Below are 72,089 nucleotides of genomic sequence, written 5' to 3'. Positions count from 1 at the left end.
AAGGATGTGGCTTCGTCATATTGAAAACAATTTGATTACGGGAATTTGCTGAACGATAATATTTGCAAGGGATATGAATATGGACCTATAATGAGAATAAAATTAACATTTCATATTTGTTAATTGTAAAAGTAAATTGTTATGATTGTCACTCCAGGTCATGTGACCTTTTCTAAAACATGAGTAACCTATAGTTGAAGTGTGGAATCTACCACCGCTGTTATCAGCTTTTATGTGTTAAACAAGCTGTTTGAAGACATGTTTTCATAAATTAGTTAAACTTGAAATCTATCCATTTTTTTTTTATTTTGTTTAATTTTCATATTGCAAAGGAAATCATATCTGAAAGTGATCATTATTTTTATTACTTGCTATGTTAATAAATATGCATTTCGAAACCGTGGTGTTACACATTCACCTAAATAATTTATCAGTGTAAAGAGATATAATAATTTGTGTGCTTATAACTGTCTTCTCTTCCAGGAGGGGGGGAATTCAGGTTCACACTGATCATAATTAATTATCCTCTTTAGAAATATACAGAAATCTTCATAGACTATCAATTTTAGAGTGATTTGCAAAAAATCGTTGGTATTGACAAGTTATTTAAAGAATAATTAAGGAATTGCACACGTGCGAGATATATATATAGGGTGTCCCAGATAGTATTGATAGATTAAAGTTAAGGTTCGGTTGGATTGGCAGGTTGTGTAAATTTCGCAATTAATACTTTAAATTTTGGAAAATATTCAGCGGTGGCTCACTTGTCATAGCTACCTATGCTACTGGCGAGGCGAATAGGGACGGGTTTGTCGGTTCGGTATTTAGTTGGAAGTTAAGGGGCAAGTTTGGGGAAACAGGTAGGGGTTCCTTATCGCGTTGTAGAGTATTGGATAAACCCTCCACAGTTAGTTCGTCTCAATAAGATTATGAGACTCAGTGGCTGAGTGGCTACAGTTGTAACTTTACAAAAAAAAAAAAAAAAAAAAAAAAATTGAATTTTGATTTTTTTATATATAATTTTCTTTGACTAGTAAAATGGGTACTGAGAAGGAACCAGTAACTCTTGAAGCCCTCTTTGCTCTAGTTATGCAGAGCAAGAAAGAGACTCAAGAGAACTTTGAAAAATCAAACGAATCGCTCAGGTCTGAGTTACAAGCGAGTCATGAAAAGACTACAGAGCTACTCAGATCTGACCTGGCTCAAATGCAAAGAGATACCGCGGATCATATTTCAAAGCTGAAATCTGTAACTGAAGAACTTCGGCGTTGCGTATCCCAGTATCGTGTGGAGTGTATGACCAGGGCAGAGGCGGTAGAGAAAAAATATGATGCATTATCTAGCAGACTAGATGCTGAGGTACAGGGTGTTCATGAAGTTTTGGATCGAATGAAAGTAGGGCAGATGGAACAGTTTGAGGTCTTGAAGGGTCAGATAGATGAGAAGATCAGAGATAGAGTACAGGATAGTAAAGGGGAAATGGTACAGGTGGCACTGCGAACGCGGGAAGAGGTTGAAAGGCTAGTAGATCGCGTGAAGTCTGAGAAGGTTGAATCTTCTTCATCTCAATTGCTTGTTCAGGAAGCTGCAACCCAGTGTGGGGTGAAAAGTAATCTGGGTAGTGACATGGTGTCAACAGAAATACTTTCTACCCTCAAATCATTAGATATGTCGATGGGAAAATTCAATCACATGATCACTTGTTTAGAAGATAGACGTTCTTTGGGGACGAATCATGATACAGTGGTAAATGAAAAGTATCTTTTGAAAGGGGGTTTGATCTCCCGGAAACGTGGGGTTGATAAGGCAACTTCGACGGAGGATTCGGATGCTGAGGTTAACCATGTTATGTTCAAACTTGGCTCTCACCAAGCGAGGGGGGCAACAAGTAGAGATTCTTCAAGTAGTAACGTGGAAATAGGGGAAGGGGCTTCTTCTAGTAGTAAAAGGAGATCCATGAAATCCCGCTACAGAAAATCTTTGAAGCATAAGGATAAGGTAGACCTAGGAGAGGGTGGTGATCAGGATAATTCAGGTGTTCGAGAGGTTCGTCGTTCGTCACCCAGGAATGTAGTTCAGGTTAAACCGCAGGACTTACTGAAGTTTCCTAAATTCAATGGTATTATCACAGATGTCACTCCAACCGAGTTCTTAGAAAAGGTCGAGGAACTTTTGAGTTTGTACAATTTAGACGAAAATGAGTATCTTAATTATGTCCCAAAATTATTGCTAGATAGTGCTAAAGTATGGTACAATCGAAGAAAGGCTGACCTTCTTTCATACAAGCACTTTAAGGAGGAGTTTATTGGCCATTATGAAAGTTCGAGATGGCGTAGCTCTTGCCTAGCTAAGATCTTGAATTCCCCTTATGTTCGTTCTTCAGAGGAGAGTGTCTTGCAATTCTTCTCTAAGAACTATAAATTACTTAGATCAATTCAACCTAATGCAGAAGAGACACAAATCATTGCTCAGCTCAGTACGTTATTACCGTACAAATTGAGAGAACACTTTGTAATGGCTGACCTTTCTTCATTCTCTGATGCGATCCATGCAATCGAGAATTTCGAATCCTTAAAAGAGGTAATTTTGAAAAGGGAGCCGAATCCTTTCTCCAAGCCAAAGAGCAACAAGGTAGGGGTAAATAAGGTGTCTATAAATTCTCAGGATGCTGATGCTTCTCTTAAGTGTGAATCTCAAATTCAGAAAAGGTCACCGTTGGCGGTCAGGAAAGATGGGCGGACTAGTCCAAAGTCAAAAATGTTTCGATCTAGTACTACCTTCATTCCTGAGAACTCGTGGCAGGGAAACGAAGCAGATCTCACATCGTAGGGGGTGATGTGGGTGATCATAAAAGTAATCCTCCTGTAAATACCAGCTCGTCCGTAAATAGGGGTGCGAGGGGTTCTGGGATTGACTTGTCTTGACCCATGTTGGAAGACAAACAGTTCATTGGTGACAGCATGTTTGTCAGATTAGCACAAAAGTTTGGTGACCATCAAGTCAGTATTGATGAGGACGGTAACCGTCGAATCGGTTTGTCAGTGAGTGGTCAAACTTCCGAACAATTAAAAGCACGTATAAGGTCCGCTCCTAGATTGGCTGATTCTGTTGTGGTCATGGTAGGCACAAATGATATTTTAAAATTTAGGCCTGGTGATGAAATTAAAAGAAATTTAAAGGAGATTGTTGATCTTTTAAAGGAAAGAGTTAAGGATATTACACTTCTTTGTCTTCCACCCATTCCGAAAGTTATGAAATCCAAAGATAGTATTGTCTGGCGGAAATGGCACGAAATTAACGAGTTCATTCGCTCTCTTAAGGAGGGTGATGTTGTCAAGGTACATGACCTGAGTCCGTTGTTTCTGATAGATAATGCTAATATTCGTGAGGAGCTGTTTGAAAGTTTCTTAGGTAATCCTTCTCATAGGAGAATAGATAAAGTGCACTGGAACCGATATGGCATGTTACAAGCGCTGGAGTATTTGAGACAAGTAGGGGTCTTACAGAATTTAGGTAGGAGTCAACCTAATCGTGAAGATCAACGCGTAGTGGAGTCAGGGGTCCAGCATGAGGGTGTGCAATCCCGGGAGTCAGTTGTTAGTAGAGGTTCGGAAAACATCAGGGGAACTTTCGTCCATGCGCAGGGGGCGGGAGTACAGTAACCATTCCTGCCATTCGATTTGTAAATATGTACAATAGTGATTCTGATTCAGATTTTTGTGATCAAATTAGTTCTAAAATACCGATTAATGTAGATTTTCATAATAAAGGTTCTGCCCTGATAAAAGTAAAAATTCTTGATAGGGAATTTAACGCGCTCTGTGATAGTGGGGCTGAACTGAGCTTGCTGTCCTATGATGCGTGGAAAGAATTGTCTTCCATTATTTCTAGGCCAAGATTGGAGCCTGCTTCACACATCAGGCTGTTTGATTATACTGGAACTAAATCAAAAGCAGTAGATGGAATCACTAAGTTAATGATTAGTTTAGGTGGGCATGACGTATTTGTTCAATTAGTGGTGGTAAGGAGTTTAAGTGTACCTTTGTTGTTGGGTTTAGATGTTATCTACAAAATTCACGGTGAGCTAAATTTTGATTTAAATGCATTTTTTTATAATACACCCAATGGTAAGGTTTTCCTGAGGTTTACTCCACTAGAACAGGTCGATCCAAGTCCTCAAGATTTAAGTATAAGAGAAGTTTGTTGTTCACAAGACTCCTCGAGCAAATGTTTTTCTGAATTCGGCGACCAAATTAAACGATCCTTAGTTATAGACGAATCTCATTCTTCGCAATTAATAGCAATGTTACAAGAGTTTCAAGACATGTTTACCGAAGTACCGGGTTTATGCAAGGAATATGTGCATAGGATGGAGCTAGACACGAACGAACCCATTGTACGAAAAAACTATCCCATTCCATATGCGTATCGTGCAAAGGTAAAGGAACAACTGAATCAGATGCTTGAATGGAACGTAATAGAACTTTCTGATTCAGAATACCATTCACCTTTGCTGGTTGTTCCAAAACCCGATGGTGCTATCAGGTTATGTGTTGATCTAAAAAAGATCAATCAGCATGTCAAACTCAAGCAACTTGCACCGCTGAAGATTAATGAGTTACTTACATCATTCCAGGGGTGCAAATACTTCACATCCCTTGATTTGGGGAATGCCTATTGGCAAGTTCCTCTCGATCCAGACAGTAGAAAATTTACGGCCTTTTCGTTTGATGGGATATTATACCAGTTCAAGAGAGTGGTATTTGGGTCAGTTAATGGTACTTCAGTGTTTGTCGATGTGATGAACCGTGTTCTTGGATCCTTTAGCGACTTCACTGTTGTATATGTCGATGACATAATCATTAAATCCCAAGATTTCGAGTCCCATCTTGAACATGTAAGGTTAGTGCTGTCCAGATTGAAACGTGCAGGATTTACATTGAAAGTGGAAAAGTGCAAATTTGTGGTACAAGAGTTAAAGTTTCTTGGCCATGTCATATCCACTCAAGGCTATCATAAAGATCCAGCCTATGTTGTAAGCATAGAACAATTACCAAAGCCGGAGAACCTAAAACAATTACAGAGGGTTCTGGGTTGCTTCAATTGGTTGAGCAAGTATATTCGTAACTATTCAATGTTGGCACACCCCCTTTATGAACTTCTCAAACAGAAAAGTAAGTGGAAATGGAGTGTTGAAGCAGATGTTGCTTTTAAAGACTTAAAAGAGGTAGTCAAAAGGGAGGTTACTTTGTTTTATCCGGACTTTGAGAAAAAGTTTTACATTCAGACCGATGCGTCTTTGGTGGTCATAGGCGGTTTCTGCTATCAGATGGTAGATGAACATATCAGACCCCTGGGGTTTGTAAGCAGGTTGTTGAAATCGTACGAAAAATCTTATACTTCGACTGAGATAGAAGTTTTGGCCATACTCTTTACGATATCAAAATTCTCCTCCTTTCTCAAAGGAAGGCAGTTTATAGTAATCACTGACCACAAGGCACTTACCTGGCTCGAGACCGCTCATACCTGGAACGCCAGACTCACCCGATGGTTTATACAGATACAAGAATATTCTTTTGTGGTGCAGTACTGTAAGGGATCAGAAAACGTTGTGGCTGATACTCTTAGTCGTAGTTTTCCTGGTGTGACCCTCTCAGAGTTTAACGTTAATTGTTCAGGTGCTCAGTCCTTAGGTAGCTTAAACTTAACCAAGGAGGAATTGGTTTCGGCGCAAAGGGAAGATCCCTACCTGAAAGAAATTATCTGTCACGTATTGGGAGAGGTACAGTCCAGTGTGTCTCGCTCAAGGTCTTGGGGCCAAACTTATGTTGTAGAGGACGAAATTTTATATATCAAGGATTTTCATGATCCGAGTAAATTGAGGATTTGTGTACCAATAAATTTGATCGGTAGGATCTTAATACATTGTCATGATAACTCGGGACATTTCGGCGTAGCTAAAACTCTCGCTCTGATTTTCAAAAGTTTTCATTGGAAGAACATGAAGAATGACATCAAAGATTTTGTCAGGGACTGTGATGTTTGCGAAAGAACGAAACCCAATAAGCATCCGTCAAAATTTGTTTCAAGGTCTCATATAATTGATAGACCAGGTGGAACTTTGTTTTTGGACTTACAAGGACCGTTCGCGTCGGGGCCTAAAAAGGAAAGATTCTTGTTCACGGTTTTGGATGCCGCATCCAGATACTTAGTTGCTTATCCAGTTGTAAATAGTAATGCTCAAACTGTCCTCGCGAAATTGATAAAAATTTATTTTGTTCATCTTAGCATACCTATGCAGGTGTTTACAGATAACGGACCACAATTTAGGTCAAAGTTGTTTCAGGAGGCGATGGAGAAGCGGGGAGTAAAGGTTGCATATACTCCAACATATCATCCTTCCTCAAATATGGTGGAACGTTACCATAGTGAACTAAATAGGCTTATGAGGGTCTTATGTTTCGATAATCATGCGAAATGGCCTGAGAGAATTGAGCAAGCTCTCTTCCTTTTGAATAATTCAGTATCGTCGCAAACAGGTTTCACTCCTGCTGAACTGAGACTGAATGTGAGTAGAAAACTTGTAGACTTTCATTCTATACTTAACGATGTTGGGAATGGCACTTGGGATTCAAAATTGCTGATGGCAAGTTGGTCGAGTTCTTCTAAAAGACGAAATAAGCTGAATCAAATCAATAAGAGAAGATTCAACAGACCAGCTATTATAATGGGGAATTTAGTCTTTGTTAAAAACCATCAACTTGGCAACTTGAGTGACAAGGTTATAAAAAAGTATTGTGAACTTTACTTAGGACCGTACTTATGTATAAAAAATACCAATGATTCTACGTTGAATTTGGTAGATTGCATAACTGGAGATATATTGGAAAATCATTCCATTGAAAATTGTAAAGTGTGGAGTTGCACTCAGGAGAAATTAAAATATTGGTTGCAGAAGGTTATGGCTATGGGATTGGATATTATTACAGATATTAAGCCTAATCTTTTAGACTTGTGCAAAACTGATCATTCTAATAAAGATGTAGTTCAGTTGTAAGGGTTAGGAGTAAAGGAACTTATATCCGTTACTTGGGCCAAGTATAGGTAAACCAGAGGCGGGCACTTTTGTCAAGTGGGTGCAACCTTACAGCGGGCTAGCTTGTAAATGGATGTCCTACTCCTGAGTCAGTATGCACAGAGTATGCATGGATGAAATGACCAGTGTGAACTGAGAATTCCCACTCTCTGAGAAGATCTCAAATGAATAGACTGTGCAGAATGAGTAATGTTGGTGTAAATAAGGTAACTTAATCATTATGTTTTGTATATGCCGTTGTTCTATATTAGAGTGCTCTGTTCATTTATATTGTGTGAGGTGTTTTGTATGGGTTCTGCCCTTGTTGGGCGCCATTTATAACGAATATGGTTATAAACACTATTTAAAATGCAGACTGTATTTATTATTTTAAAAATTCATGTCAAAAGTGTAGGTAATTTTCATATGACTCGATGTGAATAGTTTACGTATTGCATGAATATTAAATTGAGTTAACTTTTATCTCGTCCAGCAAGGAAAATATTTCGAATTGAAGAGATTTCACGAACGTAGCTAGTAATTCATTATCGAGTTCGACAATTTCTCACGAGATGTCCTTCACATGATCTTGTGAGCAAAGAACCTCATTTATTTAGAAAAGCCGTATTGGTAGTAAAACTTACCTTTTTAACAGAAAAGAAACATTGTTATCTGTTTTTAGCATTGTCGTTGCGAAACAATAGTTGTTACATATGGTAATTAGTGAACAGCGACAATATCCAAATTTGTTAGTACGTATTTGCAGTTGGGATATTTCTGCCTAAATCTCGGTCATGGACGTGTTCATAAAACACATTCGTTTAATCTCGTAAGACGTCAGTGGGTTATTTACGTTTCATTTATTAATTGTTGCTTGGCATCAGTTCAAAGCAAGAAAAAGAGAAGTATACATAGTAGTAGTTCCTTAACACACCATTCATTGTTAAAGGTTTCAGTTTTTCTTATTGTGTGTTTGCGAGTGGACAATTCGGCGGAAGTGCCGAATGGTTGGACAAAGGAACAGGGGAGCAGGACCGGAAGGGAAACAATCGAGATGGAGGAATGTGTGGGATGATGAAAGAACTCGAGAAAAAATGCATAAGGATTGTGCACGAACGATGTTATCGTGAGGAATAAAATGAAGAATCTTTGCAATTAGCACAGATGTACGCTTCCGTACTATGCTATAAAGGATCACAAGACATCGAAGAGCAGTTGTTGGTAAAATTACCGGGAACTCAACGTCAGGTAATAATGATATGCTTGAAAAATGAACGGAACGACAGCATGTCTTTCCTTCCTCGCTTCAGGAGCTCGTAAGTAGAACGACATTATTTAAAGTGACTTTTCGTATACCGGTATCTGAGCTTGTATCTAAGTGCGTATAAGGTAGATCTACCGTAATGACACGTACTTCAAATGCTAGCATTTTGTACTCCGTGATGAAAGCTATTGTCGTTATGCATGTGCACGAGACCTCATGGTTTTAGGATTATGGCTAACGACGCCATTTGCTAAATAATTGCCAGTCTTATAGTCGGCTGATGCTATGTGTACTGAACCGGCATGGTTGTTTTCGAATAAGTGGCTTGATACCGAAAGTTTGTTTCTTTCTTTTGTTGTCTGTTAAGTGACAACTGGATGGTTGTTGAAGAAGCTTTGAAACATAACGTTTCAGTGATTGAAGCATGCATGCATTGTGTTATGGCCATTATATGTGAACTTCTTGAGTCACGAACCTAGGAAAATAACAAAGGATGTGGCTTCGTCATATTGAAAACAATTTGATTACGGGAATTTGCTGAACGATAATATTTGCAAGGGATATGAATATGGACCTATAATGAGAATAAAATTAACATTTCATATTTGTTAATTGTAAAAGTAAATTGTTATGATTGTCACTCCAGGTCATGTGACCTTTTCTAAAACATGAGTAACCTATAGTTGAAGTGTGGAATCTACCACCGCTGTTATCAGCTTTTATGTGTTAAACAAGCTGTTTGAAGACATGTTTTCATAAATTAGTTAAACTTGAAATCTATCCATTTTTTTTTTTATTTTGTTTAATTTTCATATTGCAAAGGAAATCATATCTGAAAGTGATCATTATTTTTATTACTTGCTATGTTAATAAATATGCATTTCGAAACCGTGGTGTTACACATTCACCTAAATAATTTATCAGTGTAAAGAGATATAATAATTTGTGTGCTTATAACTGTCTTCTCTTCCAGGAGGGGGGAATTCAGGTTCACACTGATCATAATTAATTATCCTCTTTAGAAATATACAGAAATCTTCATAGACTATCAATTTTAGAGTGATTTGCAAAAAATCGTTGGTATTGACAAGTTATTTAAAGAATAATTAAGGAATTGCACACGTGCGAGATATATATATAGGGTGTCCCAGATAGTATTGATAGATTAAAGTTAAGGTTCGGTTGGATTGGCAGGTTGTGTAAATTTCGCAATTAATACTTTAAATTTTGGAAAATATTCAGCGGTGGCTCACTTGTCATAGCTACCTATGCTACTGGCGAGGCGAATAGGGACGGGTTTGTCGGTTCGGTATTTAGTTGGAAGTTAAGGGGCAAGTTTGGGGAAACAGGTAGGGGTTCCTTATCGCGTTGTAGAGTATTGGATAAACCCTCCACAGTTAGTTCGTCTCATGGTATAGAGAACAAATCAATTTTTTTGTTACGCTTTTCTAAGGCATTGTAGAGAATACTCATTCTCCAGATAGGGGATTTCTTGACAATGTTTGTTCGCGCTCTATTCACAAAAAAGGTTTGATGATTGGGTCGCGTCTTATTGTTAGGAACGCGTAATTTAAATTGTGAGATCCAATGAGGAGAGCGAAGTTTTCCATTATATATTTTCCAGAGCAGCAGCAGGTCGCGCACTGTCCTTCGATCGTCAAGCCTGTGCATTCGGAGCTCCTCTGTTAGATTACTGTACGAATCAAATTTGGGATAAGTACCTTGAAGTTTATACTTCATATAACGTAACATCTTTGATTGTACTCGGTCTATTTTTGTAGTCTGTACTATACTGTCAGTGTCCCATACAACAGACCCGAATTCAAGTTTTGAACGCACTAATGAGTAATATAATACCTTAAGTGTTTGGGTGTCTCGAAAGTCTCTGCCCATTCTAATAATGAACCCGATAAGTTTGTAAGCGTTGCCTATTACTTTGTTAATATGGTGAGTGAAAGTTAGCTTAGAGTCAAAATATATTCCTAGGTCCTTTGCTGTTTCAGATTTTTTTAGATTGGTATTATTAAGTTTATATTGAAAATTTAAGATCGTTTTTTGTTTAGAGTAAGTGACAGAATAGCATTTTGCTGCATTAAGAGAAAGACCGTTGCACAAGCACCACGCACTTAACCTATTTATGTCTTGTTGTAGACAGACACAGTCTTCAATATTTTTTATTCTTTGAAAGAATTTCAGGTCGTCTGCAAATAACAGTTTTCTAGAATTAATCAAATGTTCCGGTAAGTCGTTGATTAATAGAAGAAAGAGAAGAGGTCCTATGTTGGACCCTTGAGGTACTCCGGAACGTACTAGAGATTCGCTGGATGTGTGGCCTTTATACGAGACATATTGTTTTCTATTCATTAAATATGACGCCATAAGTTTCCTGAGGGGAAGGGAAAAGTTGAAAGTGCCCAATTTACTTAGTAGTACATCATGATTTACGGTGTCAAAGGCTTTGGAAAAATCAGTGTATATTACATCCACCTGCCCCCCATCATCTAACACCGTTCTTATATAATGCAGTTTCTCGCCAAGGTTTGTTTCTATTGAGCAGTTGGGCAGAAAGCCATGCTGGAATTCAGATAAAGTTTCTTTGACATGGTTATATATGTGGCAATATAAGATTTGCTCAAATATTTTAGCAGGGGCAGATAAAAGAGCTATAGGACGATGGTTTTGTATGTTTCTGTTCTCCGAGGATTTCGGTACTGGACATACAGCAGTAACTTTCCACCGTTCGGGAAACTGCGTGGAAGATAATATCGCTTTGTAGATAACAAAGAGTGGAATTTTTAAAATGTCTACACATCCTTTGAAGATGTCTGGCCCCGCCTACTTCTTTGGCTTTAATTTTTTTACAGCTGCTTCAATTTCAGACATACTGATCATCTGAATGTTGAGTGAATCTAGCGTTTTGCACTCTGTGTGCCCCGCCATGATCTCGAGGTTATACTTTGCCGTATTGTTTGCGTACACAGATTGAAAGTATTTCGCAAATTCATCAACGACGGTATTCAGGTTTAATATGGGTTCATTGTTTGAAGAAACTGGAAACTGTTTGTTTTGCCTGTTGCGATTTATGTACGACCAGAAAAGTGACGGGTCACTTTGAATATTGCTTTCGATGTCGAACAAGTAATTATTATGGGCGGCTGATATGTCTTTTTTGATTGCTTTTCTGAGTTCTTTAAATTTGTTGGCATGGTGAACTGGGTTACCTACGTTTTGCTTCCATTTTTGGTGGTGGTGAGCCTTTGCTTTTATTTTTTTAATTATATTGGCGGTAAACCAGCATGGATATTTAGGAGGGGTTAGGCGTCTTAAGGGGATGCACGCGTCAAATGCTTCGTATATTATGTTGTAAAACATATCTGTCATTTCGTTTACGTTATCACAGAGTTTTAGTGTATCCCAGTTAACGACCGATAGTTTGTTGTATAGTTTGTTAAAGTCAGCTTTTTTTTAAATTGTACGAGAGGTTGTTTGGTGGATTGTTACTCTGTGTCATTTTTCTGTGCTTTATTTCAATTACGAGACAAGGATGATGCTTATCCTCAGGCACGAGTGGCTGAGTTTCTCGTGTCAACTGCATGCCAAAAACGTTACTTAGCACAAGATCGAGAGTTTTGCCGTTACTATTTTGAATGTTATTTACGCTGCGTAATTGAAAAAAGCACATATGATTGTATAAATCGCGACATACAGGAGTGGCGTTAACGAGGTTGTATTCGTTGCTTGTTATGCAAGGGATATTGAAATCCCCTATGAGGAGAATGTTATGTGCGGGTCTACAATGCCTTTCAAGAAAATTATAAAATAAGTTGTAAGACTTGTCATTACAGCATGGAGTAAAGTAAACAATACAGATGTATAAGGTAGGCAGTCCATGAATTACAATTTTCGCAAGCAATGAGTCGACGTTAGGGTCGTCGTTAAATTTGCCTACGAGCGTCGCTGCGTATTTGTTATGAATTGCCAGAAGAGCACCCCCGCCCAAATTTTTCCCAGAGTCAGTCGCGTTCCTGTCAGATCGGAACACGTTATAGCGATCATCAAAAAGTTCCGGGCTTAGATGGTTTTCATTAAGCCAAGTCTCTGTAATTGCTACGATGCTGTAATTGTTAGATAATATGTTCTGAGAGAACACTTGCATTTTGGTACGCAACCCGCGAACATTTTGGTACACTATGCTATAATATTTTAGTCTGAGAACTGAGTGTCCATTCATCAATTTCATCATATCATCACTCATCACCATCTTCGCAAATTAGTCAAAAGTGGCACAAAAAGCGAAGTAAAATAAAGCAAATCAATCAATCAAACCTAAATTATAGTCTCCTCGAGAAATCAAGTTCTTATCTTCCGTACCAATAGACATTAAAAAAAAAAGTTTGGAAAATTACTTTTTAAAAGTAACTCAATTATAGACTTCAAAAGTAACCGTAAGTTACTTTTACAGTTACTTTCTCATGGCAATTTTGCTGAAAACAAATTACACACAATCAGTTATCTTTAATTGTAATTAAAAAATACACAAAATTTACATGTGTTTTCGTTATGTTTCTCACTACAACAAATAAATTATGGAACAGGAAGTCAGCTTTGCCTGAATGACTTTAATTCTAAAAATTGTTAGTGTGCTGGCCACAGTACTTTGCATGTGATTACACCATTTCCAATTGCACTTGCATCTTTCTCTTCCATTAACAGTTCAACAACTTAGACTCCCCCAACAATTACATTTTTTTTGTAGCTCGATTACTACTTTCCAAATATATGCAGTGATCTACCAAAAACATTGAAGTCTTATGGCACAACTTTTAAAATGATCAATTGCAATAAATAGTGTATGTTCTGTAGTTAGTTTCATCAACTTAAGTGATTTTAGGAAACTTATTTCACTCTAGCATCCAGTTACCAAACTTTGATCCTCCAATGTTACAAATTTTCGTAACTGTTTATAGCATTGCTTCTGTTGCAAAAAAGTAACTGTAATCTACATTTATAAGTCGTTAGTGACAGTTACAATTCCTCAAAGAAAGTTACTGTTTCGTTAACCGCGTTACTGGTTGGTTACTTCCAAGCACTGGAGAAACACATATAAAAATGCAATTTTGCCTGATTTCGTCCAATTCAATATATTTGGAAAATAAAACTTAATAACATGAAGAACTGTGATTTGGACAAGAAGTTTCTCTGCGTACACATTGCATGATATACACACTAATAACCTTTCAGAATCATTTTGCATCTTGAACATTTTCGTTAATCCTCCTTTATGTGAAAAGGTACTGGTAGCATTCAGGCTAACAACATACGCCACAAGGTACATTGCTGAAGCCCCCGCAACATGAGCCCGTTATTCTAAACCAGTCATCAACTTGTGGTATATTTATTGAAAGAAGTTCACATTTAGCAGTGAACTTGACAAAGAAACTGCACGCCTGGCAATTGTACTTTCTAATAGTCGAAAGCTCAGCCTTGTCATTCCGGTCCTTTTTGTGTGCGAGACTTGTTTTCGTCTCCAGGAATCACAACATTACTTGCAGAGCAGGTGGGAAGCCAGACAAAGTAACTGTTCACCAAAGAGAGGGTGAGAAGAATGCAAAAGAAAAGGAATTGGTCGGAAGATGAATCTGCAAGAATGAAAGAAACAACAAAATGGAGGTCACGAGAGTGATGTACATTGTAGCCTACTGCCGCACAAATTCCAGGAAACGTAAAAGTCAGACAAACAAACTTCTTAAGCTGCTAGGCACAGTTGTTGAAGATAACGTTAGCATCAAGTGGAGATAAACCTAACTGGTGACAGTGATATCACCAAAGTCATGGATCTAAGGGTCAACACGGGGTGTAGAAGTTGCTGTATTAATATTCTTCCATTTAAGCAAAATACAGATCCTACTGGAATTCTGGGAGTCTGATTACATATTTCCAAATTCGTCTTACAAAAGGTGAATATGCAACTAATTAGCATATATTTCCGCACAAAGTCGTTTGTGTAGTCACCAAAACAGCATAGAAACTTTTGTAGACATCATGCACATGGTAAAAATACAATTTTAGCTATTAACAGTGTGATGGCTGATTGATTTGCCTTATTTTATCGAGTGACACTTTTGTCTACTTGATGTGCTAACCACTCCGCCACGGGCGCCGGCAACAAAGTGATGAGAGTAGACACTAGACGCCTTAGAAATTGAGTACAAACCAGAAGAGTTGTGCACGTTTAAGCACCATGGATTGGCGCGAAGCGGAAAGATTAATTAGTCAATTTCTGTTGAATAAATGTGTACAATATTATGTTTGTTTGTTTTATTTTAAAAAAAGAATGGAAATGATCGTAACGTAATATTTCTGTGTTACATAGTTCTTAATTTTTTAATGGTTTCAGTATATACTTTTAGAAGTTTAAATACACACCGTGCAGTGATAAATTACTGTGTAAAAGAGAATGAAGGGAAGAGAAATTCATGCCGATATGATCGACACTTTCGGGAACTCCACTCATTCATTTCAAAGTGTCAAAGTGTACTACATATATTAGACGTAACCATGAGAGCTTAGAAGCAGGCGCGTATATTCTAGGCTACCTAGGCTATTGCCGAAGCCCAGATTAAATACAGAAAATAATCGACTATCAAATGTGACTGATGCTTCACTCTCAAACAACGACCGCGGGAAAAATGATAGTATAAAACACGCGACTCCTGCGCGGTGATTTTTCGTCCAAGGTTTGTTTTCCTTGTGCTCGCTCTATACATGGGGATGCACTACTTTCCTTTAAAACTACCACCAGACTTGAGCGGTTAAATTCTTCCCCGACCAGCGCCTGGAGGCGATCATGGACGTATTTATAGTGGCTTCTTAGACAGGGAACTCTTCGTTTTACAACGGCTGTAAAACCTTACAGCGATGCCAATGCGCTAACCAGCATGGGATTTTCCCATGTAATTGAAATTTTGAAACTAAACTACTATTACAGGAACGGGAAAAGAGTGGCTGTTATGTGATAGGGAATTTGTCCTCTAGGCCAAAACAACACTGTCCCATCGAACACATGGAGTACTCACAGGCCGCTGACCTTCAATCAACAACGCTTTACAATGTTTTAAACCCCTCTGCTGTTTTGTTTATGATTGGCTGGTGTAGACTGACTGGCCGGAGATGACAAAGGGCATTTTGCGAGTGGAAATCGCGTTGAAGGAAGTTTAAGAAAATTTGGTTTCTTACTGTGTGGATTTTCTTAAGTGTATTGAGTGAGTGAATTACGTATATATGTTTTGAATGATCTCTGCTGCGTCGTGTAGTGAACGAAAATGAACGACATAATTAACGAACTATTGCCGAAACAATTTACTCTGCTTTTGCATGAGGATAAACTTCAAATCGTGAGGATATGCAGGCCTCTGGCATCGCAAAGAAGAGAAGAATGGATTTGATTTGTTATTTTGCGTTGCTTTTCTGCCACTTTAGCTAATCGCGACGATGAGGATGAGTGACGATACGATTAAATTCATTTGATTGATTGATTTGGTGTTTTAAGTCCACTTTATGCACAGTAAGACTAATCGAGACTGGACCTACAGTTTAAAATGGGATCCGAACCACTATGTGCCTCATCGAACCCGGGACCCACTGATTACTAGGCGAATACTCTACCACTGCGCCATCGGGGAGGCGCTACGATTAAATTCATGAAGGGACATTCACAAAAAATATCCATGTCCATGCTGAGACTGTCCTATTCTCAAACTGTCATGTTCAAAGTTAATATTATTTATGTTATTGATGTTGTTTTTAACTTATGCATGTTTGTTTTATAGATATAGTTATAATCATCTTATCACGCTGTATAAAATACAAGAAATGAAATTGATGTAACCATAGCAACGAGAAATAATAAGTACTAAAAATGGTGATGGAAGTTGTGAGATTTTCTGCGCCTGTATTGTATTTATTTTAAATATAACGGTTATCGTTAATTACGCAATTTTATTTGCATTGATAATCGTTCTGCAAGTTTAAGCGCAGCGACGGTTATCAAGAGTGGCGACCCAGAAGCCAGGATTGTTCAAAAAGTGTGCAATCTTCTGATAGTGGTAAGAATGTCTGTCGTAATGGAACAGAATTTTTGTCATATGCTGAATTAAGACTTACGTCACAATCTTCAGTGTGCTTGTATAACGTAACTTCTTAAGTGAATCGTCATATGTGTAAAGATCACAATGGCTGATAAGTTAAAACAAAGTAAATCTAAATCGTCGCGTAAAGAAACAAACATTCAGGCTAATACAATGACTACTTACTTTGATGCTGGTAATCCCGTAGTCGCTTCCAGTAATGCGAATACTACAGAACATGATGTTTGTTCTACAAAACCCGACAAATTATCTTGTTGTAATGATCCTGACAATGATTTGCGGTATGTTCAGTGTACACAGTGCTCGTCATGGCATCACATATCTTGTCTCAAACTTACAGTCACTCACTGGACAATTTATTCGACTACACTAGAAAATTATTATTGTAAAAGTTGCAAACCAGATTATGATCCTTTTAGTTTGCCAGCTTATCTAGAAACTCTTAACCCGAATTTTGGTGATTTGTTAAGTTCTGTTAAGAGTATTCAATTGCTAATGTTCGCTTCTAATGAAGACCTCAAGACGAAACTAGAACAGTCTAATGCTGAAATGAAATCGCAGTTAGAACAGTCTATGAAATCGCAGTTAGAACAGTCTAATGTTGAAATGAAATCGCAGTTAGAACAGTCTAATGCTGAAATGAAATCGCAGTTAGAACAGTCTAATGCTGAAATGAAATCGCAGTTAGAACAGTCTAATGCTGAAATGAAATATCAGTTAGAAAATTCTATGAAATCACAGTTAGAACAGTCTAATGCTGAAATGAAATTGCAGTTAGAACAGTCTAATGAAGAACTAAAAACCCGAATGGATCTTGCTAACCAAGATATGAAATTACAGTTACAGCAATCTAATCAAGAATTTGCAGAGTTTAATGAGAATATTAAGTCTCAGTTTGAACAATTGGAATTGGATATTTATAGTAACCTAACTTCAAAATTTGAATTGGTTCATCAAGAAATTAATACTGTTAATCAAAGATTAGACAACTTGACTTCCGATGTTAAAACACAACTTGATTCAATAGCTTCTGAATGTGTCAAGAAAAATGAACATTTGGGAGGTATTTTAAATAGCAATATTTCTCAAATCCGAACAGAACAAGACGTTCAAGGACAACAAATTTTAATAAATAAAGATTTGATTAGTGAATACGATAAATCTATTACAGTATGTTCATCCAAAATAACTGATATTAATAATAGATTATCATCGTTGGAAGTTGCTGGTAAGGAAAATGTACATTTTGGAACGTATCTTATTGATTGTAATAACAGGTTTCAACATATAGAATCTCGTATTGATGTTTTGCAAACTAATTATGCAAATTTTCAACGCAACACAAAAGGAAATTTGAAACCTCCCCTTGCACAAAATAGTTCTCAAACTAAGACATCACGTGAAAGGGCTAGAAATGCAGTTGACTCGGGGGTGACTAATTCATCTACTTATTCATCTGATGAATCTTTAACGACCCATGTGAAAACAACGTTCGATGAACCGCATGTTCGAAATCGTGTTCGCTGGAAGCGAAACAAAAGATTTATTCCAACCTGCAATGAGGAACATTATCGAAATAATATGTCACCTAATAGTGTACAGTTTAAGGATACAAGTAATTATGCGATTAACAATATGCAGACAACTTCTAGATTGAATTCTACCGTTACAAATATTGATAAACGTTCCAATGTTCAACAATGTTGTTCTGCTGATGGTGAAAATAGTTACATAAATCAAATGTTTACATACTCGCAAGAACCTAACCTCCCTGTCGTTCATCATAGTAATGTCCCTGGTGAAACGTGTGGGTTTCGTCATATTTCTTCCTTGCAGAATGAAGCTTGCAGACCATGGTTTCAAGGTGAAAGGCGTAATGCAAATTTAATGACTGGCACAAGTTGTCCAAATCCTGAAATTGGTGCTAATGAGTCAAATACAAATAACAATTACTGTGATAATCCACAAAGTCAGTTTGATCGTTGTATTTCTCCAACGTCTTTACCTGTAATTACTGTTGGGGATAGAGGAAACAGATATGTAAAGATAAATGAACTGTCTCATTTACCCAAATTTTCTGGGAAAATAGAAGACCAATCGGCTCGAGAATATCTAGAACATCTTAATTCTATGCTTGATCTTATGGGCATTCCAATTAACAAAAGGCTACAGAGTATTCAGCAGTGTTTCATCAACAGAGCTGCGTACTGGTATAGAACTCACAAACGTATGTTTTCTTCATATTATCATTTTCAAAGGGAATTCATGAAACAATTTGCAAGTCCGGAAATAATACAGTCTCAGTTATCAGTATTAAGGAACAGGAAGTATGATCCTACAGTACATGGTGATTTAGAAAGCTTTGCATTGAAAACATATTCAAATTATTGCAATTTAGTTGAGAACCCAAACGAATTGGATGTTATTCAATTAGTTATTAGCCAGTTACCAAATAATATAGCTAATAACATAACTTGTCCTGAGATACGTTCTATGGACCAGTTAACAACTATGTTAAGGAAATTAGATGTTGTCCGAACTAGTAGAAGAGGACTTATTTTCCTACCGGAAGAAACCGATAATAGTAGTAAGGTTAAACCCAACTAGAATCCTGACAGTATGAAATCAAAATTTAGTGTCAAGCAAATTAATGTTAAACACACCAAAAACACTTGCTCATCTTCTACGCAGACTTCGTCGATGGATGCTCAAGTACCTTTTACTAATGAATTTGGCAATGCTAATTCAAGATATGGACAGTTTAGAGGTAGCAATGGTAGTTTTAGAGGACGTAGAAATAATCGTGGCTATTCAGGATTTACATATAATAACAGAAATAACTTCAGATTCCAAAGAAATAATGCATACTCTGGTAATTCCGGTGACATTACAAATAGGAATTATAATCAGGATGCTATAACTTCTCAGTTACCTAACAGTAGTCAGAATGGAAGGATTTTCTACAATAGGCAAGCGCAGTATACAAGTGAGCCTGCTCTCGCTCCTACTTACAGTCAACCTGTTAATGTGACTTCATTACAACCACAAGATGCATCTACAACTTGTGGAATATCAAATTCTCCTTCTGGAAATGTATCAAGGACCTTTACACGACAATCTGGTATTGGTACGTCTTACCAATCAACAACAAATTTAAATTAAAGGAGCGGATGGAAGTGCCTCGTTCACTCTGCTTTCTTTCAGAGAGGCCAAATTTGAACAAACGAAATTCATTTCAAACACAGGAAATTATGAATGTACGTGATGATAAAGACTTAATATCGGAACCACTACAAGTGAATTTTCTATTGGAATGGTTTGAAGAAGAACCTGAATGGACTGTTAGTGATTATGATATTCCGGTTCCATTAACTGAAGTTCCAGTTATTCATGGAATTATTTGTCAAATACCTGTAGTTTGTATTATAGATTCTGGAAGTCAGGCAAATGTTCTAAATTTTGACGTTTGGTGTAAACTATCGTCTTTGATTGGCAACATTAAACTGGATAACGTGGAAGATGTAAAACTCACCGGTTTCGCTGGATCCAAGAAGTGTAATGTTGTTGGCAGTAAAATTATTAATCTGCAGATAAAGAACGAATACTTTTCTATGGATTTTTTTGTTCTTAAAGAGTTGAATGCCGATGTCATTTTAGGAGTTCCATTTTTGAGGAAATATAAAGCTGTAATTGATTTTAAAGAAGGGAATGTAAGTTTACTAAATGATAAAGGAAAGGAAATTTCCTCAGTTTTAACTCGGCAATGTTCTTCTACAGAAGATTTGAAGTATTGTACAAAGTCTACCTTTTGTTCTGAAGATACATTAAATGATAATGAAAGTTATTCATGTAGATTGTTACGTGATGCGTCAACTTTGAATGATGATGTAGAATATATGCCAGCTAAGAAGTCCATTTATGAGTCTGTTTTTGGAAATGATAATTTAGACAATTTGCAGAAAGCTGATTTATTCAAACTTCTGTCGTATTATCACGTACAATTTTCAGATAAACCTAGAAAAGCAATTGTTGAACCTTACAAGATTCAATTAGATACTGTAACACCTATTACAAGCACACCTTATCCCATACCAAGTGGGAGAAATGGGGAATTATTTACCAAGATTCTTCACCATATCTTAACCCTCTACATATAGTGCCAAAGCAAGGAGGTCTTTGGAGACCTGTGATCGATTTTAGGAAACTTAATCAACATGTTATCTCTCCACAAGTAAGAGTAGAAGCAATTAACGAAATGTTACAGACGTTCCTAGGATGTGTTTACTTTTCTTCAATTGATTTATCATGCGGTTATTTTCAAATACCGTTGACTGAAGATTCATATCCTTACACAGCTTTTTCTTATAGAGGCAGACAATATCTTTTCCGCTATCTTCCGTTTGGGATTCGATCAGCAGTCTCAGTGTTCCAGGACAGGATGAATAAAATATTCTCCACCGATTGCAGAAATTTTGTTGTTTGTTATTTGGATGATATTCTAATTTTCAGCAAAGATTGGTCTCAACATATGCAACATTTAGAACTAGTTTTACAAAAGATAAAGGGTGTCAATATGTCTATTAAATTTTCCAAATGTAAGTTTGCTTACAAAGAAATCTGCTTCCTTGGACACATAGTGTCCGGTGATAAAATTATGGTTGATCCTGCAAAGAATTCAGCAATTATTAATTTTCCAATTCCAACAAACAAACGCTCCTTGAGAAGGTTCTTAGGATTAGCTAATTGGAGGCGAAAGTTTATTGAAGGATTTGCTGAAATGGCACAGCCTTTGTATGATCTGTTGAAAAAGGAATCAAAATGGCAATGGAATGATGTTCATGCTTCAGTTTTTGAAAACCTCCGCAAGTCACTGATATCTCCAAAGGCTTTGTATCAACCAGATTTCACGAAGCCTTTCAATGTCAACACAGACGGTTCGAAGAAAGGAATAGGAGCTGTTCTATGGCAAGACTCAACTGAAAATTCTGAAGAAGGACCACGTATAATTCAATACGTTAGCAGATCTCTTAAAGGCAATGAGTTATCATACAATACTCACGAGATTGAATGCTTAGCGATATTATTTGCTTTTGAAAAATTCTACATTTACATAGCTGGAACTAAGGTGAAATTGTTTACCGATCACCAATCTTTATCTTGGCTAGAATCTACTAAAACTTTGAATCCACGATTAAATCGTTGGAGTTTGAAATTACAAATGTTTGATTATAATGTATATCACGTAACCGGGAAAATCTAATGAAGCTGCAGATGCTTTAAGCAGATATCCTGATTTAAGTACAGGTTTTCCAACTCTATCGGAACTATATGTAAATAACATAAGTCTTGATTTTCTTGACGAAGATAGTGTAACATTTTGGCAAGAAAGTCAAAATTCGGATTCTTATTGCAGTGCCATTGTACAAAAGTTACAAAATGGGAATTTGTCACAGAATATAAAAAGGCAATATTCGATTGAAGATAATATATTATTCCTGAAACATTTGAAAGAAGACAAGTGGAAACTTGTAGTACCTATTATTGTTGTACCCAAAATTCTTCATAAATTACATGACTTACAAGGTTATTTTGGATACTATAAACTATTTAATAAGTGCAGAAGTTTATATTATTGGCCTAAAATGAAAGTTAGTATCAAGCAGTATTTGAACGACTGTCTAACATGCGCAAAAACTAAACAAGCTCACACAAAAATTAGTAAGGATGAATTGCATGTATATTCTACTACTCCACATGATATGTTATCAATAGATCTTGTTGGACCGTTACCCAAATCACAAGGATATAGTTACATATTAACAATAGTTGACACGATGTCCAAATTTTTAATGGCTTATCCGTTAAGGAAGGCAACGTCACGTGAAATAATTAACAAATTCAAGCTCCAGTATTTTTACCACTATCCAGCATGTAAGGTGATATTATCAGATAACGGTTCCCAATTTAAATCACAGGAATGGAAGTTATATATGGATGACTGTAACATAAAACATATCACCACGTCAGTTTATTCGCCTTTCGCAAATCCTGTGGAAAGGTACAACAAAGAGTTAATACGATTGTTACGATTATATACTTCGCAAAATCATCAGGACTGGGTAAAATATTTGACTCATGTAACAGGACTTCTAAATAATTCAGTTTCGGAAATAACAGGTTTCACACCTAGTGAACTTTTCCTTCATCACGAATTAAAAGATTCAATTCTCAATCAAATTAACTGGCCAGATGCTTTAAAGTTTGTGCCCTGGAAACACAAGTGTTTAATCGCCAAAGCACGTATTAAGGAAATATATAAGTCCAAACCTATTGAGTGTGATGCAAATAAATTGAAGATAGTCCCAGGTGATATTGTTTTAGTGAAAAATCATGAACATAGTAGTGCAATTAACAAGAAAATTCATAAGTTTATGGAATTATGGCTTGGACCCTATATAGTTGATGCTGTGAAAAACAATTATACAATTTTGATGTCTATGGACGGAAATAAGATAACAACAAGGCAGAACTTGTCAAATATCAAGAAATTTAATTGTTCTGATGAGAAAAAAGAAGAATTGCTTAAACTAATGTAATTGTCATGAAGTGATGCATAAGTAGCTGTAAATTCGAACACTAAGATGACATTTTCAGAACTATAGTGAAAAGAGTATTGTAACTTTGTGAATTGGTTCATTATGTCAAGTGAACTTTCTCATTATCCTGACGAGTGTATATTAAAAGCAGGACTCAAATCTTATATATTATGTAAAAAAAAAAAAAAAAATGTTATGTTAATTTTTTTTCCAGGAGAAGGGGAGAGATTGAGACTGTCCTATTCTCAAACTGTCATGTTCAAAGTTAATATTATTTATGTTATTGATGTTGTTTTTAACTTATGCATGTTTGTTTTATAGATATAGTTATAATCATCTTATCACGCTGTATAAAATATAAGAAATGAAATTGATGTAACCATAGCAACGAGAAATAATAAGTACTAAAAATGGTGATGGAAGTTGTGAGATTTTCTGCGCCTGTATTGATTATATTTTAAATATAACGGTTATCGTTAATTACGCAATTTTATTTGCATTGATAATCGTTCTGCAAGTTTAAGCGCAGCGACGGTTATCAATGCCTAGATTTGAACCAGAGTCTCCTGGCGTCGTAGTGCGCTGTGCTAATAATCATTTTACCACAGAAGTTGCCAAGAGACGAATGGAGTTCCTGTCCAAATTAAATATTCAAGGTAAGAAGTTTATTATACGCGTATATTTTATTCTCGCACGTAGGCCTACATAAGTATTTCAAAATATGGGCCTCTATATTTTATAAATAACCATGAAATATTTGAAATATTTTCCTTATTGTTTTCATATTAATGAAACTGATATTTTTATAATTATTAGTAAATTGTAATGTATGTATTTTAATCGCAATGTCACTTCACCTTAAAATCCAAGAAATTGAACGAAAAAGAGCCTCCCATTTGAACATTATGATAAAAAGAGATAGCCCAGGTTTTAAACCCAGCATACGCCACTGCTTAGAAGATGACCCACGTAGCGGAAGGCCAAAATCAGCAACGACGGCATAAATTATTAAAAAGGTCCATGATATACTGTTGGTGGGCCGCCGTCTGAAGGTGCATAATATTGCTAAAGCTATAGGTATTTAAGGTGAACGGGTGTTTCGTATTTTGACGGAAGAATTGGGGATGAGAAAAATGTCTGCAAGAAGGTGCCACAGCTGTTGACAGTCAATCAAAAGTGAATGCAGATGCTAGCGTCCAATGAATTTCTGGCCGTGTTTTAAGAACAATACAAACGATTCTGTGCGCAGATTCATAACTACAAATGAAACGTGGATACAATACTACACACCACACACAAAAGAACAATCAAAACTGCGGAAGCATCATGATTCTCCACAACCAAAGAAGGCGAAGGCGATCAAATGAGCGGGAAAAATCATGGCGTCGATTTCTTGGGATGCAAACGACATGCTGTTGACAGATTATCTCCAAACTGGATCCGCCTTCAGTGGACAGTACTATGCTAACCTCTTTGAACAACTGGACGCAAATATTTGTGCAAACAGACCAGGATTGAAGAAGATGAAAATCATCATGCATCAGGGCAATGTTCGCCCACACACTAGTGTTGTTGCAATGGCAAAAATTGACAAATTAAAGTATGATTTGCTTCCACACACTCCTAATTCGCCTCATCTGGCACAGAGACTTTCATCTCTTCCCACAGTTTAAACAATTCCTGGCTGGGTGGCGCAACAGCCCTCAAGGGCAAAAGTCCCACATGTTTCAGCAGAGGTGGGCAATCATCCAACGAGTTGCAGGGTGATGTGTGGTCAGCACGACGAACCCCCAGTCGTTGTAGGTTTCCATGACCGGGTTTCGCTACTCGTTCGTACGTTCCCAATTTTCCACGATGGTACGAGACCACCGGTCACATAAACAGGCCGAAATCTCAGGAGAAAGGTTGTTACAATTCCCCCTAGGAGACTCGAACCTGCGCACGTAGTCAGACACCATAGCATGACGCCTTAAACTGTACGGCAACGGGACAGGTGTTATCCATGCGTCAACAATAAAATACAACTTTTCATGTATGGGTATTTAATACATCGTTAATTTACACTTTATAACTGAGTTAAACGAAATTGCTACATTGACAATATCGCCATTTTAAGCACAAAACTAGAAATTACAACTACATGCTGAGAAGTACATCTCATTAAACATAACGGCATCCTCGTATTTTAAATTAATGGCATGTTTTAACTGTATATAATCCATTACTCTGGACAATATGTTCGCGTCATATCCATAATCTCTTAATAGATGTACTTACATGAATCAGTAAATTAGAAAAGTGTCTTTTTCCAAAGAATGGTTGCGTAATTCAAGGCAGTTTCTTATGAATATGTCTTACTGGTGACCGCACACATTATTTTACATGCATAATACTCACTACATAAATTATAATAATATGTAATCTATAAGTATAGATCTACGAACGTTACAGTATACCGCATGTTAAAAATGTCGGTTATCACCCTTTATCATTGGATAGAGTGGCCCTGTGAAGGGAAGGAAAATTACTTTATTTCTAAATCTGAACAGAATCAGTTTTCATTATCATTACAGAAGTTGAAGCTGGTAATACGCATTCGTGCGTTGTCGAGCACAAGCACAGACACATTCTTATGTATGTATGCAGGCAGAGAAGGATAAAGAGAGAGAGAGAGAGAGAAGAAGGAAAAGAGGATATGATGCTATACAATAGCATAACTCCTGAAAGTAAATAACCGAAGGAGAAGAAAAGTAACTTTTTGTTACTATCCAGGCAGGGTCATATCCAGAAAGAAAATTGTAATGGGTGCTCAGGGGTGCTCATCCCCCAAGGCCAATAGCTCGTCCCCTCTTTATAATAGCACGAGGATAGTTATCTCGTTTTAATGTGTGTGTGTATGTGTGTGTTTTGTTATTCTTGGAATTATAATTTCAGAATTGAATGTCTGTTGACAGTTTTCAGAAGCAGTTCGAAGTAATTGTCTCAACTTTTCATCTGAAATCTCTCCAGGTAAGAAAGAGCAGAGGCTAAATTGGGACAACTGTACAGCAAAACTGAAAACCTTTTCACAGATTAAGAGTACAATTAGTAAAGTCCCGTTTTCAACTGCGGCTAGATCTCTTGCTTAGGGTGGTTCACTCGTATAGCTCCACTTTAACTGAGAAGGTAGAATAAATTTAACAAAAACATGAAGTGAATCATGTTTTCTAGAAATCGAGTTTCGCACATTGTCTGGCAAATAGTGCAATATATTTGTTTTTGTATTTCACCTCTGCGTGCGTGTATCATTTTGGAAAATCAATACAAAAAGAAAACTTCACTTACTATATGAAAACAGTTCCTCACTGAAGTCAGATTTTAAGCTGATATATCACTTTCCAGTGTGAATCTAAACTAACTTTTAGTGAATGTTATTTTCAGAATCCGCACACAGAGAGAATTTTCTATACCTGCCACATCAAGTGTCTCATCGGAAAGTATGCTGAATCTACCATAGTATATTCGAAAAGAACAAACGAATTTGGGGAGGGGGAGTTCGGACCCCCTGGAACCACTTCCTGGATATGTCCCTGTACCCAGGCAAGTGTTCCATTCGCACGCCTCGTTGGAGCTCAGTTGTTTTAGTTCTAGGGTCTCACTATGGGAATATAGGATTGCAATTGCTGTGCTCTTGGACATGACACCGTGTTCCACTATATGAGGAGATTAATAACACAGAGTCAGAACACCGCTTGGCGGCTCCCATGATCTTAACCTACATACACTTACGAGATTTCGATCCTCGTCTTTTTCTATCAACATTCGATCGCTATTAACGTTGATCTGGGAGCATTAGTGCGGAACAATGCTTGCATCTGGTTACTCCAGAACCAGAAAGGCCGGTTGTTGAGTAGCCACCGCACATTATTTTGGTTGATGAGGCGAGGAGGTTTCGTGTTTCTGCAGGATAGCAGCGCCAAGGTAGGAGAATAGCCTGAAGGACTCAGAAGCGCGAACAGGGAAGATGCGAGATTTTAAGCTTCTGGGCGGTGAGGCAACACTGTTGTAATGGATGTTGTTACAGCAGTGTTTCTCATCCGCAGGGCCGCGGCACGATATCGAGCTCTGGCGTGAATTACAGTTCGGTCAGGGGAGACAAAACTAGCTGGAAAGGACGATTCCAAAGGCGAGTGGGAAGTAGGCAGAAACATTCGCCAAATTACGCTGTGGTATTTTGCTCCTATGGCTTCGCTTGTTTTGTTTATTATCGCTCGATGTGTTGTGTTAAAAAAATCGTTAAGAAACTGTTTCGAAGTGGAACAAAGATACGTTTTGGTCTCTGCTACATATTCGACAAAACGCTCTCGTTATAATAGACGATCACAAACCATTAAGTTACTGTATTTTATTTAACTACAATGCTTTGATATTATTAGTGAATACTATCCTGATTACTTTTTGTACATTTTGTACTCATTATAATATTTGCTAGGGAGATAAATTTTAATTGAATTATCTAAAATAATGTTACTGGTTTACAAACAAATTAATCTACTAATGTGACGTGATAATAATTTCCAGATATGTTCCGTTTTGCTGATGGCTTTTATTTTACTCGGAACCTTTTCATAATTCGTAAACATCTCTCTATTTGCTTTGCCGACGACGTTACTATACGCTTTAAACATCATTGTTGCAGACGATTTTCACGGAACCCGCGTCCTGCCCAAAACGCATTTACTGTCAACACACTTATTTTCCCACTGAACACGTCCAGTTGGCGTATGCGCACTTGTGGCCATGGTCTCGGCTAAGGCAGCCAGAGGTGTATCGGGCCACGGGAGTTCTGTTGAAGTTTGCTACTTGCAGCCCGAGCTGGCAACCACTTGGAAACATGGCCTTTCATTCGCGGTTCGCCTGCGATATAAGAGGAAATCCTTTCTCGCCTGTGCTGGTGAGAAACCAAAGTCGCTGAGAGGAAACTGTCACCCGTACAACCTCCAAATTATAATTTTTACAGTTTAGTTTCTCTGGAGTTATAACCGGAAGGGTGAAACGACTTGCAGCAGTTTTAACAAATGTACTAAAGCAGAAATATTCAAATTAATTTGAATTTTTCGTTGAAGGAAATGGAACACGCCAATGAAAATCAGTACTTTCCAAAATAATTTTATGTATTGACCAGAGGAAACGAAAATATTCTATTAGGTCCAATCGTTGCGAACTAATTTAAACCAAACTTTATATTTGTCAACAAACCTAGGCATAATTGAACTAATCTCTTCGATAATTCAGTGGTTCCCAAATGTGCGCCGCGGCGCCCTGAGACACAAAGCCGGGCTTACAGGGGCGCCGCGAAATGTTCCAATATTTTCACTGAAGTTACATTTACTTCCAAAGTATGTGCTTTTACATATAAAATGTTTGTGAATTTGAAATATGTCTTTATTTTTTAATAACATAAGGTAAGCAACTTAACCACACTGACTTAGCGTTGCAGGTGTTAAATAGGCCTACATTCTTACTTGGGCGCTGCTGAAAAACCTTGAAACACCAGGGCGCCGTGAAAGGAAACACTTTCGGAACTCCTACCATAATTTATTTATTAATATTAAGTTCCAACGGTAAATATTAATAAAATCAGAAAACTACTTACAAGTGAAATTGTGTAAATCTGTGCATCGCAGTGGCGTATCGGCCGCTCCCGCAACCCACGCAATGCAGGGGGGGCCCAGAGGTGTAAGGGCCCCGCAATGTGCTCCTGAATTTTTTTATCATCGCAGAAATTCCACAGATTGTGTCGCTTATAAAAAAATATATATTTACGAAACAGAAATCTGGTTCCCAGTAACATCATATGACGTCGTCCTCGATAATAAGCAGTGGCGCATTGTCTCAGCCATGGGGGTTCGGGTAACTTGTTATATGGGTGTTCCTTCCGAAATGCAGAATTAACTTACTTACTCCGCAGATGGCCATCGATAGGAAAATATCCCTCGTCTCATATCTTTATAGCTGCGCAGTTTGTTGTAAAAGTAGGGTAGTGTGCCTATAGTTATGAATCCAGTAGAAATATTAAGTTGCTCAATCAGTCGATGCCCTATTGTTATACAATAAACATCAAACTTGATAATTCATGACCTTTTACCGTGATAATTAAAATGTAACTTCAAAAGGGCCCAAAGCCTTTTCATGTTGAAATAAGAGCTGAAATGAATTTCCCACATTGTCTACACATGTTACGTTTTACTTCAAAGGGGTCCAAAAACTAAGTAGGAGGTGTAGTACAGAGGCAATTATTCCCTTGACCTAATGGCCATTATCCCTCCTCTGACACACAGTGTATATAGCGTATGAGTTAAATGTGACCATTTCTTTGTGTAATTTTGTGAAGTTCATTTTTCTTATATATTGAAATTTTTTACACATTTGTGTGGAACCAGTTCTTCTTTTCCAATGTTTTACGATTTTCTGATCTGCAGTGTTCGAACTGAAAATTTTTAGCTGCGAATTTCCTTGTTCGAGTTTGGGGATAGATTGAAGTATCCTTGCATGGATCAACTTGAAGAAACACAGTACGTGGAAGAGCGATGCTTATTCAAAGAGGCAATCCGAGAATTAGGTATTCCTTATAAATTTAAAACAAACAATCGTGCCTGCTCTACCAAAGTGCAGCTCTAGGCCCAGGCCTATTGGGAAGTCCGTGCCTGGGTCACCACCGACAATCTAGAAGTCTGGTTCAACCCCCATAACTGGAGTGATATGTTTACTTGAGTATATTACTCACTATTAGTATTAAAAGGTAAATGTGGGCGGCTCTTTCGTCGAACCTTGGCCTGGCTCAGTCAGGAGATGTCTTAGGGGCATTTACCTCAAAGTCCAAAAGAGAAGTATTTACTATCTGTTAACAATTACCCTAAAACAAAATATTTGCCAGCGGGAAGCTTCCCTCTCCTCCAAAAACGATTCCTAGCTGTGCCGCTGCGTATAAATGAGGAAATATTCCCAGATTCTTCTTCCAGATATTTATCAGAGATTCAGACCATCCTGATTTAGTTTCAACAAGGTGCTATACTGATATATAAGTCGACAACAAAATGGGAAGGAAGAGTATTTGGGGTAAAAGTTAATTTCTTGTACAACTGGGGGAGGGAGGGGGGACTAGCGAAGTATTATACGTCGACTTACTCGGTCATCATATTTTTCTTGCCACTGCGGGTGGGAGTAATATTTTGCTTGCGGGGAGTCCCCCAGAGAACTGCGCTACGTCACTGGTGCATCGACTTTTGAAAAAATGAATTTACAGGGTAGGAGGCTCACGAAGATTGAGAACCACTGTGCTAGAGAAAAGTGGTCATATTAAGGCCGGGCCACACGCTACGTCTTACAGTACTTCTTGCTTGCACATGCACGAACTGTACATGCAAGACATAGCGTGTGGACCAGAAGACTGGGCAAATTTTAGAACTGCGCACATGCTGAAATTGTCAACCAAAGACTGAGTCCAAGAGCATAGATGTCTGCGCAAATCTCAAACATCTGCGCAAACGAGTCTGTGCGTGTGGACGCTCCTCTCAGTCTTTTGTCCCATTGTTGCTCAGTTTCCCTTCGATCCTAGTGATGAAACACTATTAATGGAGTTCGAAAATGTTGCTCTCTTTTATTCTTGATAATTTTTTTATGTACAACGATGAAAAGTCTTCGTCAGTGTTCACGCGAGTTTTTAGCGGAGTTCATCGAACTCTACAAGAAATTTCCGTGTTTGTAGCGAGTAAAATCAAAGAACTACAGTGAAGAATTAGGTCTATGAGAGCTTAATACAAAAATACAAAAAGGTTGACGTTTCAGCGAACAGAAATACAGTAGTAAGAAAAATCAATTCCATGAGGACTGTTTACCGAAAGGATTTGACCAAAGTGAACTAACCAATCAGTTAGATCTGGCGCTGGGGATGATGATGTTTACAAGTCAATGTTACGGTATTTTCATTTATTTGGATTTTTGTCTGATCAAGAAAATACGAGAGAGTACGAATTTTTCTCTGCCTTTCCAGGCTAATAGCAACGATAAGATTGAGTGTTGATTTTAATGAACCGATGTAGTCTCCGACAACGTAGTGGTAAGTCTTCCGCCATATAATAAAGGGGCTCAGAGTTCAATCTCTGGGTCGCGCACATTAAACTGTTGTTCGAATCCACTTTAAGTAATCGATCCAGCCCGGATTACCCTAGCTTAATGTCTGTGGTGGAGTGGTTATCACATTGTGTTATGACTCCTAAGGGCCCATGTTCGAATCCACGTCATGTGCATCAATTTGATCATACAAGGTAACCAAAAAAGTTCTTGCCGTTCCAGAGCAGTGATAAACAAAGAGCAATACAATGGACGGTACGTACCTTTAGGTTTCGAAGTAATCTCCATCAGCACCCAACACCTTTTGCCAACGTTCCTGCAGCTGCACAATACCCTGGTGATAAAACTCGGCGGGCTTGGATGCAAAGAAGTCCCTGAGTGCGTTCCGCAGGTCTCCCTCATTCTGGTAATCTGTTGGTGCAAGGTCCGGTGAATATGCTGGATGGCACAGTGTCTCCCAGCTAAGTTGCTGAAGTTTCTCCCGGGTCCTCTTTGCCACATGTGTCTTGGCATTGTCGTGCAGGAACAGCACACCCTTGCGATTCACCAATGCCGGCTCCTTCTGCCGCAATGCACGGTGCACCCTTTGCAACTGCTGAGAGTAGAGGTCCGCAGTGATGGTCTGTCTGACCAGGTGGAAGGAGCTCGTAATGCACCACTTGCCGACAATGCCACCATACAGAGAGTATAACCTTTCGTGGGTGCAGAGGTGGTCTTGAGGTTTGAGGAACAGACTCACGTGGCGACAACCAATGTCTGGTACTCTTGGGACTGTCATAGAGGACCCACTTTTCGTCACCAGTGAGCCAGCGATCAAATATGGGTGTGTTCAGGTGCCGAGTGAGCAAGGACAAACAGGGTGTCACTCGTTGTTTCTAGTTGGCTGCCGACAATGTGTTGGGTAACCACATGCTTAACTTGCAGGTGCAGTCTGACTGTTTCAGCGGAAACATGGAACCTTTCTGCAAGTTCATCACACGTTAGACCACTGTCCTCCTCGATGGCTGATTTCAGGGCCTCGTCATCCAACACATGTGGTCGTCCACTGCGAGGTTCATCCGAAAGGCTCACATCTCCCGAACGGAATTTCTGGAACCAATGCCTGGCAGTGCGTTCGTTCACGGCATTCTTCCCACACGCCTGGCAAATGCGGCGACTTGATGCGGCAGCTGACAGGCCCACTTTAAACTCATACAACAAACACACGCGAACAAGCTGCTTCGATACCTCCATTTCTCTTCGACACTTAACGAGCTATGACTGCTGTGTGTGCGCAACGTGCCTGTATTACTGACAGTCGATGGTCAGACTAACTCCCGGTCGCTTGGCAGGCACGTGCGTCATTTCGTTTCCTCTCTGTGAGCGCATGATTAAGGGGACGTCAAAAACGGCAAGAACTTTTTTGATTACCTTGTACATCACCCAGCCCCATTTTCGCAATTAGCCAAAAATAGCGGGAAAGCGAAGTAAAATAAGACAAACCACAAATGGTAACCAGGTTGTACTTTTTTCAATCCCGCAGGAAGTATGTTCTAATAACCTACTTTACCCAATCTCCATGGCAATACTGTCAGCGTTACGCGCTAGAAAGCCAGAAGTCCCAAGTTCGAACCATGGTCATAATCCCATCAACATTTAATAACTTCTTCATCCATTCTCATCGTCGCGATTAATCCAAGAGGTAAAAAAGTGACATAAAGCAGTGCAAATATAAATAACTTGTACATTGTTATTTATTTATTAATTATGATAGAAATATTTTAAGCAAACTGAATTTTAAATACATTTTTCATAAGAGAATCATCAAGAAAGGGTATTTACGTTAACTTTTGATTTTTGAAAAGTATTCTACAGATATACAAAAACTCATCTTAGTGAACTATTGCAATAGTCTTTCAGGTAGTGCTAATATAATAGTTTACAATGAAGGTTTAATTTTCACCATATTTATAAGAGGACATGGGTGATAAAGTACAATGTTTCTCACTTGTTTCTCACCACGCAATTCACGATGTAACGTCACGTGAGTAAATTGGTGCATTTTCAGTAGCCAATGCCTGTACCATCCTGAACTTCTCGTGCTCTTAAGACGTTTAATTTGCCTTATTTTGGAAGACAAACTGCAAAAATTGACCAGAGTAGCACTTCCTCCATGATTGACTTCGCGGAACTGAGTAGAAAGAACTGCACTGCAAGACGTAGCGTGTGGACGCACCATAACTGCAACATCTCTTTCTGTACAGTTTTGAACTGCGCAAGCAAGACGTACTTGAAGACGTAGCATGTGGACTGGCCATTAGAGGAGTTACAAGTGGCAAGCTACAGACGTTAAGTTTTACTGCACAACCAGTAAAAAAAAACACTTTTAGGATGCAATGTTAATTGGGTATTATATATACATTGTCTATACTAGTGTTTGGTCTAGAGTAGTTGGTTAGAGCAACGGATTTGTAGTGAAATGACAGGCTAGATCCCCTCTCCCGCGACAAAAAGAAATTTGTTCGCCTGAATACGAGAGAAAAGGTGCTCTCTCGTATTCAGAGTTATAATAAGGGAGAATTCACACCGAGGTGACAAGCGACATGTGTCGATTGAGAATTTCACCAATCTAACGCAGGCTTGTGCCACTATGGTGTGAAATGTTGCTGGTGATTGGCTCTTGCCCAAGCGACACGTGTTGCGTGTCCAATTAAAATTGCATGCTAATGTAGAACATCTGTCGCTAGCATTCAGAGAATTAATAGGCACTTTTCATTCAGTCTGTAAAACAATTAAAAATGAAAATGAAATCATTACGCAACCACCAGACCGAGTCAAAACAATGCACGCTATAGAGTAAACTCTCAATCCGAATAATATAAAAGTGTCAAAACGATATATGAGTATAATGAAACCTTAAAATACTGCCCAAGACAAAATTTTATAGTATAAAAATATATACACGATAATCACAACGTTTCCACCCTCTAACAGGGTCTTCTTCAGACGAAACTTCAAGTCTGAAGAAGGCCCTGTTGGAGGGTGGAAACGTTACGTTTTTAGTGTATAAATTTTTGTAGTATAAAATTTTGCCTTGGTCAGTATTATAATGTTTTATTAACATGGAGACAAGGCTTACCTCTGTTACCATTCAGCATATGCGGTCTGAAAGCTCCACTTAAAATAGAGTGATACGAGGGACGATGAAGTATCCCAAGATAAATGCTTTATATTGCATTATATGTTTAGGCCAGTGGATTATGCTGGTTTTAACGAGTAGGTAATCTCCGACCCTTGATTCATCCACACACTCATAAAGTTTCCCTGCAAATTTTCCTTCAGCATCCACATCGGATTGATCAATATGAGGTGGAAAATTTTATCTTTTAACTGCGTCCACTATCACTTACTTCTTGTAATTGCAGTTAATCTATCTGTTGCTATGGCATATTGGCATACATATTTTGCTACTTCGTTTTCCAAAAATAACTTTCTTTCCTTCTTTCATCTCTTCATATTTCTGATTCATTGGATTAATCGTTAGCAAGGGGATGAATGATGATTCGTGAAAGTCGTAAAGGGAGATATACAAATAAACGCTTATATTCCATTCAGGAACTTGATTTTGATTCGATTTTCACTTCTTGTTATTTAGCGTCGCTTATCTGTCACTTTTGGCTTATCAAGACGACGAAGATTAGTTGAAATTCATGAAGAGACAATCACAAAGAACACCCATGGCCGGGATGCTAACCACTGCGACATGGATATCGACTCAGGAAAAGCCTAACTAATTAACTAACTCTCTAGCCTTCTTAAACCCGAAGGTTCATGGCTGCAGCAACACAGGCCTTCCATCTTTCCCTATCTTGAGCAAGATCTATATACTCTTCTTCATCCCTACCCATTTCCTTTAGGTCCATCTCAACGTGTCCCTCCATCTTCGTCTTGGCCTTCCTACAGGTCTCTTACCATCAGGTTTCCCAACAAGAATCCTGTAAACTCCTATTTCCTCTCCCATTCGTGCCACATGGCCTGCCCACCTAAGTCTTCTTGATTTAATTATTCTAATAATATCTGGACATGAATACAAATTATGTAGTTCTAAATTATGTAACCTTCTCCACTCACCTGCCTCCTCATCCCTTTTAGGTCCAAAGATTTTCCTAAGGATCTTATTTTCAAATACTCTCAATTTATGTTCCTCTTTCAATGTAAGGAACCAAGTTTGACACCCATATAATACTACAGGCAAAATTACTGTTTTGTATATTTTAACTATTAGTTTCTTAGATATTAAACGAGAAGACAGAAGTTTATGAAGAGAGAAGTAACATGCATTTCCTGAATTAAGCCTACTTTTTATTTCCTTTGATGGCGAAATATTGAATTTTTAGATCAGGAATTTTGAGAATACATTACAATACCTGGGTTAGGTATTGGTTATGTTAGGTTAAAAAAAAATGAAATTTAAAATTGAAAATTTGAAATAAATTCATGCATAGTGTCGTCTATGTCTATTTGTAATGTACTTGAACAATGTTTTTTCTCTTTTCATTACAATAGGCACAGAAGACGGATGTAAAGACTACCGGACAGATCTGCACCAAAGAGCAGATATGCGCCTGATATCTTTAGCGGAGCAGCAACTTGTTTCGGATTGGAATTTAGCCGCAAAGTGTGCCGGAAACTCAGTGAACGTCCAGGAATCCAGTATTCTTTCCTCGGGGTCATTTTGGAAGAATAACAAGCCCTCCACCTCGCCGTGCAACGATGCCAATTAGATTCACCCATGATTCCTTTCTTTCAAGGTGAAGATCGTGACGTAACATTTTGCGAGGAAGGAAGGTGTTATTCAATTGATGCTCTTCTGCTCTGACTGATTGCATAATCTTCCCATTGTAGCCAGATCTCGTCTCGGGCCATTGTTTCTGCTGGTCTCCTCTCCCTGTGATGTGGAGTGTCCTCAATTCGATGGGGGAAATTACTTACTCGTGGGGATTTCCGGAACGTTTGCATAAACATGAATGTCGTTAATCAACATTTCGTATAAGTCTCCTCATTTTCTCGTTTGAAAAAACCTCCGTGACGGGGAGGTTAGCACATCGCGCTAAGAGGTCAGGCGTTAAAATCCCGCCTGAGCATGGGTGTTCTTTACGAAGGTCAATTTCATCATATCATCACTCATCTTCATCTTCACGATTTGCAAAAAGTGGCAGAATGAGAATTAAAATGAACTAAGTCAATCAATCCATTTTCTCGCTTCTTGATAATTAATGTTTACCCAGTATGCAAGTGGTGGACTGGCAGATCATTGTGAGCGAATGTTTTAATTTATGATGCGAATTTTCGTGAAAAAACTGCCCATTAAAAACTTATATAAAACACATGTTTTCTATGTCACAGTTTATGATAATAGTCTGCGTATGGAAATGAAAAGAATTGACATGCATTATTGATATGAACATTCAACACAAGATTTCTACGGATATTGTGGAACATGATCTGTGCAATTCTAATATTGTATCTTTACTAGCTATACTCTTGCGTTGTACAAGAATAGCATACAGTGGCGTATTCTGAAAGTTTGACCTGGTTTACCGCAACAACTCTTATTTATTGTATATATTTATTATTCACCCCTTCTAGATAAATTATATCAAATCAATAAAACAGAAGCCCGACAAGTACAAATTTGACTGCAATTTCTATATGTTTCATAAAATTTTCCCTTTGTTCAACATTTTTAAAATTGAACCTGGAATCTCCTTCACCAAGGAAATTTTACTTCATGTAGTAACTGTGTCTGCCAAGCGCGGCACAGAAAACATCAAGGAACAGTGTTCCTCCACCAACGTTGGTTGGAGAAGTAGAATTGACCACTCTGGCAGAGCTAAGTTAAGTTGCCCCTTACCCAGCTTCCTCGTCCTCTTTCTGTCCAACCGGGGTTCCTCCCATCCGTCAGAGGAGTGCGATGGAGAACGATCAGTGGCGTACATAAACCAGTCTTAATTTCTTCAAATAATTTTCTTAACTTCTGGTTTAGAAGCTTGTTTCCATAGTTTGCATAAAATATATTGAGGAATTATCCATATAATAAAGCTAAATGTTTAAAAATATAAGAAAAAAGTTTGTTTGCCCGCGGTAAACGGGGTAATATGGAGAATAAGACACTGTGATAAGCTGATAACATATCTCAGCTAAGTATGTATCCATATCACCTCTGAAGAGGGAAGAACAAAATATGATACAATTTGATCATCTAGTTTTTCGGAGTAAATTCAAGCATATAGAAGACTATAAAAATAATTTAACTTTGATACATTCTTCACACAAGAAAAATAATAAATAATTGATTTATCTTTTATTTACTCTAGTTTTACTCCCAAACATACTTCCCTGTAACTACTAAGTTCTGATATAATTCATTCTACACATCATAGTTTGCAGTTCGGCAATCTATAACTTCGTAATATAGATGGACCGCATTACCATCTGTAACATTCCTATCTTTGTTCTATCATGTATTCCTACATGTTAATTTTCAACAAAATTATTTTCATCTCTTTCCAGAATGAGAACAAGATGTAAAAAATTTGGCGAAAGGAATTACTATCTGCTTAGCTTTATGTATCATTCAGTAAAATTTCTATCCTATCCTTATTTTGGCATGGGATAAGTATACACTTACTTACGAAGAAGAACAAGTAACCAAATAAAAGTATTTTTCAACATTCGAGGTTAATTTGTCATTTTATTAATTATTGAATGTTATTTCGTTATTATTATTATTATTGGGATAATAGTAGCTCATATAAATTGCCTCACATCACATTTTCGTGTTTCTTGTTCATTTTGATTACATTATAATTTGAAGAGTCACTGCCGTCTAAAGGTCCCGGATTCGATACCTGGTGGAGGCGCATGTCACGGTCAGGTTTATTCAAGGTCGGAATACCGAAAATTGGCAACGCTGTTCCGCAGGTTTAAAAATCAAGCAACATAATACGCGCGAATAGTGAAATTCATGTCGATTCTTTTAAGAAAACAAGGTAATCTTCGTAAAAAGTTTTTGTTTTTCGAAATCTGGACAGAATATTGACATTACGATGTAAGTGGAAAACATGCATTACAATAGAAATATAAATTTGCCGCAAAATAGCTGGAAATAAGCAGAAAACGCAAGGCCAACTTTACATTTCATACACAGTATGAAACTTTCCAATAATGCGTAGTTTGCCCTTATTTTATTTGCTAGCATTTCGGAATGACATTCGAATATCTTTATCAACACATTTATATGACTTTAAGTTATAAAAGTAAGACGTACAAAGTACCGTGCGTCCATTTCGATCTGCAGCCGAGAGATCGGGAGAAGCGTGGCGGGCGGCGCTGACGGAGATGCCGACATTTGCGGCCTGTAATGCCCGCTTATTTTTATGGACATATGCAGACCTTTATATAAATATTGCAAAACGAGCACTAACCTGTGTTATAATTTATCATCTGTAATTCATCCACGTTCTGCCCTTATATACACAAAAAAATACGCTTTAGAAACGATGTTAAGAGCCACAGATAATAAAACATTTTAATCATAGTTTTGACCAGTAACGTCCTGCTTAAGTTTATATCCTTGAAAGAGTTTTGTGCCGATGGGGATCGTTTGGAGGTTTTGAATGTGCAACACTGTATCAAGATTACGCTGTAGAAGAAACCGTTAAAAGTCAATAGTGTTCGTGAGCTTCCTTGCAATCCGAAATCTCCGAGCTCGAGTTTTTTGTTCCTTCGCGACTAGATGAAGACAGAGTTGTAAATATAGTGGCGAGCAATGTAAACCAAGAGCGTGTTAATTTCGTACTGTGCGCAAGAGTGTTATTCTTGGTTACTTGCAGTTACTTGTTTGTGTTATTGTAGTGTGTATGTGTGACGTGTCAGTGAGACGATTGGAATGCCAGCCGCAAGATTCACGTTAGAACAAAGATTTTTTTATGTATGACACGTACCTACGTGAAAACAAACTCGTGTAGAGACGTGTGTAGGTAATTTGTACAGAAATTTCCATGCGTTTCAACTCCACACAGAGATACGGTTAGATATCTTGTCCTTAAATTACGAGAAACTGTATCGTTAAATTTTAAAACACCTAAGCAAAAACGACGGATTCTAACCGAAGCAAAACTCGATGATATTTGTGCAGCGTTAGAACGTTCTCCAAACAAACCTCTACGCCGTGTTTCACAAGAGGTTGGCGTGTCAAAATCATCGGCACATACAGCCACTAAGCTACTAAAATTAACACAGGTTAGTGCTCGTTTTGCAATATTTATATAAATGTCTGCATATGTCCATAAAAATAAGCGGGCATTTCAGGCCGCAAATGTCGGCATCTCCGTCAGTGCAGCCCGCCACGCTTCTCCCGATCTCTCGGCTGCAGATCGAAATGGACGCACGGTAGTTGTAGATGAGATAAACCAACCAACTTGGGTGAGTATTACAATCAGAGTTTAAATAAATCTTATGTACATCTTTCTGTGTAACGTCTTCATTATAAAGCAGTCAGTCTATGACATAATTGCCAAGATTTTGATCACATTATAATTACCATGTGCATATATACAAATATTTGTTTTGTGTGCATGTAGCCCATATTTACAAGGGTAAAACAATTTCCAGTGCTGGTGACTATATACCACCTGCGAGAAAATGGATAATTATTCATGGTTTAGGCATTAGAAGGTGTTACATTTCTGTTGTTTATTTCTAGCGGAGATATGTTACAGTTGCTACGTTCCCCGGTTTAGTCAAGGTTATTAGAAGTATAAGGTTGGGTCAATCCGTTGTTTACTCGGATGACGAAACGACGGTAAGAGGTGAATTTATCCATGAAACGAATTCCAAATCTATGCGCTAGTGTTGCACTATGCAGATAGGAAACCATACCAGAAACTGAACACACGAAATGGAGTACAGAATGATCATTTCCTGATGTAAGATGTTTTCTTCGTTATAAGCAATAAACGGGCCTTCGAAATACTACAGACCTGAATCTGCGATGCTGAAAAGGCTGGTGAAAAAGAGTGATCCTATGTTTTGGGGAAATACATATATTTGAATGAGCAAGTAATTCCAAAAACAGGTCGTGCAAATTTATTTATTTCATAGTAAAATTAATAATTATAATCGCAAATTAAAAATTATTATATCCTGATCAATTACAAGTAAATTTGTGCGTTGTATGTAATACAAATCTCAGTTACATGTTAGTGCAAAAATGTTTAAGTTCAACCAGTGCTAAGTACGAACCTAGCTGATTGAACATGTTGATTACATGCATGGATGTCGACCATATTACTATTAATATTCCTTTATTTAACACGAGAGAAAAATATTGGGATTTTTATGACCATATTTTTGTGCGCACGTTGTCGGAAATTGTGTAGTTAGATGTGTGTAGGACATGTATTTGTTTTCTAGCCATACAGGATATTCAGTCCCTTCTTCAATAACATAGGTCTATTATGTTCCAGCTGTATAGCATTTTGGTAAACGTTACGTCAAATAAATATAATGTCCAACAATGAAGTTTACGACTTCATTAAATTTGAATAGCCTATTTCACAAATATATTGTGGATAATTTTGAGCCTTTTTACTTAATATAAACAATGGATATGATTTTATACCTTTGTAGATGCAATCAGTCATTGCATTTCCTGTAAGATATTTGCTTTTTTTCATTAACGCTCTGCATGGAAGAGTAACAAAGCGAGACATTTTATCCTAACCTGTTCAAAATGTAACAAGTGGTTCGGATCCTACTTTAAATTCTAGATCCAGTCCCGATCAGCTCATATGTGCGTCAAGTGGACTTGAAACAACAAGAAATATAAAAATTCTCAATGGATTAATTACTACTCTCGAATTCGAAATCTTGTCCAAGTTTATATTACAGTGTGATTACATTTTCATTATACATACATCTATTTTACCAGACATAATTTCGGCACACATCTATGTCAGTTGCAAGTAAATTATCGTTTTTAGGAATTAATGAAACACTGGCTGATATTCTTAAAATTTATGCCTTGTACTGAATAACAGCTTGCATCAAGAATTGTCTATTGACTTTTACCATTACGTAGCTTGCCTACCGATAAGGAATATTAAAGGGATTTTAGAACAAAAACTACAATCTTATCCTGGTTGTACATACAGTACGTACGTACATGAGGCCTCCTGTGTTCTATTGCTTTTTGCTCTGGATTTATTGAAATAAGATGCTTTAAATAATATTTTCAACCAGTTTCATTTCCCGTGTGTGCCGGCCCCTGTGGCGGAGTGGTTAGCACAACGCGCTACGACGCCAGGGGTCTGGGTTCGAATCCTGGCCTGGACATGGATATTTGTGAGTGTCCATTCATCAATTTCATCATATCATCACTCATTCCCATCTTCGCAAATTAACCAAAAGTGGCACAAGTGGTCATTGAAGTTTGGTATTCTTAGCATCCAGGCGTTTCAAGTAGGTTAGAGTAGACTATTAAAGTTCGTTGCATATTTGTAGTCACGGACACTTCTGGGTTATAACAATTCCATTAACTTTCAATGGAATCGTTACAATCCAGAAGTGTCCATGACTGTACACTCTCACTCTTTGCCTGAACATGTGTGTGCACTGAAAATATTTAATGAGAAAAATGCTTTTAAAGAACTCCAACCTATGACCACGGTAACTTGTGCAGCCAGATATTTACCATAGGGGAGACCGGGGCACTTTGTCACAATTTTCACATTTTATTCTTTTGTGGCTCTCACGTAAGGCCGAGAATTATATTTTTTACATGCAAATACTTAGTTATCTTGTGCACAACATATGTTCCTCTGTACAATGTAACTCATCCTCAACTGGACTTATTAACTCTTCTTTATGGTCAATACAGTTGTGACAATGTACCCCATATGCGGGGTAAGTTGTCACAATATCTGGGGCAAGTTGTCACATGCTATTCTAGTGGCAGTTTCATTAAATAGGTATATATTATTAATGCAACTCCTAGGAAAAGACTGGAAATGTTACTAGCACTAAATACTTAGCATGTAAAAGAGACTTAAAAGCTAATTAAATTAAATGGTAAATTATGCTAGTTAAACAGGAAATAAAGTAGGTGGGCCTGTATATTTTCTTCATCCCAAAAGATACATATATTGTTACATCAATCTTTGTAGGTAAACCAGAACTTCATGAAAACAACACTAGCTTACAGAGTAGATAATGAGTCAAAACTACAAACTTAAAGGTTACAGAAAACTGTTTCAGTAAGAACATTTGCAAAAGATAGGGCCTACACTTCCAACACACGAAATTTGCCAGTGGCATTCAACTTTCTTGTGATTTTAGAGTTAATAAATTACAAAAATATTCCTATATATATGTCCGAAGCTTGTTTTTGGCATGATACTAGTAAGTCTTCCTCATGTTCCGCAAATAGTCTGTTACATGTTGAGTAACCCAATGTGAATGAGCATTGCCTGGACTGTAGTTCACTATCTGTAACACGTGCACAAAATCTCGCCAATGTTCTGTAGTGGACATGAAATTGTTTGGCAGCTTTACGTATTGATACGGGGTTATCGTTTCTTTTCACGGCTCTTGCTGCAGCCAATAGGTCTCCCATGGGCGGGGCATTCCTCTCAGTCTTTCTCTTGTATGTTCTCACCATCTGCGAAGCAACAGAACCACTTATTAAAAGAGGAATACACAACTTGTATCATGACTAACACACAGTGTTGTCACAGTGACAACATGCCCCGTCTTATTTGTGACAACTTGCCCCACGCGACGTAGTTCCTCTTTTTTAAAAATATCTGTACCAAGCAATAAGATTAAGCGCATTCAGAGTACCACATCATGAAGCTCTATTTCTAACCTACATAACACACACACAGATACTTACCGTTCACGCTTTCACGAACACACAGTAGGAAAATTCCAGGACTCAAAAAATTTACACTGAAGCACTGAAAACAGACAAAGCTCAACTGACTCAGCCACGTGTTTCCCGCACACCTCTAAACGAGTACAGTTGGAAGTGATATCTAGTAGGTAAAAGAGAAAGCAGCACCAGCTCGCTGACGTTTAGGCTTTTCTCAGAATTGCTACTGTGACAACGTGCCCCTTGTGACAATGTGCCCCGGTCTCCCCTACTTATCGAAAATTAAATATTTCTGCACATTACACACGATAATTGAGTTTTCAAAGTTTGGAAGCTTATTTAAAACGAATTCCAATCTTTCTCTTTCCCAATCATCCTGCACGTTACATTTTCAAAAATTATCTTAAATACGGAACTCGAACACGTACATTTTTATTACACAGCAATTAACTATATATAAAACGCTGAGAATTTTTAAAAGGATTCAGAGAAAGATTCAAATGTTTGATACAGTTTTAAGTAATTTGAAAAATAAAGGTAGATTATGCAGAACTGTAAAGTTTGGATTTAACGTTTGTCAATGTCATTTACGTATTTTCAAATCTTCTTGGAGGTGAAGTGAACATTCTGAATTAATGAGAAAAGGGACGATTAGGTCAGAAAACTAAATACATACGCTTTTACAATGCGCTGTGTTAAATGTTGACTATACTGGACTAGTCCTGTGACGTCACAGAAGCTCGTAATATTTCGGAAACTCATTTACAGTTTTTGGCTTCAGATAAATTGAATATACCGACGGTTACATATTATACATAACATGAAATAAAAACTAATTTCCCGATGTTAAAAACGAGCAATAAGATTTTTTCGGTTCAGTATTTTATAATATAAACACAAAATGTAATACTCTACATTGATTTTGTGAAGTTTAGTAAATCACTATAAGTTTCATGTTTGTCGCGAACTAATCGCCTGTTACTTGTCCATAGTCTTGTAACTTACAGTTGCAGCCCGTTTCATGACTCTAGTGACTTACACATTAGCTTTTCCACAGCCTACAGTACTCATTCTAATATAGACAATGTTCTTGTTCTGGTATTTAATATCTGCATATTGCAACACCGTCGTTCTGCACTTCAAGTGACTTCACATTGAAGTAATACATTCATTTGACCGGTTTGACGTCATCGCACACAAAATCTTCAACCGTTACCATGGATATGGACCCGGGCTGGGTTTAGTCTCAATGGAACAACTTACGTTTATTCCAGGGGGGGCCACTCCGCGACTTGCACGTTATTGGCTAGAGCTTGTGACGTCACCAAGCGGACACGAGCGGTTGAAAGCTATGCGTAGAATGTAGCAGATGGCCCATGAAACGCTGTGTTTTCATGCATCTTTTGATATTATACACCAAAGCTGTTAATTTGATTTGACAGCAAGAGATCAAATACGCGATAGAAGAATACATTTATTCCAAAACAATGCATAGTTTATTTTTTGCGTGATATCTTGTCCCTGCAGGCTGTAGTCCACTGCCGGCTTTTCTTTCCAGCTAACCTATTGCATTTATTTTAAATGTCTCATTCTAAGGAAAGTTCTTGTCCGGGCATATTCTGATATGTCTTTTTACTGAATGTCCTGGAATTTCCCTTTAATATTTTTACGCTATTTTTAACATTCTCCAGTTGATCGCCACGATGAGGATAAATTTGTTTTTGTTATTTATCGTCTTCTTCCACTTTTGGCTAATCGCGACGAACAGGATGAGTGATGATTAGTTTAAATTGATGAAGGGACACTCGTAGCAGGCACGTATCCAAGGGGGAGCTTAGGGGGCTCGAACCCCCCAAAAAGTTTTCTGTTTACAATAGATAAAATGAGGTATTTGGTTTCTTGTGGTCGGAAATAAAATAATGTGACGATAATTTAAGGAGAGGAATAATTATCGAGTCAAGCACGTATCCAAGGTGGGAATCAGGGGTCTCCAGCACCCCATTCAGGAAATTACGCTACATAAAATTACGTTCATGGCTTCTTAAATAATGTGATGATAATTTGAGATAAATAATTTTCGAGCCAAGACACAGAATGTTCTAGAACCCTGTTATTGTTAATAGTGCGCACCCAAGGTGGGATCAGGGGGCTGGAGCCCCCCTTAATTTTTTCAGTTTACACTACATAATTTTTTTTTTTTTTTTTTTTTTTGGATTTGATTTATTTTATTTTACTTCGCGTTTTGTTCCTCTTAGCTAATTTACGAAGATGGGAATGAGTGATGAAATGATGAAAATGATAAATGGACATTCACACACAACCATGGCCGAGTGGGATTCGAACCCGGGACCCTTGGCGTCGCAGCGCGATGTGCTAACCACTCAGCCACAGGGTCCGGCAAAATTAGGTTCTTGTTTTCTAAAATAGTGTGCCGATAATATATAAGGAGAGATATACTTACCAAGGCAACACGGATAATGTTCTATAACCCTGTTGTTGATAATATTGCATTAAAACTTTTCGTGCGCTTTCGGTGTTGTCGCAACACTATGCAAAGACTTGTCAGCATTTGGAAGCTGTAAACGTAGCGCCACACGTAGGACGATTCATTATATTTTTTTAATCTCTGGAAAGCGCGAGAGGGAACGTTCTTGAATAAGAGAAGGAGTCGAACTACTGGCAACATTAACGAATCGTTTTATCTGTGGAACGTTCTAGAATATAATGAGGTTAAAATACGCGGCTTCAATTTCCAAGTTGATCTGTACAACAGAATCGGTTAATGAGTATTCAAAGGTAAGTATGACAGTTCATACTGTCGATTAGTGTACAGTCAGTGTCCATTGGTGGCTTTATAAGATCTAGTGATTCGAAGATGAAAAGGACTAAATACCGTAAAGTAACGAAGTCTACTACTAGTTCCAGTTCGGGTCCAAACCAGAAGACATTAACGACAGCGGAATTTCCGGAACCTCAGTGTAGTGCTAGTTCGGGTCGAGGGCTGAAGAGATCGAAGGTCTCTCTCTAAAGTGAATATTTAATCAGTAACGGGTATTGGAGCGGTTAATTAAAAAAGAAATAAGCTGCACAGATCAACTGAAAATCAAAGTTTTGAGTGATGAGTTAGTTGTGCCCGGACCAAATTTTCCCAGAATTTTAGAAGAGGAGGGTTATGCATACTATTTTTGGTGGTCAGTCCTCATTTTGCCATCTTTTTCTCTCTTTGAAGTTCTTTATTTTAAGGAATACTTGGTCAAATTTGGTTATGACCTCACCAACCTTCCCTTGGGCACGTCACTGGAGATAAATGAGTAAGCATTTAATCATATTGGGAGAAGAAACACTAGATGTGTTGGGATCGGAAGGGTTTTCATTGTGAATTAATTGTTTCGAACTGTATTCGAGAAGACTTACTCTGTTTTGTGCCAATATACGACAAGACTGCGGAAGTTGTGACAGACAATTGTGAACACTTGCGAGTGCTTAGGCCTCAATATGAATAATTTGGTGGGTTTCAGCTTTTATAAGAACTGTAAACATGGGAGGACAAGACACAGTAGTCGTGTTCAGGCTCGAATCAGAGAGAAATATTCGAGAAATTTCTGCGTCCAGTTCTCAGCCCACAGTTTGAGTCTCGCGTTGTCGAGTGGATTGTCCATCCCGTGCGTGTGTAACAGCTTCGTAAAAAACACTCGAAGACGCCATAGATGTTTTGATGTCTGATGATAAGAAATGGGCAAACAAACATACTGAGATGGTTCCGGCACACAATGTTAATGCATGGAAACAGAGGAGTTGAGTGGTAAAAAATGTTCCGATTTCACGTTCTGAATAATTTGGCAGCCTTGAACAGTGGCGACGATTTTGGGGATAGTTGCTCCCCATTTTTTTGCCTTCACACTATGACCTCTTTATGCTAACCCTTGAATACCAAGGGAAGAGAAAGTAAACTTTTCTTGCACCCCCCCCCCCCACTCCCGTTTTGAACCCAATTGCCACCATTGGCCTTAAACATACAATTGTGAGGTTCTATATATACCCCTTAAAAATATGGTGTTTAGCCCACCACGAAAGGAATTCCTGGATACGTGCCTGACTCGCAGAGAAAACCTATGCCCATGCTGGGACTTGAACAGGGAACTTCGGAGGCGAAATCGAAAGTCGACCACTTAACGCCCTCGGCTACCGAGCCGGCGAATGAATTAGATAATGGCTATTGTATAAATGGTGTATTTTCGGGAAACATTCAAATAGCAATATTTCTTCCAGGTAATATATCCTAGGAACTTCAATCTTGCGGGCTTACTAGGTTCTGGCATGTGGGCCAACAATCTGTGTAGTACTCTGTACTGTTTGTGATCCACATGGATTTGTGATCATCCATTTCATCTACTCACCATTCATTTTCATCTTTGCGATTAGCCAAGGGGTAAATTATACTTGAAATAAAACAAAAGCAATACAAATACAAAACAAAAATAATGGAACGATTATGCTGTTACGTTTTCCTGTATTTTAGGCACGTCGCATTTATCAGCCAACAGTCAGAGATTGCTTTTCGGTCGAATGATACTTCTAATAATCGGAGGTAAATGCAAGCTGAGAATTATAATTTGGTCTCTTATCCACCTAAGTTGAGGATCTAAATTTCTCGATTTTATTTGTAACAATATTTACTACTGCGAGGAATTAAAAAAAAACTTACGGCTAATTTCGTCACTGGCTTCCTATTCTGTAATAGTTACATTTGTTGTAAGAACATAATGCGTTAATTTACTTTGTATAAATATTACATTATCCATCGCTTTTCCTAATTAAATCTCATACCATATCCAACACACACATAAAATGTGTTTTACTAATAATAGAGTGCGCAATTAGAAAATAAGTCTTGTCAAGCAACACAAATATGGCCTCCACGATGGTCTAGTGGTAGCGCCGTCGCCTTGTAGTCAAGGGGTCCCGGGTTTGATACCCGGTGTAGGCACATAGTGGTTAGGATCCCACTTTAGACTGTAGGCCCAGTCCAAATTAGCCTTTCTGTGCAAAAAGCGGACTTAAAACACCAATTCAATCAAGCAACACAAATATGAAATATTAAATCTATTTTTTTATTTGGTTTATTTTACTTCACTTTTCTGCCAGTTTTGGCTAATTGCGAAGATGAGGATGAGTCATGATGATGAAAGTGATGAATGGACACTCACAAACATCCATACCCAGGCCGGGATTCGAACCTGGGATCCTTGGCGTCGTAGCGCGATGTGCTAACCACTCTGCCACGGATGCCGGCTATTAAATCTACATGGAAATAGTTTCTGCAGTATGTTTGAGTTGAGTCAAACAAATTTCATAATGTGTATTCTCGCGGCATGTATTCAACTGTGTACTAATACAGGGCTAAGGCCTACCTACCGACTGCCGGCCTCACTTCCACCTGCCGAGGCGAGAGATCATCCAACCTGTTACGAGGTGACGTGTGGTCAGCACGACGATCCCCTCAGTCATTTCTCTAAGTTTCCATGGTTTCCATGACTGGATTACGCTACTCATTCGTAGCTCTCCAATTTCTTCACAATGGTGTGTGCCCACCGGTCCCATACACAGTCCGAAACCTCAGAAGGAAAGTTGTTACGCTTCTCCTAGAAGACTCGAACCTGCGCGTTCCGTAGCCAGAGCCCAAACCATGACGTCTCAGACCGAACGCCCACGGTGTGCGACTAAATATGCACTAAGTTTTAAAAGCAAAAGTACCTTCTGCGTGTTGTAACATGCCATGAATGAATTTAGGGATTATGATTCACAATCCCGGTCATTTATGAAGGTGGTGTTAGCATCACGTTCCGGCCCCCAAAATACTATTTTTTTAGACCCCTGGTGAACCTCAAAGCAGTTTTCATGCAAGGACGTTGCTGAGAAAATCCCCCTCGAGACCAACCACCCTGGGGACAGAATCCTCGCCTTCAGCGTGACAGTCAGATTATTTACCGACTGAACCAACGAGGCTTTTTAAAGCAGATATAAAATAAATTAAAGCCAGCAAAGTAGTATTATATTTGTACAATATCTTTAAATTATAATATAATAGATGTGTATACAACATATTATATTGATAATACAAAAATCATTGATAAAATTGTCCTTGCTTTGATAAGTATGCTTTACATTGAATACAGGCCCGTAGCTAGAGGGGGGCAGGGGGGCAATTGCCCCCCCTGAGAGCCTCCTTTGCCCCCTGTGAAAAATACAGAACACATCCCTACCTGAAATCCTCACTAATGTTTAAAATTATATCATGTGTTACTCTAGCAAGATTGGGTGGGGGGGGGGGGGGGTTAATTTCTCTTCCAGATCCAGACTTCGGGAAATGATTTCTCAATTTTCAGTATCTAGAACAGTTGTGACATTTTGAGTAGTCTTGTATTAATGGTGCCGAATGTGGTCCCATGTTTTTTCTTGGATGTGTTGCTATGAACTTGGAACTGCTTAAATTTTTGTTTCAAAAGTCTACCTTTTGGTAATAGTGATTCATGTGGTAGAGGGAGGGAGTGGAATGGATATTTGATTTTTGTTACTTAGCGTTGCTTTTCTGCCACTACTAGATAATCGCAATAATGAATGATGACGTGAAATTGATGAAGAGACACTCACAGACAGTGCTGAAACCACAGGGGGCAGGGGCCATATACCCCCCCCCTCCCGACCTTCGACGGAAGTTCATTCTAGGGGAAGCAAATATTGAAGTAAAGAAACAAGACTAGGAGAATCTAAGAATAGCAGGACAATTGGATACTCATGATGGGATTAGTTTTTACGTGTTCCTTGGATTGATTTGATATTTTAAGTCCACTTTATGCACAGTAAGGCTAATTGGGACTGGACCCACAGTTTAAAGTGGGATCCGAACCACTTTGTGCCTCCACCGGGTATCGAACCCGGGACCCCTTGATTTCAAGGCGATGACGTTACCACTGCGCCATCGGAGAGGACGTGTTTTTTGCATTTTTCTTCGAGACGGCCAAAGGTACTTGCAAGGGCCACAGAGGGGCAATTGCACCCTTCGATTTAAAATTTTATACAAATAAAAACACATTTCGTAAAATTATCTTGCTTGCTTGCTTCGCTCACAATTTCTCCTATTCTTATAGTCCAAGTTGAGAGCCATAGCTATATGGGGCGGCGGGAGTCGGCGCTGGGAGCCCCCGTAAAATTATTTGTGCCCTATTAAAACAATTTCTTTCTATGAAACTTAGTATCAAATATTAATGATGACACTGTAATCCAAGAAGTCATTGGTCAATCAAGGGATTCCTATTTTTTTCAGGTGTCGAAACATGTATTTCAACTATAATATAATACAATTCACACAATATTTTGCAAAATGGTTAACGTAACCAGTAGGCAAACATTGTCTGTAGTGATACAAGAGTCTCCCCTTTGAAGGAAATAGAGTCCGTGGTGGACTAAGGAACCCATGGTTTAATGCTTTAGCAAGGTCAAAAAAAGTATTACAATTTTTTCCACAATTCATCAAAGTGCAGATCCTAACAATTATTATGTAATTAATCCGATTTTGCTTGTACAACACAACACAATGGTGTTGTTGGATTGTCGATAGATTCCTTTGTGCGTAAAAAATCTTGCATACTGGAAACTAGAGGGAATCATTATGAAGCATGATTTATAAAGGGCTCCCTTAATCAGTTCTGCAGAGAGGCCCAAAGCTGTTGTTAGTCATCAATTAACATTATCGACCTGTAAATATCAAGTAGGGTGAAGGCACATAATGGTTCGGATCCCACTTTAAACTGTAGGTCCAGTCCCAATTAGCCTTAGTGTGCACAAAGTGGACTTAAAACACCAAATCAATCAATTACGATATCAAGTAGGTACAGTCCCTATTAGCCTATTTATGTTAAACTTTATATTCTTTGGCAACCTGGAAAGGTCATTATCGAAATATTGCTATTTGATGTTGCTCGAAGTTTTTTTTTTTTTTGGTTCGTTGCAGTTTCAAGATACCATCCCTTTTCTGTTACTTATAGCTTTTGGGGGAGGGGGGAAAGTACCTCTGTGTACCCTACCATAATATGTGCCAATGCGACACAATATGTTAAAAATTTGCCCCCTCTAGGATTGACTTCGCTCCCCCCCCCTACAAAGAATTCCTGGCTACGGGCCTGATGGAATAGCTTCTTTGGTCATTATTTACATGACAGCTCCTCTCATTGATTGACGAGAAGATTGAAAGGATGTGCAGGGGAGAAACGCCTGTCCTGTAAGTCGTACATTATATTTTCAGCACAATTTCTCAACAAACGCACATAAAGTAAAGTAACAGTGCAATTGTTAATTAGTTTTGGCTACCTACGAGATGTTCAAAGTATTATTTTCGCGGACGATGTTTCAACTTCAAAGCTAATAAATCTTATCTTGCACTCAATATTCAATGAAGCAATACTTAGAAACTGAGTTTCGATTGTGTAAAGGTTTTTGAAAGTTGCATACGTGATGATACGGAAGGCGAGTGTGGAAGTAAGGCCAGAGGCGCAACCACGAATTTTTATCTGGAGGGAGAAAGTACCAGGATAAACGTACCAATAATAATAATAGTAATAATAATATTAATAATGGCATTATTTTTTACTAGCGGTAGTAGTAGTAGTAGTATCAAATACGTTATTATCCTCATAAATTACGCAAAAGGGAGGTAGATGTCTGTGCTAAAGCATTTATTTGGAACAAACGATTTGAAATATTTTTTCAACACCAGGAATTTTACATTAGCTAATAATTGAAAACAAGCACACAAACTGTATTTTTGAATGGCAGAAAATGAATGATAAATGCATGCCGAAGATATTTGTTTGTACATATAACATGTATAACTTTCATATGTTTTACACATATGCAACATGGAGCGACATAAAATAAGAAAATACATATGCAAGATTCTAACACTAAATTATGTACGTATTCAAAGTTTTTTCATTACATATATTATATACAAAACATATTATTTACATACATCACATTACAAAAAACAATTATATTACGAGCGAAGCGAGAAAGAAAATTTTTTGATCCAATTTTTGCAATTTAAAACAATATTGATTTAATAAGGGACAAATAATATCACATGGCGCTAAGGCATTCTCTCTTTCACATTTTTTTTAAAATTAGATTATTTGGCGCCCATGGCCGACTCCCGACGCCCCCTAGCTACGTCTCTGAACTTGACGAGACTCAGAAAAGCTGGCACTGCAAGCGAAGCGAGCAAGAAAATTTTACGAAATGTATTTTTATTTGTATAAAATTTGAAATAGAAGGGGGCAATTTCTCCTCTGTGCCCCCTGCAGGTGCCTTTGGCCATCAATGTTCCCCCCCCCTAGAATTGACTTCCGTCGAAGGTTGGGGGACAATGCCCCTGCCCTCCCCTGTGGTTACACCACTGAGTAAGTCCGAAATTTGGAGGAACAAATTGAATCAATCCTGCTACAGCAACTTGTTTTTTGGGAAGCGATGATGACTTTATTCCAGGCGATTTTCTTCTATTATTATTGCACGTGGCAAGAGCACAAACAGGATGATTTGTTCTCATTCCACCGGCATTCAAGAAAAAGTGTGTATAAGTAAATAATAGACCCATTTATCTCAAGCTTCCGTATACGATAACGAAGTAAGTTCCATTCTGTCCGCTTAATGACGTCATAGCGCGCACAGCATCATGGGAATAAATCTCGGAACCTCGGGAATGGCATACCTTATAAAGGTACCTTGCGTTTATTCCTCAACGGCAAGTCTGAGACTTATCAGCTTACTATGAAGCCCTCAGGTTGTGGGAAATCAGATAAGGATATGCTTACGTAAACCTTACCAACTTGCACTCGCAATTAAACTCCTTATTAGAAACAAAATTGTATTAAGTTCATAATTGTTCTTCACTACACAAATTATCACATTCACATTTCCAAAATCACTTCCATTATTCCAGCAACATTCATAATAATATCTCTCTCCTAACAACTCACAATCGAATGTTTTAAGGTTAGTCCATAACCATAACCAGACTACTCATTTGAACAAAACAAATTACGTCATCACAGACAATTAACATCTTAAACATATTAAACACTTAAAATGATACAATAAGTGGGTGCGTATCATGGCATCCTCCCACAAACAAAAATAAAATTAACAAAATGAACATGGAGTAAATTTTCTTTTTCAAAACTCTAGGGCCATCCACTCAACTCAACAACTGCTTCTCAGTTTCTTGGAGTGTAGGACGGGGCAGACGTATTCCAAGTGGTAACATCTAATTGTTTAACACTAGTTTCTCCACTATCGAAATCTTCCGTCTGTGTAGCACTTTCTTTCCTCCTCCAATTGTGGTTACCTCTATACCGGTTATACCGATGTGGGGAGAAATTATTATTACCATACGAACTTCTTATTCGGAATGGTGTTCTTCTTTCTTCTCCAGAAGATCGCTGTAATCCCTCGCAGTTCCTTCTTGTGTAGAACCCGCTTCTATTTTCTTCTCCTGAAGGATTGTTACTTTGTCGAGCGCTACCACTGAAGTTCTCATTATCAGATCTTCCGTTACCAGCAGACACCTTCCCTGAATTGGGTTGATTTCTGGAGAACGTCAATTGTCTAACTCTAGCTTGGTTGGTTCTTCTGTCCTCGAATCTCGGGTTTTCTGTCCTCCATCCATCGAGTTGCTCCGAGGCTTCATATCTTCCCAAGTAGCTGGTAAGTTGATCCATGTTGCGTGGATCGCGAGTAAGTATCAACTGACGCACTCGCAACGGAAGTTGACTAATAACCAAGTTCAGCGCTTCGCTTTGGTCAACGCTATCCACAAGATTACAATACTAGCCATATGTGTCCCAGCAATATTCTTCAAGTGAGAGGCCACAGCTTTTCGAATACCGTTTGTTTCTCAGCGTCTGCATTTCCCTTTGCTTGGTATCAGCAGAGGCATATTGCTTTTTAAAGGCAGCTCAAAAATGTTCAAAAGTCTTCCACTTCTTCTCATTTGCAACAAACCACGCCTTAGCCTTTCCTACCATAAGAGAGGGCAATAACTTCAATCTAAAAATCATAGGGATATTTATTAGATCCAGGTATGTTATTAGCTCTTTTAAATACCTCTCAGCAGAGACAGTATTAATCTCTCCAGCAAACTTTGAAAGAGCGTTAACATCAGACATGCGAAAAGATTTATAGGAACTATTCTTATAGGCATTTTCACGAGATATCTCATCCTGTCCCCACCTCTCAGACTTTCCATTATTATGTCTCTTCCTGGGCTTTGTAATTTTCCTAGTTTCAGTTTCCTCAGAACTAGAGGAAACTGCAGAGCAAGAACTTGACGAGTAACGATTCCTTTTCCTCATCTTCCTCTTCGAATCACCTCTCGTTGTTGAACCGTTCATTCCCGGTTGAAATACAGCTTCACCATTTTGAGAAGGTTCTAGAACCCGACAGCCTGCCATTAACATCTGTAGTTGATCGACCTGCCTATCTACAGATGCGACTTTCTCCGTAACTTCTTCAAGTTTTTTTCTTGCCTTTTCTGATTTAGCTCTAAATTATCAAGTAATTCTGAGGAACTCTGTGTTGCTTCTGGCCTGCAATTATTTCAACACTCTCTATTCGTCCCCTCAATTTCTCAATTTCACTTTCCATTTCCTTTTCTTTAGCTTCTCTAGATGATTTCTCCTGTGTCAAGTCTAAGTTCCACTTTTCATAATCCTCCTTTTGTTTGTCTTCCAGCTTTAGTATTAATTCAGCTACTTGCTGCCTCTCACACGCAATTTCCTTCCTCAGAGTCTCCTTAATTTTTCTACATTCCTTTCGCCCCTCTTCTATTCTAGATAATAATTCATCCTTATCTTGGCTGAGCAGCTTCATCAATTCTCCTCTTTCTTCATTCCTTTTTCTTTCTTGTTCATTTCTTATCTTTTCCTGTTCTTCTTTATCTTATCTTCTGATTCTTTCCTGTTCCTCTTTATCTTCATTTCTTTTTCTTTCTTGTTCATTTCTTATCCTTTGCTGTTCCTCCTTATCTTCTATTCTTATCCTTTCCTGTTCCTCTTTATCTTCTCTTTTGATTCTTTCTTGTTCATTTCTTATCCTTTCCTGTTCCTCTTTATCTTCTTTTCTTCCCATTTCCATTTTCTCCATCAGGGTTTGAAACAACTGTTCCAAACAAGGACTTCCTTTGTTACCCTTCTCTTTACAAATAAGACATTTCAATTCTTCCCCCTTATACTGCGATTTTGGCAAAGGATAACCAGCACAACGTAAGTGGAAGCTTCTTTTACAATTGTTGCACTCGACCTCTTCATCATTTGCTTTTTGCGTAAACATGTTTTAAATAAGTCTGCCTCTGTGTCATGGTTATAGCTCTCCGATTTCGCTGATTTATTTTGCAAATGATAATTCAAAATCGTAATGATATCAATATTGGATAGTTATTACTATATTTGATGATTCACCACATGTGAAAAGTAGCCTACGAACAGCTCCGTAAAATGCTGGTATGTGTCTCAGAAGATCTAATGTATATTTCTTAACAACTTAATGACATACAGCTTTACTGATGAAAAATAACGTTGAATACACTAGTGAATATAATTTGAGCGAATGCAGTAATTACGAGATGAATATGTTACAGAAAATAATTACTTTTCTACGTCTGTACGTTCATTCATTAATGTTTCTTCCGAGTGACATCAGCCGGCTGTTTTCACGGTTTACAAGGTTGCCAAATTGAAGACTCCCGCCTCCCACGGATTAAAGATGGCCGTGTATATGCCCAATTTTCAAGTGTTGGCCCAGTCCCGATTAGCCTATCTGTGCACAATGTGAACTTAAAACAACAACAACACTACCGTCTAAAGAGACCACTAACAACAAAGCAAAACAACAAATGTGTATCATCCATCTCTTTGGTAAATACTGTGTGCGAATTAACGGTGGAGATGTCAGGGAGTCCCCTCCCCCCCAGAAAAACGTCAAAATAATATTATTTTTATCCCTGTCAGGAATGTGTTTACCCCCTCAAAGAAAATGTAATCCAAAGCATATTGTATACTATTTCGTAACTATGTAAGAAACACAAGTGTAAAATATTTAGTGTCCATTAATGATTCGGTCATCAAATATTTCATGGCGAAAAGTATACAGCCTTGTGGATTGAGAGAGTTCATCATTCTCCAACTGACCAACCTGACTGAACACGTATTAAGTGTTCGCAACAAACATGTAGGTAGGTTGAATGGAAATTAAGTATGAACCTGACAATGGAAATTTGGATACGTTGGATTCTCTTAGAATGTAAATATGCAGTTCCTAAATTGCCTGTAAATGTATTAAATAAGATTTAATGACCTAAGGTGCATAGAAGAGAAAGGCAATAGTTTAGTTTACTGACTGGTAGCATAATATGTAAAATTTGTATACCACCCAAAAAACTACTTACGAAAATAAAATCACAAATACGCCCTGAGTGGGCATCATTTACTCCCCCTTCCTCCTTCCCAAACAAGAAGCTAAATACATAGCGTCTATGAAAGAGATAAAAATTAGTTTGATGATATTCAAATTATGTTGTTCCCATATATCCCTTTTGTGCATAGAGTATTCTTCTCAGCAATATACCTGTGACGTTCCTTTTTGTGGGAGCCAAGGATTGCCACGTCACGGTAGCTGACCAATTTCCTTGCGCGGTAGAGATATGAGAGTCTCCTTAAAATTACTGCTTACTGAGCCCTCTCAAAACGTGATGTTGGATAATAAAAATATAATTGAGACTTTTGGATATGGGATTCTCGAGTGGATAGATGATCTACTAGTGTTTCTTGTGCTCTGTGATTTAAGTTAGGAATATATACGTATAAATTCAGAGTTTAAGAAGGTAATATATAATAAAAAAAACTGTGTGAACTAAGTGAATTGATATAGTAAGTGGAGGTAGAGTGAATAATATGATATAAGTGATTAATATGGCTCGACGCCATTAAAGAAAATTAATACCCAAATATGTGACACAGACACTTCGGAATGTATGGAAGTTTGGGTTCCTGCTAGCGTAACTAGTCAAGACAAAAGTGATGTCTCTCAGAGAAACCTTTTACAGGATAAAGTAAATACATATCTAGTTAAAGTATCTAAAGATCATGAAACAATTAAGTACAAAAATACCCAATTGGGGCCTTATGATATACGTACTTGTAAGAAGTGCAAATGAAATTAATGGAACAAATAGAGGTAATATTGGACAGCTACATATACTAAAAAATTGGAATTCAAATCTGCGAAAAATGATAACAACTTTCTCTCTCTCCAGTTCTAATGAACAATAACTGGATTGCTTATGTACCAGCATATAAAGTGAGGAGAATGGGTGTAATTAAAGGAATAGATACCTCATTTACAGATGATGAATTATTAGAAAACATAAAACCAATTGTTTTTAATGTACTGAAAGTGAGGCGAATAATGAAATACAAAATTGACGAAAGTGGAAGTCGAATTTCTGAGCCAACGAGATCAATAATATTGAAATTTGGTGCCCAAACCTTACCAGGATATGTAACTCTATATTATTGAAAGATTGATGTAGAGCCTTACATTCTCATGGTAAAGCAATGCACAAACTGCTACTATTATGAGCATTTCAAATCTAACTGTAGGAGTAAATTGAAGTGTAAACGTTGTGGGCAAAATCATGAATTCTCAATCTGTAATAATAATGTCATATGCATTCACTGTACACAAGAACACTGGGCAACAGACAAGGACTCTCCAGAAAAACAGCAACAAAAGGATATAGTCAAGACTATGGCACTTGAGGGCCTATCTTATCATGAGGCTGTGAAAAAATACCCAAAAGAAACTTTAACTACTATATCAGTAGTACCGAGTAAGAACAGAATATAAAACATGTCCTACGCATCAACATGCAAGGAAACAACATAGACCCAATATAATATTAATCGAAATACTTATAAACAAGAAATCCAATACCAAAAGCTTCATCACCAACTGTCTAACAAAAGAGCTTTTAATTATGCTCAACAAATGGATCGTAATCAGGAAGCAACAAAGTTCTCGCAGCGAAAACGTCCAAAATCATCAGAAACACCTCAAAATCGAGAACAAAGAGAAAGAGAGAAACCAGCGACAATTGGCAAAACCAAACCTCATTGGAAAGAAAACCAGCAGAGTGGTTCAATGAACTCGGCTATAGATCAGAAAGACAAATTACTTCTCCTATCGCAGAAAATGCAAGAGAGTTCAGGTTGTGAATCATCAATGAATGACCCCTTTTTATCAAATTTTTCAAAGTATCTAGCAGGAATATGCAACTTCGCCAATACATCGTCATAACATAACATGAAACAGGATTGGTCTGTTGTAGCATCAAGTATAATAAATTATCTAATTCATCACTCAGAATGCCAGGCACGATAAAGAGAATTACACAATGAAATATTAGAAGTATAATTCCAAATATACACAGCCTAGAAACCATTATTCACTTTTACCCAGAAGATATTTTATTAATTCAAGAAACGTGGTTGAAACCCGAATCAAATATTAAAGCCTATGGATACTACTGGATAAGACACGACAGAGATGACGGATATGGTGGAGTGGCCATAGGGATTAAAAATAATTAAAGGTATGAAGTAATACATTTAAGGAATATGCCTGATAATATTCAAATAGTTGGAGTAACAATAGATAGTACTACATTTGTTACACTATATAATCCACTTTCGTCTAAATTACTGTATTCGTTCTGGTGTAGTATTTTCCAACAACTTCCGATAAATACTTCCATTATAATCGGAGGGGATATTAACGCACATCATCCATTATGGGATTGTTATGGTTCAGATATGTCAGTGAAATCTCTGTGCAGATACCTTCAAGAGTCAAATGTAACAATACTAAATGATGGCACTCCCACATATATCTCGTGGCCAAATGAAAATCCTAGTGCCCCTGACATAACACTCGTTACAGAGAAAATAGATGCCGATAACTGGAGAGTTCTGCAAGCTCCATATAATAGTAATCATCTTCCAATTTTGATCTCATTTGATTTATATATAGATATAACGCTTATATTTAGAAGTCTTCAGGAAAGACCAACACGTCCATACTATTCTAAAAATATTAACTGGAACGAATTTTCAAGACAAATCAATGTCTCTACTGAAAAATACCAACAACAAAATTTAGGGAAATATTACGAAATCTATACATCACTAATTAAAGAGAATTTGAACAGATCTACAATTCCCCGTCAACGTGACTCGAAAAGAATGATTGCTCCGTGGTGGACGACAAACTGGCAGAAATTGATAAACGCTAGACAAAATGCATTCATCAGATATAAAGAAAACCCAACAATGAATCATTTCTTGAAGTACAAAGAAACAGCAGCCAAAACACAAAGGTACATAAGGCAAATTAAGGCAGAGTTTTGGAAAAAGTTGTGTTCCTCATTAACAAATGAATCATCTTTAACCACAACGTGGAAAGTTATTAACAGAATTTCTAATGTCAATAATATTAGTAGATATCATGGTGGAGACATAAGCAGTAAATGGATGACAGAATTTCACCAAAGCCTAACACCAGACTCCAGCGACTGTGATTTCAACGCCATATTAAATTCAATGAATGAATCCACACCATCAACATTGGAATCTCCATATACCAGCGCAGAATTAAGAAAAGTTATAAGTGAAAGGAAACCTTCGTCTTCACCAGGAATGGATGGCATATCATATAGTATACAAAACTTACCGCAACTGGGGATAGATAAATTATTACAACTTTATAATGTGATATGGACTAGTGGGCAAGTTCCCCTTCAATGGAAGGAAATTGTTATAATTCCAATCCTTAAACCAGAAAAAACACCAGGATGTTCTAAAAATTATCTACCAATAGCACTAGCGTCATGATTATCAAAAATTTATGAACATCTTATACTTAATAGAATTACGTGGTGGATTGAATATTATACAATATATTACCAAAATATCAAATGGGATTCCGAAGAGGAATGGGGACAATAGATATTTTGACTACACTTATTTTAGACATGGTTGTCAATTGTTCGTCGCGAATTTTGTATAGTTGTTTTTCTGGATCTTTCTAGTGCATATGAAGCAGTCCTTATAGATTTGCTTGTAAAAAAGCTGAAAAATTTCAATCTTCCTAAGCAATTTATTAAAAGTATAGTGGGATTATTATTACAGAGAAAAATTTATGTTCGATACGGTCAACAATTTTCGAATGCTCGCACAACTAGTCAAGGACTTCCGCAAGGTGCCGTGTTAAGTCCAACATTATTAATTTGTATACTTATGATCGTAAACAACTATTGAAGTATGCTAGATTATTGCAATATGCAGATATTGTTATATACAAAAGCAGCAAGAATCTATCTGATGGTATAGAAAAAAACACAACTGGCTTTAAACGAATTGTGCAGATGGTGTGATAACAATGGTATAAACATTAACGTAGAAAAATCATCTGTAATTGTGTTCCATAGAAGAAGATTACAAACTCCAGTTGTGTTAGACATTAATGGATCACACATAAAACAAACTAGGACACATAGATTTCTTGGTATTATGTTGGATGATAAATTGAAATGGAAATCCCAAGTAGAACACATGGAAGAAAAGGTTCTTAAGGCGTTTAACATTATAAAATGCCTCACAGTCAAGAAAAAGTGGGGAGCAGATCCTAGACTACTCCACATTGTTCATAAGCAAATGCTAAACTCAAGATTAGAATATGACTCTTTCTTCATTAACACTAATCTAAATTGGGAATTTAGAAAAATATCTTCAATACAATATCATAGTTTATGTAGAATATTTGGTCTATGGAAAGGAACACCGAAACAAGCGACGTTTGTTGAATTAGGAGAATCACCATTTCGACTACGGGCACAATACCTTACGAGCAAATTCTTAATGAAAAAGATGTCTTCCATATCCAGTCCTATAATACCAAAATTATCACTTTTACAAACGTTAATGTCATTATCCCGTACAGCTAAATATAAATTAAATCTTCCAATCTTTTTCACAGCATACAAGTCGATTAAGGATTTCATACCGAAAGTTATTAGATTTTCAACGTCTCCGTGCTTTACGACAGACTATTTTAAATTAGCAACAATACTTCCCGTTCACTTTCATCCATATCCAGAAAAAGATACACGAACGTCAATGCCAAGTATGGTGAATAACATATTCATGGAATATGCACACTCTGTAGTGCATGAATATTTTTATATATATACAGACGCATCAAAGTCCGCAGCTGGTAACACTGGAGCTGCAATATATTGAAATAATCTGATGGGATACAAAATCTACCCACTACCAGCAGAAATTTTAATATTCACGGCGGAAGAGTTTGCTATTCGTCAAGCATTGTTGTATATACAGGAGAAAAACCTCAAGAGGGTAGTGATCGCCACTGATTCAGAGTCAGTGTTACACTCTCTGGGGTCGATAACAGCTGATTACTATATAGACTGGTACATTGTTAACATAAAATTTTGTATTACAAACTAACCAACTCAGGTTACTGTATTTCTTTTGTCTGGACTCCTGGGCATACACCCATAGAAGAAAACCACATAACAGACGCATTAGCCAAGTACGCAGCTGAAGAATCAAGTCACCGATCGCTTCGGAATAAATTTTCTGCAAAAGAAATGGAGTCGCGTGCTAAAACAGAATTGTTGAAAAGGTGGCAGAAACAATGGACAATTACAGGGAAGACTAATGGGAAAAAATATTATTCAATTCAACCACTTATACCTAAAGAACCTTGGTATCAAGACATTAACGTTTCGAGAAACTCTTTAACAAGCCTTCTTAGATGTCGGCTAAATTACACCCTAGCCCCTAAAGACTTGTACACTAGGAAGATTGTTCAATCCCCAATCTGCCAGTGTGGTGCAACTGAAGGAACACCTGATCACATTATATTTGAATATCGTCTTAATGTAACTACGGGTGATTATTTCTTAAGAGATCTAAAAGAAGCAGGGTATAATGGCGCATACGCCTTGTCAACACTTTTGAGGAACCCAACTAAGAAAACAATATATGTACTTACCAACTATATTGTGAGAGAAAATATTGTATTATAAAATTATGAAATTGTAAAATTATATAATGTAAAAGAAATGTAACTGGTGCATAGCTGAAAAGCTACAACCAATTATAAAAAAAAATAGAAGAAAATATGATTCCTTACCTTTTGCCAACGTTTATTGCTGTTTTGCCACTAAAAACACTCACAGGGATATAACACAACTTTTGCTTGACTGATTGATTGATTTGCTATATTTTACTTCACTTTTGCCTAATTTACGATGATGGGGATAAGGGATGAAATGATGCAATTGATTAACGGACAATCACAAACATCCATGCTCAGGCCGGGATTCGAACCCAGGACTCCTTGCGTCGTAGCGCGATGTGCTATCTACTCCGCCACGGGGACCGGCCATATCACTTTTGCCACTTACATAATCTCAACACTATGAAACTTGCTATTTTGAAACAGTACCTTGTCCACAAATTTTTAATCTTCACTCAACACAAACTTAGTTCTATATTATCCCAGCACGTTGTCAATGCAACTCATTGAATAACAGACTGGATCTTTCTAGAAATTTCTTCAAAACCGGAAATGCCTACAACTCCCGGTGTTGATGTTCTTGTATCTCAGACAATTACTTTTCATTTCATAAAGCTGAAAAATATTTATTTATTTATTTATTATTTGGTGTATTAAGTCGACTTTATGCACAGTAAGGTTAATCGGGACTGGACCTACAGTTTAAAGTGGGATCCGAACTACTATATATGTCTCCACCGGGTATCGAACGCAACCACTGCGCCATCGGTGAGGCTCAGCTAAAAAAATATAAATTCAATAAAAACAATAACATTAAAACAAACGAAAATAACAGACAAACAAACAAAACGTATACAAGTTTAAAATTAACAAGGCGTAACATATCAACCAACCGACATCTAAATTGAAAATAAAGTGGGAAATATTTGATTGGAAACCAGAAGTCCTTAATAAGGAAATGTCTTTAATGAATATGTTAACGGATGTAAAAAAAGTCCAAAGTAGCTCTGTATCCTATTCTGGTGTTTTTCGACACACATGCTGAAAGAACAAGGTCAGTGTCTGTGTGGAGGGTTTCTGTGGTTTTTTGCTTCCCCGTGAACTACATGATTATTCACCTTCTTCATTCGCTTTTTTAGAGTGCAATATATTATAGTAAAGAGATCGCGGTGAGAGCACTTAAATCTTCTTTTTCAACGAGAAGAAAACAACTTATGTCATCTCAACAGCGGATACAGTTAGGTTCCAGTTTGTGGGCATCGCGTTCGTTTATGCCTTAGCTGCCATGTTCAACTTGGAAATCAAAATATCGCTTTGATTCCTCACCGAAAAGCATTAAGCTACACATGAACAGTTTATATTTATTTACGCGTTCATGTATAGAAAAGATATATACAGCACTAAATACATCAACAGACACCTCCTGCTCCTTTACATATCAACTTACTACAGTTTAAAGCATGTCACAGATAGGCTGAGTAAATATATATATATATCTGGGTATGGATAGATCCGTTTATTACATTTCTTGTCTTGAAGAGGTTGAAGAGCTACAATATAGTGAACGATTAGTTCAGGCCCCCGAGTTTGAATCGCCTCCGCATAATTCAGCAATACTACATTTAAAATTGTTAAACTAAGAAAGATAATACTTTTCTTCTTTTATTACGTCAATTCTGTTGTGACGCAATTTTGTAATTGGTTACTGACTAACCTATAGGCCTAAGTTTCTTTCAGATTCCTAGGAGGTGGTAGTTGTTTATTTATTAAGTATATTTATTTACTTATTTAAGTATTGCATTAAACAGCTGAAAAACACCATGATAAATGATATACAATTCAATAACACACAATAATAATAAAAAAGTATATTACATAATAAAATATACTAAGGACACGAATTGAAATTTAAATTGAAAAATTTCAAATTAAGAAATATGAAATACTATCACATATACTAAATCACACGTTAAGAAGTAAAATCACACATGTTATTTTAATAGTAAATTGTCGTTTAGTTCCCAACGGATTATATAGGCCTCCCCAATGGCGCAGTGGTAGCGTCCTCGCCTTGTATTCAAACGATCCCTGGTTCGATACCCGGTGGAGGTGTATAGTGGCTTGGATCCCACTTTAAACTGTAGGCCCAGTCACGATTGGTCTTATTGTGCATAAAGTGGACTTAAAGAAACCAAATCAATCAATCAATGAATCAATCAGACGGATTATAGATTTATGACATAAGAATTTCTAGAATTGTAGTATAAGAAAATTAAATACCTGTTATTTCTAAAATGTGAAATGTAGCTCAGTCGTTAGGGCATCTGACTACCATTCGAGAGACTTAGGTTCGATCCCCTGCAGGGGAGAACTGGGATTTTTTCCACCTATTCAAACGGCTCTGGCGCCCACACAGCGTCTTATATAGTGGGTACCTGGAGGAAACTCCGGTGGTTGGGGGGGTGTAAAGTAGGTAGGTAGTATTTTGCCTACCTACCTACTTTACACCCCCAAACACACTCATATATATAACACATATAGTGTGTGTGTGTGTGGGTGGGGGTGTAAAGTAGGTAGCTAGTATTTTGCAGGAGGGCTCAAGATTTTTAGATCCGGCACGGCTAATAATATTTTTAAGAGACATCGACAAAAAGGAATCCGACATAATATGAATAAGACTTCGTTTTCCAATTAATTTTTCACAATTAGATATGCTTTTATCATAAACTAGCTGATTACCCGGCGTTGGCCGGGTGTTTAATGAATTCTAACTATAGCGTAACCCAGGGCGGGCCTCAGCTACTGGGCGGGTCGCAGGTGGCGGATAGCGAATGGCCATCAGATATGATGGTTAGCTGCGAATAACCAAATAAGCAGTCCCGGACCGAGGCGGCAGTGCTTTCAGGGTCTGGAGGGAGTGATCTGTGGCAGGATCACACCCATTAAAACCCAGAAATGCCCAAAGACAGCACTGTGACATGGCGAAGAAGTGCCGCCATTAAATAAGCACAGCCCCTGCTGCCTTGCAGGGAGGGGAGGGATCCCCAAAGGCTAAGGGAAGGATACCCTGACAGAAAACCAAGGGGTAGGAAGGGCTCCGAAGGCAAAGCAACACCAACCTACCTAGGGGAGTAAACCCTAAATAAATCCTGGTCCTTCAGGTTGGGGGTTGGGCGTAGGGTTAACTCCTCTACCCCGTCAAAAGAACTTGTTACGGATACCACAAGATTGCCTCGGAGGAGATCGGATAATTTGTTGACGACCCGGCGAAAGAAAAGGTTAATGAGAAGGAAAACCGATATAATGCTCGCAACCTGGAATGTAAGAACATTGAAGAGACCAGGAAAGCTGAGAGAAATAAGAGAAGAAATAGAAAAATATGGAGTGAAAGTGTTAGCATTACAAGAAACTCGCTGGAAAGGACAAGGAATGATAACGTCTGGAAAACATATACTGATGTATAGTGGAGGAGAAACTGGTAATAATGGTACAGGTTTCCTAATCCAAAAGTCTATTAAACCAAGTATTATTAACTTTACAGCAATTAATGATAGGATGTGCTCAGTCAGAGTTAGAGCAAAATTCTTCAATATCACAATGTTTTGTGTGTATGCCCCCACAGAAGAAGCAGAGGAGGAGGAGAAAGATGCTTTTTACTCAAAATTAGAAGAAGAAATAAATCATGTACAAAGACACGATGTAAAAATCATATTAGGGGACTTAAACGCCAAAATAGGAAGAGAAGAGATGTACAGAAGCATAATTGGCAAAGAAAGCCTGCATGAAGTAAGCAATGATAACGGAATGAGATTGATAGACTTTGCAAGCAGTAAGGAAATGGTAATTAAAAGTACTTGGCTTCCACGAAAAGACATAAAAAAGGAGACTTGGGTGTCTCCAGACGGCCGCACAAAAAACCAAATAGATCATGTTATAATAGACAGGAGACATGCCACAGATATTATGGAGATCAGTAGTTGTAGAGGTGCTGATGGTGACACAGACCACCATCTAGTGAGAATCAAGTATAGACAGAAAATTGATGTGAAAAGATCAAAAAAGGAAAGTAAGAACATGAAACATAATGTAGAGGAACTCAGGAATGCCAGAGTAAGAGAGGAATACCAAGAAAAACTTATGGAGGCACTAGAAACCAAAAAGGATATATGCGAGAAAGGAGAACTAGAATGTAAGTGGGAAATACTAAAAACAGTAATAGGTAAGGCAGCAGAGGATACATTGGGAAAGAAACAAAACAAGAAGAGAGAACAGTGGTTTGATGAAGAATGATCAATATTAATACAGGAGAGAAACGATGCCAGAAAAAGGATGCTTCAACGGAGAACAAAACAAGTAGTGGAAGAATATAGAGAAAAGAGGAGAGAAGCAGATAAGACATGTAGAGCTAAGAAAAGACAGTTTGAGAGAAATAAAATAGAAGAGTTAGATGAAATGAAAGATAGAAATGAGATACGAAAGTTTAATGAGAGAACAAGAGATCTGAAGAAAGGTTACCAACCCAGAGCAGTTTTCTACAAGGATAAAGAAGGAAACCTCATTGGAGACAAAAGAAAGATGATGGAAAGATGGCAGGAGTATTTCTGTGAATTACTTAACGGAACCAATGAGTAGGATAAAGAAGAGGGGAAAAGTGATGAAGAGGATGAAATAAGTGAGGAAGAGGAGGAAGAGATAATACCAACTTTAAAGGAAGTAAAAGATGCAATAAAGGCTCTAAAGAATAATAAAGCGCCAGGAGAAGATGGCATAGAATCGGAGCTGTTGAAATATGGTGGAGAAGGAGTGAAGAAGGCCATATATGAAGTGATAGAAGAAGTTTGGATAAAATAAGAAATGCCCAGAGACTGGACAGTAGGAATAATATGCCCGATACATAAGAAAGGGGATAAAGCTAAGTGTGAAAACTACCGTGGAATAACACTACTGGATGGAACCTGGTAAAATTTTAGCAACACGATTGGAAGATTGGATGGAAAGAATCATGGGAGATTCCCAAGCAGGATTTAGAAAAAATCGCTCCACGATGGACCAGATATTTTTACTGCGTCAAGTGTTGGAGAAGTTCTATGAGTATAAAAAAGAACTTCACCAACTATATGTCGATTTTAAACAAGCATACGACGGCTTGGAAAGAAACAAGATCTACAGTATAATGAAAGAGTTTGGGATCCCAAGGAAATTGATAAGACTGACAAAAATGACAATGAATACAAAAGTAAAGTCAGAGTAGAACAGGAAATGACAAACATGTTTAAAGTAGAGAAAGAACTGAGACAGGGAGATTTACTTTCTACAATACTATTTAATTTAGCATTGGAAAAAGTAATCCGACAACTACCAATCAACCCTGGAGGATCAATATTAAATAGACTAACACAAATAGTAATATATGCAGATGATGTAGCTTTAATAGCAAGGAATAAGCAAGCTATGGAAGAGAGTTATCAAGTATTAGAAGAGAAAGCTCAAGAACTAGGACTGGAAGTGAACACAAATAAAACAAAATATATGAAGATGGGAAATCCAGAAAGAGGCAGAAGAGAACCTTACATAATAATAAATGGAAAATAATATGAAAGGGTGGAAGCCTTTAAATATTTGGGTTCAATAATAACAGCAGATAACAAGACAGCTACAGAAATACAGGAAAGGATAACAAGTGGAAATCGATGCTACTTTTCTTTGCAAAATGTGTTTAAATCTAAGAATGTTAGTTGGAACACAAAAATTAAAATATATACAACAATATTAAGACCCATAGTAATATATGGTTCAGAAAGTTGGGTGAGAGGAAGATTGGTTGTTAAGGTGGGAAAGGAAAATACTGAGAAGGATATTTGGAGCGGTAAGAGATAAAGAGGGATGGAGAATGAGAACAAATATGGAAGTACAGGAATTATTTAACCAGCCAGATATTGTAGTGAAGATCAAACAGGGTAGAATACGATGGGCTGGGCATGTTCAGAGGATGGAAGAAGCACGGGTTGTCAAGAAAATATTCTTTGGAAAACCGGAAGGGAGAAGGAGAAGAGGTAGGCCCAGGAAAAGATGGATAGAGGACGTGGAAGAGGACCTAAGAAGATTAGGAGTTAAAGGATGGAGAAGAAAAGCAGAGGATCGAGATGAATGGAGAGAGGTAGTCAGGAAGGCCAAGGACCTACATGGACTGTAGCGCGGACCAGTAAGTAAGTAAGTAACTATAGCGTAAAATGTAACTAATTTTATTTCCAGATATTTAAAAGTATAAGTACAGTATAAAAATTATAGAGTAATATCTTTTACAAATTCATTTTAATATAAATTTAAAAACAATTTATGACCAACATTTTTAGTTCCACCTCCAGGAGCAACAATAAATAAATTGAACGGCACTGGGAGTGTCACTATTCATCTTATCGACCCCAGAAACTATGGAATCCACACTAATATTGTTGTTTTTTTTATTATTTTTACATGTCACCCCTTCCCAACCCCACCCCTAGGAGTGCCAGGTGTGTCTTGGAGTTGAACGGCATTGGAAGCAGGCCCGTAGCCAGGCAGGGGCAAGGGGGACTCAGCCCCCCTGACAGGGTCGCCAGCCCCCCCCCCCCCTGGCACTGCCGCCAGCCCCCTTGACATTAGGTAAAACTATTTTGTATTCTAGTTTGTTTGAGGTGAAGAGTGAAAATGTAGACAGAATATATTTTTTTCTTCACATCTTTGTTCATTCATCTTGTTTATGAGCAGAAGTCTAAGCAGCGGCAAGTGTTTAGAAGATTCACTAGACTTTAGAAAGTTCTTTCATTAAGGAGCCTTCTTTATCTGTACCTTCCCTGCCTCTGTTGCAGCCTCTAGTTTGACAGAAATTTTTGACTTTGATATCATTATCTACATCATTCCGCATCTGCGTCAAAATGTCAGCAGATCCCAAGTTGTTTTTTTTATTGCTTTCGCCTGGGGGTGGAATGTACGGTAGGCACTATGATTGAAGTGAATACTGTAACAGGTGACGCAAAAGTCATTATCCTATTTGGTTGTTTGGTTGATTTGGTGTTTAAGTCCACTTTATGCACAGTAAGGCTAATCGGGACTGGACCTACTGTTTAAAGTGGAATCCGATCCACTATGTGCCTCCACCGGGTATCGAACCCAGGACCCCTTGATTACAAGGCGACGAATCATTATCCTATTTGAACTGACCTTTATTTTGACATCTTGTTGTTTACATCAGTAGTGTTTCGTCAGTTAAATAGAAGATACTCACTAAATTTATTGTTTGCAAAAACGAATAAGTATACCCCACAAAACCGTGAAAAAATAGTGACAATTTTGCGATACACTTTTCCGGGCAGAGTAATATACCGCTTTGGTGATTTGACATGGCCGAGCAGGTCCCCGATTTAACCGCTCCAAAATTTTTCCTTTGGGGATATTTAAAGTCATTGATTTATGTGAATAAGCCAGAGACGTTACAGCAACTAAAGGACAATATTCAGCATGAAATTGAAAACATTTTCTCGCAGATTCTTTACAAGACCATGGAAAACGCAATAAAAAGAGCCCAAATTTGCATCAATTCGAATTGTGGTAATTTATTGGATGTTATCTTTAAAAATTGAGGACATAAAACTTACAAGTATCAATAAAAGTTTAACACACAAAAAACCTAATCAGGTGATGACTTTTGCACTACCTTGTACATTTTAACATGTATGATACAAATATCTGGATCATCAAAAATAGTATGAAGTGTGTATTAAGGGATACATTAGCACTTCAAGAGATGTTTTAGAAGATGTAGAAAAAAACTGTAGTATGTGTATGATATTTCTAAATTTTATATTTTAAATTAACTTAATGACCCCCAACACACATAATTTACCTTCATTTAATACTATAAAACTTTTGAAAAATGAACTTGTTTTACAAAGCCGCCCCTGATAATACCATGAGCCCCCCCTGGAGGTCAGTTCTAGCTACGGGCCTGATTGGAAGTGTCACTATTCTTCTTATCGGCCCCGAAAACTATGGGTTCCACACTAATATCGGTAGTTTTTTTTAATTATTTTTACATGACACCGCTTCCCACCCCCACCCCTAGGGGTTCCAGGTCTGTCTTGGAATTGAACGGCATTTGGAGTGTCCCTATTCATCTTATCGACCCCGAAGACTATGGATTCCAGACAAATATTGGTCGTGTTCGATTATTTTAACATGTCACTCCCTTCGCATCCCCACTCCTAGGGGTACCACGGGTGTCTTGGAGTTGATCGGCATTGGGAGAGTCACTATTCATCTTAGCGACACCGAAAACTGTGGATTCCACGCTTATATCGGTCGTTTTCGAATATTTTTACATGTCACCCCATTCCACCCCCAGCCCTAGGGATGCCAGGCGTGTCTTACCTCACAGTATTTCTTTCCTGATTGTAAGTTATATGTGTACCAAGTTTGGTCATCGTGAATGTCACCAATTTGCTTAGCGACTCCAAAAACTATGGATTCGACACTAATCTTGGTTATTTTTTACATTTTAATTTTCACCCCCTCTCATCCCCATTCCGATAGGTGATGAACTTGAAGTGGAACGGTATTAGTAGTGTCACTATTCATCTTAGCGACGCAGGAAACTATGGATTCCACAGTAATATCGGTCGTTTTCGTTTATTTTTCATGTCACCACCTCCCACCCTCCCTACAGGTGTCAGGGGTGTCTTACCCCAACAGTATTTCTTTCGAGATTGCAAGTGATACGCAGTCGATGTTTGGTTGAAATCGCTCCAGGCGTTCGAGAGTTATGCCGGCACAAACACACACACACACACACACACACACACACACACACACACACATCCATTTTTATATATTAGAAGATAATCAATCATAGATGGAATATAATTTTTGCCATCAGATACAAAGTGTTGATACTTAGACACATTTTCCTCAAAAATACCTACAAATATTTCCATATACGAGGGTATGTTCAAAATTAACACTTGTACTTTTCATAGGAAATTATCATCAACCAGAATAAAATTGTTTTTATTAGATAATGTTTTAATAATGTATCACCAAGCCCTATAATAGTATGGTCCGTTGTGAAAATGTCGAAATAATTACTACAATGATTCAAGCAAGCTATACCAAAATCTTGTAGCACTTGTCACAAAGTGATTTCTAATTTCGCTTCTGTGACTGAATTAGCGTGTTAATGGGGATGGAAATGCAGTTCTCTGTCTCGAATGCTATAAAACACAAAATGAAGAAACTAACAACTTGATGTCTAAGTGATGTTATTCCTACCTACGACTTCAGTATATTTTAGGATATAATATAAACAACGTCTCAATACTGCTCATTTAAAAAAAATAATAAAGAAAAAACATCTGTTTCACAATTAATTTCGTTAGGTGTATGTGGTACCAGCAAGTTTCCTTCAACTCTCTGCTCTTTGGTTTACAGAGACTACATAAGATTACAACAATGATGTTCAGAATCATTCTCAATACCGTAGAAATGTTTGTTCTAATCATTTTTATACTCAAATAGGCTAATCGGGACTAGACATACAGTTTAAAGTAGGAACCGAATAAATAGAAGACTAAAATTGGTAAAGTGCCACAATAATTCAAACACAGTTTTTCACGTTAAACTGTGAAATGTGTCATGCTTTATAATGTGGTAAACGTGAAAAGTGGCTGGTAGCCCTCTAAGTAGTTCAAGGGGCGTGTAAAGATGTCACTAGTGTGAACGTTCTTACGGGCTGATGTGT

This window comes from Lepisma saccharinum, chromosome 19, assembly GCF_977018435.1.
Source record: "Lepisma saccharinum chromosome 19, izLepSacc3.1, whole genome shotgun sequence".
Classification (NCBI taxonomy): domain Eukaryota; kingdom Metazoa; phylum Arthropoda; class Insecta; order Zygentoma; family Lepismatidae; genus Lepisma; species Lepisma saccharinum.
This window is presented reverse-complemented; position numbering follows the sequence as displayed.